Source organism: Daphnia pulicaria, chromosome 3, assembly GCF_021234035.1.
Source record: "Daphnia pulicaria isolate SC F1-1A chromosome 3, SC_F0-13Bv2, whole genome shotgun sequence".
Lineage (NCBI taxonomy): Eukaryota > Metazoa > Arthropoda > Branchiopoda > Diplostraca > Daphniidae > Daphnia > Daphnia pulicaria.
The window spans coordinates 6,950,697-7,022,785 of record NC_060915.1 but is presented as its reverse complement, the minus strand read 5'-3'; the positions used below and the strand labels follow the sequence as shown (position 1 = coordinate 7,022,785).

At 43.0% G+C, this 72,089-nt stretch overlaps 2 protein-coding genes across 4 annotated transcripts; one reads left to right on the top strand and one right to left on the bottom strand.

The window, feature by feature from the left end:
* Nucleotides 1–15,591: 15,591 nt before the first annotated feature.
* On the bottom strand, nucleotides 15,592–44,277 carry LOC124328882. 3 transcript variants are annotated; one of them, XM_046787717.1, is made up of 8 exons: nucleotides 43,760–44,277; nucleotides 24,641–24,777; nucleotides 22,290–22,600; nucleotides 21,508–21,724; nucleotides 17,780–17,957; nucleotides 17,283–17,419; nucleotides 15,797–16,352; nucleotides 15,592–15,726 (listed from the first exon to the last, which is right to left on the bottom strand). In XM_046787717.1, exons 1-7 carry the CDS (start codon nucleotides 43,909–43,911, stop codon nucleotides 16,225–16,227), a joined length of 1,260 nt encoding a protein of 419 aa, XP_046643673.1. In that variant the 5' UTR covers nucleotides 43,912–44,277; the 3' UTR covers nucleotides 15,592–15,726; nucleotides 15,797–16,224. The 3 variants fall into 3 exon arrangements, with proteins under 3 accessions (XP_046643673.1, XP_046643674.1, XP_046643675.1); XM_046787718.1 differs by having other exon boundaries at nucleotides 21,508–21,721; XM_046787719.1 differs by lacking the exon at nucleotides 43,760–44,277 and adding an exon at nucleotides 25,404–25,509.
* Nucleotides 44,278–64,237: 19,960 nt separating this feature from the next.
* Nucleotides 64,238–66,313, top strand: LOC124328886 (protein PRRC1-like). Its single transcript, XM_046787726.1, has 8 exons — nucleotides 64,238–64,340; nucleotides 64,417–64,730; nucleotides 64,806–65,103; nucleotides 65,167–65,269; nucleotides 65,357–65,441; nucleotides 65,506–65,588; nucleotides 65,658–65,847; nucleotides 65,911–66,313. Exons 2-8 carry the CDS (start codon nucleotides 64,470–64,472, stop codon nucleotides 66,010–66,012), a joined length of 1,122 nt encoding a protein of 373 aa, XP_046643682.1. The 5' UTR covers nucleotides 64,238–64,340; nucleotides 64,417–64,469; the 3' UTR covers nucleotides 66,013–66,313.
* The last annotated feature ends 5,776 nt before the right edge of the window (nucleotides 66,314–72,089 follow it).

The window sequence follows — 72,089 nt, the reverse complement described above, 5'->3', positions numbered from 1 at the left end:
TGGAAAGACGAATTTCAGCTTGGAATGCTATTCTTGGGCAGTATTTAAATAGATACTATATGGTGTTCAATGTGTTTGTTCCGACCATTTCCATTCAGGTATTTTTTTTATTTAAAATAAATATTACTATTGCAATAGTTAGGTAATTAAGGTAATATTTGGTAGGTAAACCATCATATCTGAACAATGAACATGATGTTGATTGGGTTCCGTCCAAAAATTTATCTAACCTTCAACTACATGAAGAATCTGGTATTGAGAATGTGGCTGATTGCAGCTTACAAAGTGACATGTCAATGAATGACTGAGTGATGAATTCCACCTCCATTACTAATGAAAACACAGCACCATATAATCCTTTGAATTGCAACTTATCAATTAATGGTAACAGCATGAGTGAAAATTTGTTTTCAGAAGAAGAAAACAGTACATTTTGTTATTTACAATTTCAAGTTTTAGGTAATTACCCTACTAGCACCCGTACGTTCATAGGACGTTTCAAAGCCGTCCGCTCCGTTTGGGCTGGATATCCGAGACGGACGTTATTTTTATGGACATCCAATAAACAAATGTACCCGCTCATTGTTGTTAATCTCTTCAAAAAAAAGCACAGCTTCTTCGTGTAGCTCCTGGGAAAACACAAAAGATTAACAAATATTTATAAAATATTTTAACCCAAATTATTTTAATACTTGTACAATGTTTTTTCCGGTATGAATTGCTGCCCATCTAATTCAAATAGGATAGGATAACTGAGTATGTGTAAAAAGTATTATATGGCTATTAAAAAGTTTTTGTAAGGTATAACATTGCAAAATGATTTACACCAACACGATAATGCTAGGGAGATCATTTTAAAACCTAAAATTGAATGCAAGTGTATCTTGATCCAACTCATTAATGATATTTGTTAAAATAAGCGGGTGACCCAAATAAGCGTATTTGAATTATCTCTTTCGATGACAAAATCAGCAAGACGAAGGGTTGATTGCAAATGGATACAAGCATGCATTTCAAAATTACAAATATGGTACCTTTGTTCATGATTTCTTGCTGGATTGATGCAGTTTTCCACAGAATCAGACACTTCTAGCTTCTAGATCAAGACAATAACGTTTGTTGATGTATGAGACTGTTCTTGTCTGGACAAGAAGTAATAAATTTAAAAAACCGAATAATTGAGATGAAGCCTTTCGTTTAACCCGACAAAATCATCAGTTAATTACCCTTCAACATTATGGACATCCAAAACTGGCCTCCGATAGTCATCCAAAAACGGATATCCATTGCAAATTTTCCCTTGGTCCATTTACGCATCCAAATTTGTTCCTTAAAGGTACATATTTTAGAAATTGATACCAACCAATAAATTTGAATATCAATAGAGCAAAGAAATGTTTTAAATGATTCTTTATTGAATGAGAACTTGACAAAGTACATGATTGAAAACAAAACAACATCTAAATGTCTAGGCTGCAGTCGGATCCTTAGTTGATGGACGAAACGCGAATCTCGTTGTTTAAATCGGCACTCGTCTCTTCAAAATTATTCCATCCAGGTTGAGCTTGATTGCAAAGCGTCTGTGATGGAAAGAAAACAGAGATCTCAATACAGAAAATTATATTTGTTTAGAATGTAACACATACCTTGATTGAGACTGAAAATGTCCCTCAGTTACATCTTGTAACATCATTTTTTTCTTGATCAACACTTTAAAATTGGAGGGTTTCTCCGAGTACTCAGCTTAAATTCTTGAATTATACGATAATTCTCAATTTTTGCTGACCAATGATAGCTGATTCTCTCTCACTGTCGTTCAAGAGCTCTAAAACAAAATAAAAACAGATAAAAATTGTTGGTAACTGATGGGAAGTTTGAGACATTTACCTTCACATACTCTACTCACTACCCTCGGAATTGCCAGGACGGTTTAAGGTACTGTCAGTTTCACATTAATTCAAAATCAACTTTTCAGCCGCACATCGTTTTCGATAATTCTCGGGCATTGCTTTCATAATCTTCTTCGTTTCGGTTTTCAATTCAAAGTTATTTGATTTTCGGGATGTCGTTCGCACACCATCTAACAAGAAATAATCCTTATTTTAGAAGTATTGAAGGGAATATTGTAAAAAATAAACACAAAACTTACCAAACACTGCTTTGGTAACGATGGACTGCTTCAGACCCTGCTTTTGCAGTAATCCCTTCTTTATCTTAACCTCCTAATTAACGGAAGCCATCACCTTTATGGAGCAAACTCTATATCACGCGCGCTTCAAGGCATCTCTAATCGATGCTCCTCCCAAAGAACGAATCATTCCAACCTAATTAGACAAAACTTGTTAACCAAGGAAACAATGAAAAATATTGGCTATAACTTACCATCTGAAATTAAAGATCCGGGACACGTAAAGATTCCTCCAAAACTTGTAATTCTTCCATTTCTTGCAGAGGTTCTAGAAGGAACTCTGGATTAGCGAGTGTTTCGGCTACGGGCTGTCTTTGACTTTCCATCTTGGATTCCATAACGACGAGTTTCGTCATCATGTTTGACATAAATTCCTGTAGTTTAAGGACCTCTTTTACCAACTTCCCAATCAATGCTACAGAACCTTAAAGTTTAAATAATTGAAAGAATATATTTTAGAAAGTAGACATTAACGACTAAAGCTTGAAATGAAGTCAACAAATTACCGTCAGTCACAGTGTTTGATTGATTCCTCTGATTTCCAAACCAAACATTACGCGTTCCACCGTTGGGCATTTCTACTAGAAAAAGGATTTAAACATTTAGTTTCAAAAACATACTGCAAATTAAACATTCTACCTTCACTCTCGATGTTTGATTGATTCGGTACCGCAAGACTCAACCGCTGATTGCCAATCGTGCCGGAATCGGGCATTCCTAAAATACAAATTATAGTATCTACAAATTATCATTGTGAAAAACAAAAATTTGTAAATACTGACATCGTGAATACAAGTTGTTATAGGAAACTGGTGGATTTTCATCCGTAGAATTCACAATAATTTCCTCTCTCACATGCTGCGAGACTTCCTCAAAAGAGTTACTGCAACTTTGCTGAACTTGAATTGGTGACATTTTCAGTACAGCAGGAACACCACCAACAGAATTCTCTAATAGGCTTACTGGAACCGTTGGCCCTAGTCTGTCTGAGTGGGCCCAGATACACCAATGTCAGCAACAGAATTATTGCATCTCCGCTGAACTGCAAGTGGTGCTGTTGGCAGCACAGCAGGAACACCTCCATCAACAGAATTCTTTAATAAACTAACTGGAATTGTAGGAATGACAATTGTTTCTGGCTGGGTTGGCCCATATACACCAACGCTTTCATCATCACTTGAAGGCAAGAATCTTTTAGTCGGTCTCTTGTGTCTCTTTCCTCTTCCCAATGACGTATTAGGTTGACTGGCATCATCTTCACCCTCAGAATTAATTTCTGATTTAATTGAAGCAATGTGCTCCTGTGAACGAGCAGCTTCATATGAATCTGATGAAATGTAAATGAAATTTGAAATAGCAAACAATATGAAACTGTAAATTGTCTTCCATATTCCTTGCTGGCGATACAAACATAAACATACAATATGGTTGTGGTACTTCACGTTTCTTTGATGAAATGTGACCAGCAATTTTATGATATCAATAACATTTGGAAGAATTGTCATCAGCCTGGAAGATTCAATTGTCTGGCACAACAGTAACATGGCGATAATTGTTTCCATCAATTAAATCGACAAAAAGAAATTGCCGGTTAAGCCCTGCAAACATAAATTCTCGTTACTTTGTATAATTGATTATTTAATGCTTTATTCACTGGAATACATGACGCTAAATTTACTTACAATTGATGACGCCATGATGATGAAGATTTATGGAGATTAAAATTCTGGACCACACGAGATTCTTCTTCATAAAATTGTCAAGCTACGGTAAAAGGAAGTACTCTAGACCGTTGCCTGTATGGAGCAATTTTTCTACTTTACATGTTGACGTTTTAACAAAACACTTCTTACAAAAAGTAATCAGAATTAAATTTCCGATTTTTTGTGTAATTTTTTTTTTTACATAAAAAATTGTCAGAGAATAACCGAGATGAATATTTTGGAAACTTGGCTTGATGAAATTGAATACGAAATTGTTGAAACCATCGACTTGGAAGATAAGCAAATTCGCAAATTGGCCGAAAACAGCACCAGTGGAGTAGGAACAGGAACATGTAGCAACGTTGATGTGGTTGAATCTCCTGAAAAAACTTCAAATTTAGGAAAACCGACTAATGATGTCCAAAATTTGGTGCGAAAGAAGAAGAGTCTGGACGTTAATGCCGTACCATTAAGCACCGCTGATGCAGCCAATGCTGATGCGGCCAACGCTGATGCGGGCAACGCTGATGTAACCCTGCCTTATGAGGAATCTTCCAATCCAGGAAAATCGGCCGTGAATATCCAGCACTTGGTGCGAAAGAAGAAGCTGAATGATGATGATGCCGGAACTGAGGCGTCAGCAGCCAAAAAGTTCTTACTTGATGATGGATCAAAATGGTTAATTTATGCGTAATTTTGTGCTAGTAACTTAACTCGGTTTTTTAAAACATTTATCGCACAGAATTTTGCAAACTGTAACCATCGTTCTAAAAATAAATGCATCCGGTTAATGGAGAGATATCTCTCCATACCCATGATTTGGTATGAGTTTATGAATTATATTTATGACTCAGTTTGATTAAATTCATCCAACCTTGCCCACTGTGGGAAGATACTAAGTAGTAAGAACAATAAATAAAAGTAGAAGGTGGAGGAGAACAATCAGGTCCTCTCTGTCCTAATGCGGCAGTGAAATGACAGCGACTCAACAGTAATTGTCGTCTGCTACAAAATCGGACACAACGATGCCATATAATTATAGTTACGCTGTTGGCCCTGTCTGTGCTAAAACCCCCATCTAGCGACGGCTTGGCATTTGGTATAACAAAACTGCCATCACTAACTGACAGTGCCGATGCAAGCGGCTAAAGAGCGGAGCCCGCGCTGCATAGGCATTGTTACCTAGCGAGATTGTATAATAATTTAGATTAAATTCTGGTATGACATTTGTAATGCTTGATTTCAGACACCTATAGCATCCTGGGAAAAAATACATTATCGCTAGGCAACGTTACCTATACAGCGCGGGCTCCGCTCTTTAGTCGCGAGGATCTCCAGAACTCCTCTCGCGGCCGCGGAGTGCCCCTCCGGGGCCCCCACTCCCGCGGGCTCGAGTTGTGCTGGAGGTATCCTCGCTGCATTCGCTCCGCGGCCATCGGAAAAGTTAGTGGCAACATGGGTATGGAGAGGTGGTTCCCAATGACAGTGTTAAATTTCCCGTAAGGTGGGACTCCGGCCATTTTACTAAACGGCCCCTTTGAATGTCCATATGCCGCAACAGACTAGATGGCGTTGATTCAAACCACCGTATCACGTCCATACAAATGTCGCTAGCAAAAAAGTAGCGTCCCGTCGAATCCCCTTACAGAGGAGAAATCAGTTTGCTATCCCTCTAAGGGTGAAGTCGAAGGGATAGTGGTCTGGGGAGTGGAAGCCGCCCGCCAGTTAGCAGCACAATGAGGTGGAGGGGAAGTTTTAGCCGTTTCCCCATAAGCTTGTGTGGAACAGTTTGTCACCTACCCGCAGATGATTTTGCGGGCTTCCACTCCCCGGACCTTACATGCCTTACAGTGCGGAATAGGACTGCTTTCTCTTCTAAATCCCCTTATAGATGTTATTCCAATGAAAAAGTAGTAGTCGAGCAAAAAGTCGTGCGCAGTTTACGCCGATGCGCACCACAGCGGCCGATAGCAGAACTAAGATTGTTATTACGCTTGACACCCAATGTAGGCCCAATCCTTTGTTCGACAAGCAGACGGTTCTCGAACAAAGGATTGGGCCTACATCACTTAAGTGACTTCACTTTAGAAATTTTCCAAAAACAGTTTTGTTCTGTTTTCATTTAAGTTAGAATAGGTAATCAACCAAAAAGTTTTTTGTGTTAATCTGTTTTTTGAACAGTTCTATTCTATTCAGATTCTCTGACTTCTGAAGTTGCAGACGGTGAGGCGTTGAGAGATCTCAGATCTGCCAGATTGACCAGGATTTGTGCTCATCACCAAATTTTTCATGTTGTAAGTTTCATGTTTATTGTACACTAAGATTGTATTGTATTTGGGAGGTGTACTTCGGATTCTTTAATTTTATTTCTGAGGGTGGGCAAGGTGGCAAGATTCAAAGCCAACTGTAAATTCCTTGACCCTTGTTCCGTGGTGTTGGAGGACAGTGTGAGTTTTGAGGTGTGACAGAATTTTCAAGTATTGTACACATTATGTTTGTTCATGTTCCCAGAATATTTATCCTTGAAGTTTCACCCATTTCAAGCAATTTCGTAATGAGTAGTCTGAATATTATTTGTCTTTTTTTTTTACGAGAATATTTCTTTCAGTGGAGAGTACAAAGTTCCAATAAATTTGTATTTAATCTAAGATCAGTCATCTAGTTTCATATAAATTTTGTTTGAGCAATAGCTATCAGTTATCAGTTAATGTTTTCAGAATATTTGATTAAATCTTGAAAACAACATGAAGTGACATTAATTAATCTCTTCAGGCTGCATTTCCATTGATGCTGAAAAATGAATTCCTTTCTTTTTGGTTATAAGTTTATCGTTTAGGTTCCCGTAATTGCTGTCCGATGTGGCAGGTTGTTGCAGTCTATGCTCGTGAAAGCTCTAATTGTATGAAGTTAAACTGGCTGTTCCTTGGTCCTGCTGTCGTGTTACGGAAGTTGCATCATTCTTTTGTTATATTGTCCTTGTGTCTTAGTGTACCGTCTATGTCTTAAGAAGGAACAAAAGCAGAAATATGGGGATGTTTTATGTCAAACAAATAATAAACATGTTTTCGGGATTGGGAAAGGAAAGTGGAGGATGTTGGAGAGGGGGGATATTTCAAGTTTGGATCCAAATCATTTAATATATAACCCTACAAACATCCCTACCAATTAATCTCCAAACCCCACACACAAACATACGCCTACCAAACCTCAAATTTGTACTCTGAACCACAAAAACCAATGTTAAACCCTAACAATTTGATATCTGTAAAAATAAAAAATTTAATACGGTAAACTAGTATTTATTATTTTTTGAAATGTGCAAAAAATTCAATAGACAGAGCGTCCGAAACAAGACGTTTTTTTTTCTGTACGAGTTTAAACGCAACTCTTATACCACCGCTGCGGCAATGAGACAAAAGGCGTTGGTTTAGTTTAGCGGAAATCTGCGTCAGTCTTTGTAACTTGACTGACGGAAATTTCCGCAAAAAATAAACCATAGCTCTTTGTTTCATTAGGTAGTGGGTTGCTTTGTTTAACTCGCACATGCAGTTATAGGATTTGTCTACGGCCCCCAGAGATAGTATCTGGACCGAGAAGAAGAGAGAAGTACGAGGCAAGTTTTTCCGGGGAGATGTAGTCATACTAGGCTTCCGGATTAGACTCATGACCCTCCAAAAGTTTTCATCAGACCATGCGCCTTCCAAGTCCCCGTTCAACCAGAGCCCTCCCCTCCTCCTGGTTATCACAGCTATTGAGTGACCACCGGCGGGCGTTGGTTAGTGGTTAGTTAGGGAAACGGGGCCACAGGAAAGAAGGGAGCCCAGATATGCACTTGTAATTATTAAATGATGTACCTTATGCTAACTGGCTGTAGCAAATCCCAATCCCAATTCTCGTTTCAAAGAATTTCGGTCCCAAGACAGAATGGATTCGATAAAGCCCATCATGACCTACAAGAATAATTTAAAAAAGTAGGTGCGTATACCACTACATCATCCAAATATACTAAACATGAAGACCATTGAAGACCGCCCAATATGATATCCATAGATCGCTGGAAGGAACAAGGACCACCTTGAAGTGATATAGTCCGTACGCTGTAATGAAGGCTGTTTTTCTCGATCCTCTTTACGCAACGGTAGCTGGGGGTAAACTAACTGGAGATCCATAATTGAAAAATATTCGGCACCTTCTAGCTTGCTTAAAATATCCAAAACGTAACGGGTAAACATCCCTAATTGTGACCTCGTTCAAGCCACGATAATCCACACAAAATCGCCACGACCCATCTTTTTTTTAATGAGCACCACCGGAGCACCCCATGGGCTATCGGAGCATTCAATAATACCGGCTTGCAACATGTCTTCGGATAAAATTTGAAATATTTTTCGAGCTTTCCAAGTACTAGGATATGGGCGTCCATAAAGCGGTTTTTTACACTGGTAAACCTTCGCTTGAGGAGCCAGGGTTTGTTCCGTTGACAGAGTCAGGAAAATCACAAGCTACCACGTCGTTCGTATTAGGTTAGAGAGTGCCAAAAGTGGAGTGTTTGTCTAACCAGACAGGAACGGCAGAAAGGTTGGCCACTGGGAGGGATCGCGTCGAGCTGGAAAACACGACATGGCCTACCGACAGCGATTTAGTGGATAGCAATTTTTTCGACGGGGTAAACAGCGAAACAGTAGGAAAGTGAATGTCCGAAGACGTAAGAACCGGTACGACAGAAAATGCCGGAATCATATAATCTTCCATCGCAAAAAGTTTAGTGTGACGTACGGGAGGTTCAGGGAAACTTAACGCATAGGATGGCAGATCTCCCAATATAACGTGTGTGCGTTCGCCAGTATAATCCACATGAAGGTGCCTAAACTGTCGTAAAAAGTCATTCCCCATTAAAAATTCCATTCCATCCATGGGTAGAACTACTGCTGTTCCCGAAACTACTTTATTGCGATAGCTGATGGAAATCTGTTTTCCACCTAACGGTACAGCACGAGTTCCATTCGCTAGAACAATGACCGGTCCGTGCCAATCATGCAGAAGGTAGCCAGTACGATGTCAAGTGCTGGAGACAAAACAATAATCGCCGCTTTAATTGAATAAAATTAATTTTTTAATTAATTAAATCAAATTAAGTGAGACGTATCAGACAGTAACGCTCTGGAATCCTCGGTGGTGATGACAGGCTCTTGGTGAAGTAACTGTTGGTGGGATGAGGGCACAATCAGACTGTTACTAAAGGCACTGGTCTGGGAAAGGCAAATGGATATGATGAACTGGATACACAAAAGAATCTTGTGGATCCTCAGATGGCATTGTTTGAACGTTATTAACTGGCCACTGTTGTGCATTCCTTCGTGGACCAGAAAATCACTGTTGGTTATTGATGATTGGTTGATCACGTTTGTTCCGTTGTTGAGATTGAAAATCTTGCCCTCAATAATATTGGGATGATGGGTTTTGTCCCGTCTTTGAACAAAAACCACAAATAAAACGTCCTTCCATGGTTCTCCTATTGCGACCCGACTGATTACAAATAGGAGCACCAGAAGAGTTGTGCCCTTGTGACGAAACGGCTGTCGGAGGGCGATGGAGTTGTTGAATAGTTTGTTGGAGACCGGTTATTAATCCAGCTAATTAACTGACCAGATTCGTCGAAGACACTGTCGACAGATGAGACACGTCCAAAGCTACGGCCAATAGCGATTGATAAAACTTTCCGATTAACCAAACTACTAGCCTCAGCGTGTAATTTGGCTAAATCCAGAAAACCCGTCGTCGATGCTGGCTGAAAGGGATAGATTTTCTGTAACAAAGTTGGTTACAAACCCCAGTACAAGTATTGGAGCTGTTGCTCCTGCGACATGGTTGGATTGACAATGCGACACAAGTTTATTATGTCATAAAAGTGCGCAACCACATCCTACTCGTTTCACTGTTCCCTCTGCCTGAGCTTGCTCTCCTGTACTAATGAAAAATTTGTTTGTCGAAAAGCTGCCGAAAATTGGGATTTAAACCGAAGGCCGCCGGCAACTGGGGTAAGGGGGGATCAGCTGGTTTTGTCGTACTGGTAAATCCTCCCAATGATTTAGATGAGTATGCACAAGAAACCATTTACGGGCTGCTCTTTCCAGATATACATCACGAAATTTCGTGCGTGATCAGAATCTGACCAACGATTGTTTGTTGCCGCTAATTCAAACCACTCTAGCAAATCAACCGCGTCTTCTTCAGGCGATGCTGAAAAAAACGGGTGGCGCAATGAATTTTTACACACTTACTGCCATGGGTGCTAATGGAAGTATACGTAGAGGAACCAGTACTGGATCTCTAATAATAGATGAATCGTTTTCGGAGCCGGCCGATGAAGTAACTGAAGACTCCTCGTCGCTCTCCTGTTGTATCGATGGTGAAACTTCGTTGTTGAAAGCAGCACCCAGAGGAGACGACGGTCGAGGTGTAGTGCGACGTTGTGCTCAGTCACTAGTTCCTCGTCTTGAATTGGTGGAGGCTGGGACGAGAGAAAAAGTACCGGATGAAGTGGTCTACTGGGAGTGTTTCCACACTAGGATATCGTGATGAGCGTTTTCGTTGATCATTCATGTATAACACACCTCATAAAATAATAAATGTCGGAGACACTACTTCACCAAGTTCACGGAACGTTTGCACGAGAGAACTACGCAGTCTTCACTGATGGGGAAACAATGTAACACCAAGGAAAGGTAGAAGGAGGAAGAAAAGAACAAATAAGAATACGTTAAAGAGCGGCTTAGACTAATCGGAAAAATAAAGAAGAGAAGTGGGACCAAATGGAAGACGAAGGACAATATAGGCGGGGAAAAACGGAATACGGGTTTTGTAAAAAATAAGAGCGGGGTACTACAAAAGATGAAATTGACGGGGTAAAAAGAAATACCGGTTGAATGAACAAAGATATAAAAAAAATTACGAATGGAACCCAACGAAAAACTATTTAAACGGTGTAGACTGGGATACGGGGTGAGAGAAAAGAAGACCGAGGCTCAACAAAAGACAAGAAAAACGGGCCAAAACTGAAGACGGTTAGAGTAAAAAGAAAGAACGGGGTTCAACGAAAAAACGGGTCAAAAGAATACGGATTGAGTAAAAATACATACGGGGCTCAACGAAAATCGGGGGAAAACGGAATACGGGTTGAGTAAAAATATGAATTGGGCTCAACGAAAATCAGGGTAAAACGGAATACGGGGCGAGTAAAAATATGAGCGGGCTGTTCCTCTGTTCATTCTTCTGCAGAAATGCATTTGTCGGCATTGGAACACTACCTTCCAGACATCCCAAAGTATTCGCTTTAATTGATTTGCATTGCGACAACGAGTCGTTTAATACGCCCTATAGAAGTGGAAGTTTAGGTCTCGCAGCGTCCCTGTGCTCGTCTGTCATTAAAGTCCAGATTGTAACGCAAGAAGGATTGAGTGACATTGATCTTCTGGATTTACTGTCTCTGGAAAATTTGCGCGAACTAAGCATAGAAGGGGGCGAAGAATGTAAGATTACGTTTTATGGTGGTGTAGCTCCTATTCTGGAAGGGTTGGGGATTTCATTAACTTCTCAGACACTAGCTGAACTCCCTTGCGTCAATATTCGAGCTATCACCGAGTATTGTCCTAATTTGCGCTTTCTCTTCCTTGTAATGAATCATTCTTATTCTTTGATTTGGCCAGAAGAAGAGAGGAAGCCGTTCACTTCTAAACCGATTAAAGAAGATCCTGTATTGAAGAAACTCGAATCATTGCATCTAGTCTTCTAGTCCATGAAGAATTGTCGAAATGCGTCGATGAGGCGGCGGGCAGAGGTGTTCTTGTCTGGAAAAACGACGACATGGGACCAGCTGCTGAATTGGTCGACGATTACGAGAAAATATCGGCCGTCGTCCCTACCTAAATCTGCGTGAAGAAAATCGAATGGGCGTGTGGTTGGCTCGTTTGATATGAGAGGCTCGGCAGGTAGAAATGGGAGTAGACTGATGCAGTCCTCACAAGTAGCGGCGGCATTGGCGATGTCCACGTTCATGTGAGGCCAATACACAGAAAGTCGGGCACGTTGACGCATCTTCGACGCTCCTTGATACATCGTGCACAGGGTTTGGATGGTCTCACGAACTAGCGCCTGGCTTCGCCTCGCTTTCACATACGGCTGCGAAATGGTTTTCTTTTCCGCAATAATGATCGCAGGTATTTCCAAACGCTGGTCATTGTGATGAGTGATGACGCCGTGGGCCGCCACAGTATCGGCAAGTAGCCGGTGTGTTACCATTTTGCCCCTTAGTGCTTGATGTGAAGCAAATTTTTTTGCTCGGTGATGCATCCGATTTGCAGGCCTTGTATGCTGCTTTCCTGATGGCGTTGATAAATTGATCGCCTTGCTGGAGGCTCGCTGCTTGTAGTTGGATTGTTTCTATCGTGCGTTGGATGGTAAGAGCTTGGTCCAGAGTGAGTGCATCTCCTTGCTCAAGGAGTGTGATGCGGACAGCGTTGTCGACGACTCCAGCAATGAGTTGACCAAGGATGCGAGTGGGTTCGCAGTTGGCGCAACAATCCTGGCCAAAATCACACTTACGACTGACGTCGCGTAGGCTGCATAGCCAATTATCAGCTGATTGATTCGGCAACTGCCCGAGAAGAGTGAACTGGTATCACAACACATGGCGGTTTCGTCCGGCGATGCATCGCGAACGAAGTAAGTTTATGATAGCTGTGTGATCGGCTAGCTGAGCTGCAGTGAGACCGGCCGATAGTACAGCCTGAAGAGTGGGGGTCGACAAGCAAGACTTTAGTTGGTTGGTCTTGTATGCCAGGCGTTAGGCGATGTCCAAGGCCTCGTTGATGGTCAACAACGCCAAAAATATGTTCCAGCGTTCCTCCCATATGGGGAAAGATTCCCGCTCGGCTTCGAGATCAAATGGCGATTGTGAAACCCATAAGGCTGGGTTTACTGCCGTCTTGAAGAAACTCGAATCAATTGCATCTAGTCTGTGTTTCTCATCTTTGGTCAACTTCTGTTATTCCGTCCGAAAGTTTTCCTTCCCTCTTGTCGTCGCCGGAACTCGTGCACCTCTATGTTGAAGATTGCGTTACGCTCACCGACGAAATTCTCCAGAAAGCAGCTCTTCTACATCAGTTTAGAAATCTGGAGCATTTGGAACTATAGCAATGCAACTCTTTTACCAAACAAGGGATTGATTCGTTGATGAACAAAAATAATCCTCTGAAAGTGATTAAATTGTGGAAGTGTCGATGTTAAGACTTGATCACTTGGTGGAAAGTCTATATTGAGATAAGATAGAGACGATTACACGAGCGTAGATTGGGCACCTCACACACACTTAGGTCTGGTTCACTCTGCCTAGTGGAGTAAAGTTATGCCAAAAGGCTATGTCAACCTAGAACAAACTGCAAGAATTGATTTTTTTAATGAACTTTATTATTATCAAGGTAATAAATACTTGTTCAAAACCCTCCGAAGAAATAATTATATTAACTATTAAAAATATTGAATTTAAATACAAAATTTCATTTAACTATTAATTAAATACCGAATTTAAAATATTAAAAATAAAAGAAAGTCATGAAATGATACCTTGTGATAGGCTACATCATATCACCAAATATGAATGTTTTCTGTTGAACGGTATTCTAGTTGTATAATTTAGAAGTTGTTACATTTTTAAAAATTTTACAGTGCCGCCAAAAAGGTTTAACACGGGCTTATATGCCCGATAGTCCCTGAGTAAAGTGACGATAACTTATTGCGAGCCCGAAGGGAGAAGCTAATAATCGCATACGCAGAAAAATAAAAACCCATGTCACTTTGTCTGTCTGTCTGTATGTCCCGCTCCATAGCTCGGGCGTTTTACAACAGATTTCGGACTTTTTGGTCTTAACAATTACACAAAAAATATGCGGTGCGACCAGAACAAAAATAATTTCATTTACTTAATTAGATCTCCCGTAAATAATGAAAAACTGTTATAATTGCTTGACGACTAGTGACATCTGGCGGTCGCGACTACAACTTTTTCGCCTTAGGCTCAATTTTGACCATACTATTACCCTTTATATTTCAGGTTTTCCTTTGTTTGTAATGTTTCCATTTACCTCTAAAACTGGTCTAAAATTTTTGTTTTTGAGTTGACAACCATTGCATTTTGTCTTATGTCTTATTTTAATTCAGTTTTTAACGTTTTATTTCTTAGATTGCAGAAATCGGAAGATGATATTTGCTTGTGATGTCATATGTTAACTAATTTTATACGCCAGATTTCTGATTTCAATTTAATAAATTGACGAGAGGAAACCGAGAAAGGTGAGACCACTGGGACACTTGACTATTTATTTTGGTCTCTTAAATTTTTAGAATTACAGGCAAACCACCAGCAGCAGCACGGACGCAGTGAACGATGAGAATGAGATGAAAGCGCCGAGCACAATAGTGCACATAATAATAGTTGCAGTATTATTAGTAATTATTACAGGAGTTTAGTAGATCCTATATCCGAGGGAGGTGGACAACATAAACAAAGCAAAAAAAAACTGAAGACAGCTGTGGAGACATTGATTTAAAATCGGTGGAAAAATTGACAAGGAAAGCTGCTTGCTGGTTGCTGTTGTAGCTGTACATAATAGTAATAATAAGTTAATAACGAGGAAGTGAAGGAGAAGGGCTGGATTTTAATCAAGCAATTTTAGAACTTATTTTAAGACGACCACAAGGCGAACGCCAGCGAGATCATTGATGGGAATAAACATTGATCGACATCCAATCACACACACATACACACGATAGTAGCAAAATCCCGTTATTTTCTATGCCTTGGTGAAGCTAACAATGTCTGGTAAAATTCTTATTATTTTCTCGTCCCATCCAGAACTTACGAGGCCATTCTGTGACTGGTAAAGCAGACTATCAGCGTGGATCGATCTATTAATTAGCCGTTAATGGCAAACTAGGCGCTACTAGTTTACTCGATGGTGCTGCACCAGGTTGGTAGCGTGCCAGTCGAGACCTAAACAAACCCAAAGAAAATATCGTTGGTAATTGGACACACTAATTAATACTGTGCGTAGACGAGAACTGACCTAATTTGCCCTGCCAACAAAGGGTTCATGGCGTACAACCAATCATATAGTTCCTTATCCGATGGCGTTTGCATTAAATATTGGCGGTGCTTGGTAATGACGCTGTGAAAAATAATATTCTAGCAATTAGTTCTTATTCCATTTTTATTCAATAAATGTATACCTGAAAACGTTGATCGATCCGACATCTTCTTGATCCTCGGAATATTCCACGATAGCAGTGCTCAGATTAATGAAACCGCGTTCAATGCAATCCTTTTCGTCTTTGTACAAAAGAATGTAGGGACGACGGACAACCACCCATCGACGAACCCAGCCCAATGCTCCTTTCTCCAACACGCTGAGTAGTCCTCGACGGGACACGACTGGACTGACGCGATCCTCTTCAATGTCGGCCACAAAGCAACTGTTGGTAGTGGTAGACGATGCTTGCGGATCCACCGTGTAAGAAGCGTTGGGAATAAAAGCTCGACTCTCCTGGCCAGCAAGTGACGGCATGTACAGTGATGGACCATTGCCGGATGGCGTCTCAGGTGAAAGTGGATTGCTATTATTGGCCATCGTGTTATTTCCATCGAGCGGAGTCAGCGAGAGCAAGGATGGATCCTTTCGAATCCGTTTCCCCTGGATCAAATGGACATATTTGGTGCAAATCTCCCGCTCACGTTCCGTCATCTGCCACGGCTGATAAGGGTCAACACCATCCGCTCTGCTCCTGATCAGGTTCAATTAAAAAGTTGATTACATCGGAAAAATTTACATCGTTTCAAGTTGATCCAACTCACTCAACGAGTGGAGCAGGAGGAGGTGATGGAGGAGATGTTGGCGATTTGATGACTTCAGTCGTGTGAGCTTTAGCCATCATATTGCACATTTCCTTCTCAGACTTGGTAAATGGTAATATCTTGTCCGATAGAACGTAACAACTTGCCGGAACCTGCCACATTTGTTTTTCCATCCAGACCCAATCGCTCGCGAAGAAGCAGCCAATAACGAGTCCGGCCGACTCGCCGACTGCCTCCAAGCGTGAATAAATTATCTAAGCCATTTTGCTGTTTTGAGCGCTCGAATGCCTTTCTCTTGGCACTGGGCGTGTGCGGTCGTCTCTCGGTCGTTTTTAGTTTTGTTTGTTGTTTGTTGTTTTCTTCTCCGTTTCATTTTCGTCTGTTGTTTCGTGCCGGGATGGACATTCTGTCGGACGCTCTTCGGTCGGTTACCGACTGAACGAACATTTCCACATGAAGAACCAGGAGGCCATGACGACGACGAGCATCGATATGACCAAGGGTCTCCTCTCCGACGACGACGACTGGCCGTGCTGCATCGCTGCTGGATGTTCGCCTGATGAACAAGAAAACAACAAAGGAAACATTTTGATTTATGACTGCAGTCTCAGTGTATATAACAACGGCCGCCGACAGAAAGATAACGACGACGTCGCTGCATATTGTCTTAATGATTTCAAGATTTGACGGCGGGTTCTCTTAGATTCTTCTTTTTGTGATTTATAACGCGCACAATTCTGTGCATGCGCTGGCTAGAAGTATTCGTGTTGTCAATGACATGAATTGCGCTCGAAAAGTTGAGTCGACACTGCTGGCAACTGAAGGTGAAACGTGCGTGCACAGCAACAACCGGCTCATTATTATTGGTCCTCAAACTCTCTACCGTACTTCTTCTTCTTCTTCTTCTTCTGGTAAAAGTCAATATTTTTGGCCCCAAAAATCAAAGTTGCCAATAGGAGGAGGTTGTCTTTTCTATCTGTGCGCTGTTTAATATCGACATTATCTGGCGTGTCTATAAGAGCCGTAAAGCGGAAAATGAAAGTTTCGGCCGGAGATGACAGTGTCAGTAATGAGTCGGATTCCTTGTAATTCGTTGCGCATTTCCCTGCCTACCGAATGTCGTACACTCACAATAACAAGGGCGATGCCGTAATAGCAAGAACCTTTAAACACGCAGTTTACATAAATAGGAATATGAACAACTCCAAAAGGGCAGATGTCTACAACTATTTTGTACATCGTCACATCAAGTCGGTGTGTAGGTAGAAATACAAGTAGAAATAGAAACAGACAGATAGCTGGCGAGAAAAGAAAAAGTTTCGATCAATTCCGCAGTAGTTGTCAAGAAAGTTGCGTCTATTTTTGCAAGCCCCCGAGCTCAACTGTCCAATACCCAACACTCGAGCCAGCAGCAGTAAATGGGATACATCTTGTAGGCTATAAAATTGCTGAGGAATATATAGTGAGAGGACAAATAATACTCTACCATTCAGGATGTGGACAACAACAGTCGTCCACGACGATTCAGAGATGTTGCAAGTGTAATTGCCGGCGTCCCGTTGACTGGCGTTGGCGATGTACAAACGGCTGACGGCCCCGTACGGCAACAGGTCCGTTTTCACGCTGTTGTTTCGTCGCAATCAAAAATTTACAAAACGTTATTATAGCAAAAGAATAAATCTAATAATTGAATGTGACATAAAAGACGACAACAACAACACGGTATGACAACACGGGCTTTCTTTTGATTTCCGTTGCCAACCGCCAGTAAATGATTTCTGTATAGTTGATACAATAAAGAGCACCTGCGCAACTTGATATACACACACGGACAAAGGCCACTTTGATTGGATCTCTTATATTATACATACGGTAAAACTATAGTTCACTGCTATATACTAATTGAAATACCAAGAACAACACCCCATCTCTTTGGCATTGTCTAAGACATTGGAAACGATAGGAGGAAAACGACCCGGTCACCTGATGCCGCCGCGCGAAGTGTCGTAGTTGAGTATTCTGAGACCGTGACGCCACATAATGTTGGCAGTGGGACCGGGAACTTTACTGACGACGCACTTGAGCTCAATCGTGCTGCCAGTCTTGTAGATCTTCTCCTCGATCACCCGCCCGTGGTCGTCCACCATCTCCACGCTCGGCACTAGACATTTCCGGCAAAATAACCAAATACAAAATACAAAAAGAGAAAAAGAAATCACATTTTGAGATTCACATCGTATCAAATCTGGATGAGACTGGGGATCCGATCGATATACACACAACAACCAGCCCACATCAATTCAGCAATTGGATTTGAAAAAGATTTTGGAATATATACACTATATCGCTTTCCGTATCTACTCGACGAAACAACTGATCAATTCCGCATGTCTATATACATTCGACTCTTTCTGATTCGATCCCTCGGCGTTTTATACACAAGGAGTGAATGCGTTTTGACAAACGGCCTTGATATTAAAACGATCGGGGCGAGCGGGGCTTAGACGACGGCGGCGATGGGGCCGGGATCTATGCAGGCAGTTTACGGGAGACCGAAAAAGGAAATTGAATAACACCAGATGTTCGTGTCAGGAGTGGTGTGCCAAAACTCGTCGTCCTCGTCGTCGTCCCATCTGGAATATACTCGGCTCTTGGTTTTTATGCATGGCCGCATAATAATGAGCGACGAAAGATATTTAGACGAAAACAAACGAGTGAGAGAGAGAGAGATAGATAGGCGAATATTTCAGAGATAAATGAAGGTCAGGTGAAGACGAACCCTGAGAGTGTTGATGAGAGATTGAATCACTTAGAGAGAGAGAGAGATCTACAGCTGCTGATGGCGTGCTACAGAAATTGGAGAGCAACTGTCGAATTTCTCAGGATTCAGGGAGGATGTTTAGAAAAGGATAATTCGATCCTTATTACTAAAGGTCCTTTGATACGTCTACCACATAGGTTATGCAAGACGTCGTTATCCAGCGGAGCAGTTGCTACGCTGACGAGTGGGAGGCAAGAAGAAGATATCAACATTAAGTCCCAGATAACTTGTCCCGTCACGCAAGACCCGACAGAGTCTATAGCTGTTGCTCGGAAATGTTTGGTCACGAATCGCCGATCCAGAGAATCGAAACGACGAAGCCCATTCTTTACGGACCCCAAAAAACTTTCGCAAATCTGGTGGAAATCTCCCACACGAACAGCAGCAACCCGCCCGAAAAGAAAAGAGAAGAATGAAAAATAATGATTCGGAATCAACGAGCTTTTCGGAGAAAATCACGATCGTTATCCAATAATAGCGCGCCAAATCTAAACAAAATAGCCTCAAAAGATATAGAGCTGAGCGGCGTCAAAAGTGGGCAACGCGTGTCCTTGATTGTCGCTATCAATCCAATCAATCGGCGGCTCACAACGTGATACACCCAAGTGGCTGCTGCTGCTGCTGCTGAGACTGTCGACACCTCGGCATCGCGGCGGATGACGTTCAAAGCGAAAAAAGGCGACGGGACGCGCGTCAGGGAAATTGAATCTCCGCAACGTCGACGTCCAAAGTACACGACGAAAAAAGGAGGGAAAAAAAGGAGGAAGAAAGAGTGAGAGAGATGTACTAGTAGACTGTATTAGGAAGAAGAAACGAGAGACATTAGAGAGAGAAAGAGAGGAATATATGTTTCCAAGGCTCTGGCAGAAAAGAAAAATCTCTCTGACGCAAAATGGAGGCGAGAGGTTGAAAGCTTATTGGTTGAAAACTTGAAAGGCAGGGCGCATGCAAGCGCCCGACGTGAAGAACTGAACGAAGAAGAATAAACTTTCGAATACACTCGGGTGGTAGGTACTCTGCTCCCCCCAAAAAGTTTGACATCTTTGATCCCGCTTCTTCTCTTGTTGCCTATTTATTTATAGCGGCAGCAGCAGCGCCGGGCCGGGCTCCATCGAAAATGCCCTGATATTTTTTACTTTCTTCTTTTTCCTTTTTTCTTTTGGCTATCCCATTTCGGAAATCGCATCATCGCCGTTTGTTATTGTGAATCTCGCCGCCCAGTTATTTGGTGTTGTCGAAGGGAGAGACGAGACGGAGGACGCGAGTCCAATCACATTTTCACTTTTTCACAGACCTATTACGTATTCACCTTTCATGGCTTTGTAGTCAAATACTTGGTCCTAATGCAATGAGCAAAGGTGTTGAATAACTTAAGAGCGGCGCCGACTTCTTTTTTATTTTCAAAAGATTTCCAGACGCCATCAGCTCCTCGCCTTTTTCATTTCATTCGTTACAAATGATGGCGGAGTAATGCGATTGTCATTCGATTATTAGCGCTGCTCACATCATTTGCTGTTGAAGGGGATAAATCACATTCCGTTGGATGTATTTTGGGCCTCAGCTGCAGGGCGGGCGGCCCAGCAGCAAGAGAGAGAGAGCGAGAGAGTCTTTATTAAACTGACGGCGGCAGCATCTACAAATCTACGCCAAAAGTCAAAGAAGGAAGCAAAAGCCTGGCCAAGTAGCTAACGAGCCGTTTCTCTTATTATTTCTCGCAGACGCGCTCTTTGCGACTACATAATATATGAAAAGCGCCGCCTACTGTTTCCCTAACTTTCTCTCTCTACCCAACAGCCAAGAATTATATCAAGGAGCGAGGAATGATTGTGCTGCTGCTCCCCCCCCCCTCCCAACCCCACCGTTCAATTGAAAAAGAAGAATCAAGAGCGGCTCCTTCCCTTTTCCTGTATGTGCAGCTCTGCAGGAGCAGCCCGATGCAAACGGTTACCAAGAATTTTCAATCAGGCACATACCTACTGCTACTCCTCTATACCTCCGACCTCGTCCCCTGACTGGATGGGCTGGCCGACTATACAGTGGCACGTATAATGAAATTGTGAGGGAAATGGAAAACAAATAAAACAACAAGGTTCCCCCCGTCCACATAATGAACGGCATATGTGCGCAACAACATTTTCTAATATCAAACAAAGAAAATCGAGCGATGCTACTGGAGCTCATCAATTTCCCTGCTATTCTTTGTCGACGATCTATTTGCTTGGTGGGTATTATTTTTTTTTTCGCTTATTTCTTTTTAGGCTGTGGGGCGGCCAGTTTTCCTTTTATATCGTCCATCAATCCGCATGGAAACCTATTTATATGAAGTTTCTCGGCAGCCCACTGTGAATTTATCGATCGGCTGCCGCAGTATATGTGAGAGAGAAGAATAAAAAACCAAAACCAAAAAAGTCTTAGCCATCATCGCCCGCCTAACACGCGCAGTGTACGTATATAGCTTTTCTTCTTCTTCTTGTTTTCTTTTTGAGTCGGTTCATCATTGTGATGGACCACTCCGGGTGCTGCAGACCATCAAAGTCGTCGCTCATTATTATTGAATGCGCGGGTACATTTCCAGCGGGTGTAGATTAAGAAGACGATAGAGGAGAAGGTGATTAAGGCGCAATCAGGACAAGCGCCCTGTCATCTCCCTCGTTACTGACAACACGTAGCAATCACGATCATAGTTAATTGGCAACCCAGGTCCATTCCATCTCTTCTTTTTTTCTTTCTCCTCCGCAAATCCGATGGATGGGAGAAAATGCCCATCACTATCAAACTAAAATACTTATTTCTATCTCTTTCTCGACAAAATGGTTTTAGATTAAGGTTGTTTCTATCAATTGATGGGTGAGCAAAAATAAAAGAAAAAGAAAAGAATAGAAAGAAATACCTGCGACGATGAGCCGGACGGTGTAGATGCGGGGCGGATGGATAGAGACTTGGCACTCGTAAATGCCTTCGTCGCGTGGCCGGGCGAATTTGATTTGCAGCCGCCAATCGTTGGGATGTTGGAAATGGAGCGAAAATCGCGAGTCGGTGCTGTACGTCTGCATGCCGACGGTGAGCAGGTGGAGCTCCTGCTCGTGACGGCGCACCCACGACACCTGCTGTTGTAAGGCGTTTCAATCAGAATCACAAGGGTGTCAGCATCATCAGTGTGTGTGTGTAATCGAGTTATTCCATCAAATAATAATCAGGTCCTATTATATACAGTAGCCACAGTAGCCTCCCGGGTGGGTGGGAAAGACAGACGTGAATTGAGTGACAGCATCTTATTCTGAGAAGGGACTCGAGAAACCGTGGGCAGCAACTCTTGAGCGGAAAAGGTGACAGAGTTACCGGCGGCGCTCTTCTCTATACACATAAGGGGGCGACGTCATTTTTAATGGAACAGCCGCTGCGGCGTCGGCGATGGCGGCCTTTCGCCTTTTCCTCCTGGCCTGTCGCGTCAAGGCGTCCGTCCCACAATCAAATCTCGGAACGGAGGAGGAAACGCTGTCTGCTGCTTGGCATAGACTCATATGACTCATAGACTCAGTGCCACCGGCCGCCGAGTATATATAACACAACATCCCGAGTCTATTGCTGCGCTCAATAGCGTCGCACGTTAGGTTATTATTTAGAAACTGGCGCAGCAGTATAAATAATAGGGCAGCGGGGATATAGCCTTACCGTCTTATCCTGGAGATCCAAGACTCTGCAGTTGAGGAAGGCCGTGTCACCCAGCTGGACAGTGACGTTGGCGTGACCGGATGGATCTTCGAAGCGAGGCGACCGTTCTGCTAAATTAAGGGCCGCTGCGTCGCTGAAACTGCTCTGACTTGCTTCATCGACGTGCTGTTGTTGTTGTTGTTGTTGTTGTTGCTGTTGTTGTGGCGATGAATAATCCTCGCCCGTCAATCGCAGCGCACTGGGCGGCGCCGCCACGTTGAACTGCTCGCTGGACGCTCCGGCTGTGAGTTTGTCTCCTTTGTCGCTTTCATCTGGAAACAAAGTGGCGGGCAGGTATTAATACTGGGCAAACATGTGACAAGCAGCGACTCGAGTGGAACGGACAACATCACGCAAAGTCCCGAAAGAAGAAATAAAATGAAATGAAAACTTCGGCCCATTTCCAGCTTCCTGCCCGCCCATTTCTCCTAATCCTTTTTTGTGTGCACGCTGCACTATATGTGGTCCAGTTTGGAGACTATTGTCATAGAGGGAAAAATCGGGATCAAATTGCAGATTCTCTTGGCTCGCAAATATCGACCACCACCACCTCCCCCCCCCCCTCCCCCCTTCCTGTGTGCTCTTTCTCGTTCCTCGCCGTCGTAGTGTTTTTTTTTCTCGCTTATATATAGCTGAGGTCACTCCTATACACTTAAAGGAAACATCTATAATTCAGGCAGGAGAGACGGGCCGGGTCCTCTATACACTGTTAGATAACTCGCTACTCATCTGCTGCTGTGCGGTTATTCACGGGGAGAAAATACAATCGCAGCAGCGGCACTGCGACAGCGGCGGCTAGTATTGTAGCCTCGATATACACGTCCAATTATTAATGCATCCACCGGGTGGCATTCGTTTCTTAATGTGTCTACCGATCGCGCGCGCGTCGCATATAAACGTCGTGATTTTATCCGCCATTAAACGACGACTGCCGGGAGAATACCTCGCTTTCCCATATATTCCCATATACATTTCCGAAAAGGGCAATAATACATACATCAAGCCGCAAATTGATTTATTCAAATTTCTGCTGGCACTATACTGTCGCGCCCGTGTTTTTTCAGAGCCAAACTAAATTCAAGTCAATGATGTTGTTGTTATGCACACAGAGAGAAAGGGGGCGGGACTAGCCCGGCCGCCACAGAGAGAGTCGAAGTGAGGCAAACGGAGCGAATTGCACAAAAACTCGCCTAATTCACTGTGAAACCGACCGGAAAGGATACGGGCCATATAACCCCATTTTTGGTCGTCTCTCTTTCGTTGACGATCTTCCCCCTCCCAGTTTGCTCGATTGGCGCGGCGGCCACCGCAAAAAGCAGCAGGGCTCGTTAACCTTGTCATCTCTTTACACGGCCATCAGCAGTAGTGATGCGCAGTCCATCTTGAGTTCTATATACATATCTCCAGGGTGGAATGAAAACTTATCGTGCTGAACTCTTGATGCTGCCGGGGTTATACACACATTGGTCCAACCCGCAGCCGTTAGGATTGTGGCCGCCTGCGTGGGCCAAAAACAGGGAAAACCCGAAAAAGATAAAAAAATATTTTACTCTTGAAACCCTGCCAGCCAGCCAGCCATCCAGCCAGCAGCAGCTAGCGGATATTATACACTGGCTGACTCTCTGCTGGGAGAGAGCTCAAGTTCTATTGTCTGTGCATGGAAGATTGTTTGCTCGACTGTTATTTTCTGTGTTTGGCTATAGAGAAACACGTCTATAATTCTCCCTGTTTTTATTTGTTGCTCTTTATCTGTCTCTTCTTACAAGACCTCCCTCTCTCCCATTGTCTTTTCTTGAGGGGGGAAAACGAGTCCGCATTTCATCCAGGCCCCCACACAGTTGACGACGCGTTTTCTCTATTTAGGAGCAGAGATTTTCTTCTTCTTCTTTTTTCCGGAACATTACGCCCGCGTTATTCCACGTCACCCCATTGCGCCACAGCACACACAGAGAGAGAGACCCGGCAACGAGACACAAGCATCCATCATCTTCGAGTGAGAGAGAGAGAGAGAAAGAGCCCATGTTCCTCGCCATTTATTTTAAACACATCCGAAGAAAAGGGGAAAAAAATTTGCTTTTGTGTTATTTAATGCGACTCGTACAGTTTTGCCGCCATCAATTGAAGGGAAACTCTCCAGAGACCAAAAAATAATAATAATATAAAGGGAGAAAATGGGCCCATCATTAAAGCGCGAACGTCTCAATAATATCTAGAAATGATTGTGATGCGTGAGCAATAAACGCTCTAGCTGAAATATTTTTTTTTTTTAGGTTTTCTCTTGTATTATTATTTTTATTTGAGTCGAAACTTACGACTGGATGCGGCGGATGACACGATCCAGCAGACGATGACGAATAAGACGGTGGTAAACGGCTGTAGGGATTTCATGGCTGACGGTTGGTGGCGGTGCTCTATGTGATGGCAGCGACGACGACAGTGCGCATTATTCCTGGCAAATGGACAAGTTGGAAAAGATAAGATCATAGCTCGTCGACGGCCGGACGACCAGCAAAACAACCAAATAAAAAGACATGAAGAGGAGAATTTTGATGATTATTGTCCGCTGTTAAATCGACTGCGGTCAAGAAATGAACGATGAGTGAGACAATATCCCCCATGCACAATTAATGAGGATAAAGGGCGGCCGTCTGCTTCGCTTAGACATTTGGATTCGTGCTGGCCTATTTCGTTGCTCCATATATTAGTCGAGTCACTTGGCATTTCATATCTATGCCGTAGCTTTTATGTACTATGTATTCCGGCTGATGCGGCAGTTGATGCGGATCGCTGTGCAGCGCACACTAACTGGTCTGAACAAATATCCAAGTCCAACAGGACACGGAATGGAATCCAATGACGACGACGAAACGGGCATGTGGGGAATAGAAATATAAGACGAATGATGGGCGTGTTGCATATATCAAAGGTAGTCGCAGTACAGTACAGTATACGTCGTCTAGTGTAAACAACTTTTCTGTCTTGTTCTCGAATTCATCTAAGCTGGCCATATGCAGGCCGAGGAAATGTGCAACGAGGAAAACAAAGCGAATCCAACACACACACACACACACTCACGCAGAATATATCTAGGAGCAGACAAATCGATCGTTTCCTGGAAATTGGGACACTTTATTGATTTTGTGTCAGGGCCTCGGCTACACTCTCCACGCGTCTTTCCTTTTTCTTCTGCGTCTTCTTCAAATAACAACAAAAAAAAGCAGAGGAGGATATTTCACTTGGTTTCTTTTTAGACGTGAAAAACGCTTGCCACGGCACGCCCCTTTTTCCTATGAAAAGGAGGAGGGGGGAAAAACTGGCATCACAACATGGATCAATCATTCCGATCCATGAATCCTGCTGCTGGCGCGCGCTGGATACGAAAAAAAAAAAGAAAAACTCGACTGCTTCCAACTGTTCAGGCAGCGCCTTGACGTAGTTATGCTGTGCACCTTATTGAAAGAACAGCAGCAGCCGTCGCTGTTTGGCGAGCGAGGCAGAAAAGATTTTAAAAAAAAAATAAAAATCCATTCATTTCCGTCTCAATTGCCCGGAAGGGAAAAGAACAAAGCGGAAGGACGGAATTCTTAAATCTTCGAGTTTTTTTGTTTTTTGTTTTTTGTTTTGTTCTTCTGTTTTCTTCCCTCGACCAACACGATTATCGATGTGTTACGATAGGCGTCCAGGTTGTAGGGAACGTGAAATCCATTTACCTTTCACTTGACGGCGGCCAAGAAGAAGAGGAAAAAGTCAATAGAATATCCCCCTCATTTGAATACGTCTCTCACTTGTCTAATCACCGGCTCAGCCGATCAAAGTGGAACAAGAGCAGAGGCAGAGAAAAGAGCCAAATAATAGAAAAAGAAAATGGGCCAACACCATCAAAAAAGAGTTTCCCAAGTCCAAAACGCTGCGAGTGAATGGAGTTTTGTTTTAACACCTCCAACCGTACACGTTCTATTGACGATTGACTGTCTCAATTCAGCCAACAGCACTCGACCTCTAATTGAACAAATCTCGTACGAACTTGCGCTTAACCGAGTTATTTTTAGAGCGTCACTTTGTATTCGTCCCGCGTGCTTTGCTGGCGGCCTGGATAGTAAATTCCATCAATGGGCGTGTACGTCGAAATCAAAATCGGAGAGCGACGCCCTGGGGGACGACCGGCGGGCCGCCCATCAGCCCAAATAATGAATCGAACCGCGTCTTATGTGTACACAGCAGCAGCAGCTAAACGATCCGTCTACTTGCATATTGAGAGACATCTCTCTCTCTTTTCCCGTTGTATATATAGATGTGGTGCTGTAACGGCTGCTGTAGGGTCTTACACAGTCTCCGACGTTTGCGTGACTTGGGGCTAGTAGGGTCTTTAGTTATGGCCGTCTTACATAATACATGGCGAATGTCATTGTACCAATTATTATGACATGGTCGAGTTCATCAGAAGGACAATTTCGGTGTACCGCGTTTGCCTCTGCGAGTATACAAGCAGATCGCTGTCTTCCACCACAGCAACCATGTTTCGTAGAACAACTGCGTCACTGCCTATCCATCCGGTCGGCTCATTTTTTTAATAGCGGCCTCTTGTATTTATAAGAACTGGCCCTCGGGGACTGGCAACTTTTCTTTTCCTTCTTATTTAAAACACGGGCCCAAGAATTCAAGAAATCCAATAATAATTTAAAAAAAACACCAAAAATAACAGTTGCCCGGAATGAAGATGAGAACTTTTGTTCTCGGAAATTTCTTTTTTCTTCTTTTCTTTTCAGGCTGTGTTTTGGCTCCTACGCTCCTCCGTCCAGCAGGACTGGCTGTTTGATATGGGCCAACGTTGTGCGAGCGGGAATAAAGTCATGGCTGCGACGCGATTGGAAAGTCTGAAACGAGCTGCCAACATGTTTCATGTTGGAGTGGCAAGTATAGTTTCTTATTTTATTCCGCATAGATCTGGGCGACAGAAAATTCTCCCTCGCCTGCCATGTCGTCGTTTGGGCCTCGGCCAATCGCACTGGCTTTTATGTACATATACATCTCTTTCGAATGGAGTGAGCCCTTAAAAGTGTCCAATTCCGGGGCGCTGACAGCAGCGCAGCCCCGTATTATACCGGAGCGACTTTTACACACACAACAGGCATACAGTAGGCGATTTCCTTTTTTTCTTTCAAATCTGGGCGTCGGTGTGGCCAACCCCCAGAATCTTTTATTTGTGCGGCCGCCGCCGTTGCCGCGAGTGAGAAATGCAGTTGACAAATGTTGACAGTTGCCTTTTCTTTTTGGCCGCGGGAGAAGAAACACAAACATCGGCAGTGTCGTCGGACACACATCAGGGACATCCAGCAACTCCTCTCGCCCCGGCCGGCTCTTATGTGTGACATCTTATTCAAAAAGAAGAAGAAAAAACAGGACCAATGTGACGCACACGGCGCTATACAATCTCAGATTCTGACGCAAACTGGACATTTAAAAAGGCATCCTCTTTTTTCTTTTTTTATTTTTCCTTATGGAGAGATGAGGAAAGGAATTTCTGTCGATTTCCGGCTGATGTGATGTTGTATCCAAATCAAGATCGATTCCTCCACCGCCGCTTTTTTGTCACATTTCGTGACGATGCATCATGGGCGGCTTGATCCGTGAGCTTTACATGTCCATAATGCACGACGTATTACAGCCATCCAGCCGTAGTGTTTACAGCCTAGCTGCATGCTCCATGTAATGTGGAAATAGATATAAAAAGGTATAAATACAGCACCACCGCCGCCACCCCCATAGCTGTGTATAAACACTGGCGAGAGCAAACAGAGTCGATCGCAGAAAGACGCTGATGTTGTATTCCCTCACAAACATGGAGGGGGGGGGGAGGAGGGGAGGTAGAGGGAAACTTTGTTTACCCAAGACGACATATCCTTCCGGTTTCCTTCCACTTCCCTTATCCCCCCCCCCCCCCCTCTGCGTATGAATATATCATGTATAGGCCGTTGGTATTAGCAGAAAAGAAAAAAGTAACCGCGCCATCCATCCATCCATCGCTCCTCTTTTTTTTTAACAACCATCCGCCGAGGAAGAAGAAAAATGAAAGAAAATAAAAAGTCATCAAAAAGCGGAAGAAACACGAACGTAACACATCAACCGGGATTAAAGATCTGTTTCACGTCCTACTTTGACTTTTGTTGCAATGCAAGAAAGAAGAAGAAGAAATGTAGAAAAATGTGTCGAAATGAAAGAGAGAGAGAAGAGACGACGACGGCCGATACGCCAGGGAAATGTTATTATGGCCCAGCGCCTTTATGGATTTCGCCTTCATCGAGATGATGATGAGCCGCGACGTGTAATTCTGCACGTGCAACGTCTCGCTTCCGCAGGGTGCACTGGGAACTCGAATGGGGAACCCAGCAAAAATCTCGGCAAAAATCGAGGAATTACATTACAGAGAGAGAGACTACGTAATCGATAGACGTCAGTTAATACCACAGTAGTATAGTACCACAAGCAAAAAAAAAAGTGGATTTTCATGTTTGCATTGTTTGCCGAATCACAGAAAAAGTTATAGCCGGAAGCGGAAAATCTCGGTGGCGATCGATATCATTTATTCGCATCATTCGATAAGTTTTCGGAAGGCCGGCCATATACATATCGATCTCTTTCCACGGATATATGATGAAGTGTGTGTATTATTATTATTATTATTATGATGCGCAAGTGTAAACACACAGACAGCAGAGCGGATGTGCAAAAAGAAGATTTTATTTTTCTTTCTTTTTTCTTATTTGGATCCAGGAAGAGAGGGGCTAACCCCCCCGCTGGTGGCCGGGGAATAATAGGGCAAAGTGAGGCCAAGGATATTCTTCACTGTCAGCAGTCACTTAAGTCTGAAAGCAGCAACCAATCCATGCAACTGCTGCAGCAGGAAGAAGAAGAAGAAGAAGAAGAAGAAGAAAAAGAAAAAGCCTGATGGATTGTGAAAGGTTTTTCGCCCGGCATTTTCTTTCCATATCCTTACATAATAGACCGCAGCAGCAGTGTGTGCTGCAGACCCACCCACAGTGGTAGTCGGGCAACACAACACAGCCTAGTTGATACACTACTAGCTACTAGCTAGTCTCCCCATATTTATATTTAACACTCTTATGCGATGGCAAATCTATGTGTATGCATTTACGTCACGGGTCACTATATATGTGCTCGACGACGATAATACATTTCTCTTGTCTGTCCCGGTCTCCTAGGAGGATCCTCTGGATATCCCAAGTACTCTGGATGATTTCCATCAGTTGAAATTGATTACGGGCCTGTCCTTTCTTCCTCTTCCGGGATAACAGGAAGAACAAACAAAACGCCTAGATGATGTCCAACAACCATATACAACAGTTGTTGTTGGATGCGACTCGCCGAGACAGTGCAGCTACTTATTCTGATTGGAACTACTACATAGCCGGTCGGTAAAAACAAAAGGAGAAAAAACCAAACAAAAAAAACAAAAAAACTAGCACAACATTTACGCAGTTGAACTCCGGTTCATGGCGATGACCGGCACGGAAATTAAAAAAAAAAATAAATAAAATAAAGCGAATAATAAAAAGAGATGCAATTCGCTGGAAAGCGAATCCGAAAAACAGAATAATAATAAGAAGAAGATTTGACGTTGTCTAGTCGTTTATTTTCACCCGTTGTCTCTCCCCATGTAGATTTTACAAGAGGGAGGAGAAAACGCCCTTGTCCGCTGTTGTTGTAGTAGTGTATGAATATTTAATGCAGAATGTAGGCTGAGAGAGACTGTTGCTATGCAAACGCATCTGAAATGGCGTGTGTTTGTTTCTCTTCTTCTTGTTTTTTCTTCTTTCCTCTGTCGCTCGCACTCCTCTTGTTTGATATGGAATTAGGAATCATTTAAGGGCAGATATTATATATAGCGCATATAACACTTTGTGTTTCCGAGTAAATCTCGGCTTTTTTTTTTACTGCCGGCACTCTCGGCTTCAATGGAGACATGTAACAACGCAATCCAGAGCTGGGAAAATAATCAGGACAGTCAGGCTGTATAAAGTTTGACGAGTAAATCAAAGCGCTTTTTATACGTTGTATGTGACCCACATTTGCGAGGATTCCCATCCGCGATTGAATCCCGCGGTCGACCGTTTACAAAATGCCACGGCACTCGAGCGATTGGGATTCCGACCCATACGCCACCCAGTTTTCCCAGCGATCATAACAATGACCTACATTTTTGGGTGGAGGGGGCCAAGTCGTTGATGTGAATCGAGTGTTGATTGGATGTGGCGAGGGCGTTGCTGCACCCCCACCGGCGGCGCCAAATCAAAATATCTGGGGCGCGGTCATTTCTTTCCCTTTTTAAAAAAGGGCCCATCATCAAGGCGATGAACGAAAATAGCGAAGGGGGAAGAGGATGGTGAGACAATCGCTCGAGAGACCCAAAGTGGAGGGTGTCAATCCTTATCTGATTTTCGCATCCGGTCGTGTGCCACAAAGACTTGCGGACAAAAGTTCTTCGTTAAAGTTTTCTCCGACATTCAAGTGCTGGGCCCTTCTCGTGCTGGGTCTTTTGTCTTTCATCGCGTCAACAGTTGGACACTTGGGCGATGCTGGGGGATGCTGGCGAGAGCAGCACGCGGGGGGTGGCGCAAGAGATCGAAACTCTCTGTCGACACACAATACAACGTCTCATTGAGATGAGTACGTATATATATCCACCACGACCACCAAACGCCAAAAGGCCCTGCGTATCGCATCCAACCACTCCAGCTCCCTTCCCCTACGTACATATACGTAGCATTGCTATTGTTTACAAAATAATGACAAGACGGCCATTGATGATGGGATGTCGCAGTGGAAATAACCGCGCACGGATCATCTGGTACGGGCCAGTTGCTGAAGGATATCTCCAATAAGAGCCGAGTAGATAATATAAGACGCCGTCAGTGTTGGAGACGACGTGCTTGGCTTGGCCGCCACAGCATCTCCCTCATGTGTGTTGTGCTGCTGTGCCGTGCGTAATGGAATAAGGAAGGAGAGTTGTGTGTCAAAAGCCATTGGGCAGAAAACGGCAGATTGGCACGGAAGTTCCGCCATCATAAAGTACGGGCTATATATAATATAGTATACAGTCGTCTCCGGCCGTATATCTGTCTTTTATCGGCGTCCATACTCCTATAGAGAGAGAAATCCATGCAACGCCCGGCATTATTATATTACATTTCCCGGCGGCAGCAGCAGCAGCAGCAGATGACTGGCCTCAGCCGGAAGGAGAGAAAAAGAAGAAGAAGAAACGATTTTTTTGTTTTTTTGTTTCTGCCAGAGAGAAAATATAACAGGGACCGCTGGCTGACTGCTGGCCATGTAATAAGAACGAGAGAAAGAGAAAAAGGCCGATGAAATTCGATCTCCTCATCATTCAGCCGAGAGTGCATCGTCGACACATATTACACGTCAGCACATCTACAGTGTCTAGTCTCGAGTAAATGCCGTTGGAAGAGAAGGAGAGATGGAAGAAAAAGGCAATCATTTGTTAGCATTGGGAATTGATGGAGCACCTGACGAGTCCGGCCAAAACTCTGAAAGGTTTTCGTCCGTTTTCGTGTAGACGCAAGCAAGGTCCAAGGTGTCGTCATCGCATCTTGCGCAATTCATGTCGGATGCAGCAATCTTTTTCTTTTCTAATATAGTAATAAGAGGGACGGCATAGTGTATAATTCCTTTCGGTATAGTAGTCGGCGCAATAGAGTCGAACTTTGTCATTTCGGTGAGCGACGTGCGCTCATCCCTCTCTATAGAAATAGCACATATGCCGCCGCCCTTATATCCTATATAATTCGGGTAGTGTGGCCCGGCCTTGTTTGCCACTTGAAAAGAAGGGCTTATGGACACGTAAGATAGAGACAAGAAAAGAGTATACACAGTATAAGGGATATTATATAAACTGATACGAGAGGGACGAGTGCCACGCAGATATATATACGTATATGTATAGAAAACCAGAATAGAGTTTGAATTTGAATAGGCCGAGTAAAGAGATAGAGAATATGTGTAGACTATATATAACATAGAGAGTAGAGTTTTTTTTCGGGGGGACGGGGAGTGGGAATAAAGTAGCTTATATCATGTTGTCTCTTCTACTTCGTCACCGTGTTTTCACTTTTAGGTTTCCGCAGCCGACCGAAAAAAAAACCCAGAGTTTTTCCAAGTAAAATCTATAGACAGAGCAACCAAGATATTGTAGCAAGACTAGAAGTATAACACATACACCTATAAATACGCTATGTCTAGGCCTATAACGCTACATACATGGACACTTTTGATAAAGGTTAGGACAACTTTGCCTTGATCCAACAGCCCGAGGAATCCGTAAACGCAAATGACGATGATGACGAACATCTAAGAAGAAGAAGCGAAAACTTTGTTCTACTTCTTTTTTGTTTGTTTTTACTTTTAGCCCTACGCGTCTAAATAAGTGAATAGGAGCTAAAAGGACAGTATAGAGTCTGTTGGAGAGCTTGGCAATTGGGCGCCCGGGTGATGACGTTCACTCGGCTGTAAACTCGACGACCCGTCCATCAAAGAGTTTTCGCAAAGATTCCAGCCAGAAACAAAAGAGAGACCGAACTGGCGAGCTTGAATTTTGAAATATTCAAACTTTGTGTAATCCGCCGAGTGTATAAAGAGCAAAACGCGTCCAAACTTGGATGGATAATGACGGCCATCCCTTTTCACTTGTATCTAAAAGAGTCTCCCATGCATTTGCATAGCCGATGGGCCAGCAGCTCTGTCGAACTTCCTCCTCTTTTATATCATCGTAGGTGAAATGTGCCCAACATCACGCAATGTAATATCATTTCTCTCTACTTGATGCCAGTATAGTGTGTGTCGTCCTTTTAAATGGCAACGCGTGTCCGGGTAGTGATGGCGGGGACAGCGACAGTTGACAAATCAGTTGGTTATCCATCACGGTCTTATAACTTAGCTATAGTTGCAATCGGCTCTCCGACCTTTTGCCTTCACATGGTAGAAAGATATCTTACGAGTCTGGCTTTTCACTTTCCTTTTTTGGCGTCCATAAATCAATAAAACGTCACCGCCGCCCGCCGCGCCATTTCCTCCGTCACTGCGCGACATGTTTTTCAGCTGTGCAGCTTTTCCCCATTTTAAATTTATTATTATTGCATCGCAATTTTTTAGAGAAACATTGGTCCGAATTTAAAAGAAAGAAACGAGAAAAATTACACAAGGGGGTTAAGTGGGCAAAGAGAGGTGCAATATAATAGCCGGGGCTGGGCGCGGAAGTGTGCGAGCAGCAAAGCAAATAATGATATGAATATAACGGACGGATATCATTTATTTCGGGGGCTGACAAGAGTGAAGACAAGAGCCGGGACGAGAGTTTCTCTCCTCTGTTATATATTGCCATGAACATGACACACGAAAGGGAAAGCACAGCAGAGGAGACTGATGCCTTTTTCTATTAGAATACGACAGACGATGGTCAGTTCGTCTTTTCTTTTCTTTGAGATATTCCATCGAGTGGAGCAGCGCAGACTGTCTGATGGTGAGACTTGTAGAGAGCAGCTCCATCATTCTTCCTCAAGGGGCGTCTGTCAATTCACGTGTCACAACTGCTGAACGGCAGTCTGCAGTTGTACATACACTGGATATAAGACGGCCTCTCTAGGCGTGTAGAAAAGACATGTGCGATAGTCGAATATACGGAGAGGATCAACTGAATCAAGGTTCATTGACATTCCCCCCTCTTATACCATCTACGGCTGCAACTGCGCAATTCCATTATACAATCAGGCGACTAGAAAGAGAGATGTCTACATTTAGCCGTCCCGACATTTACATTGCAGCCGACAAACAAGGTCGGCCCATATCCCTATATGCACGGCTCCTTTTTTCACGAGTTATAATGTCATTACGCATTTCATTGCTCATTTTTGTTCCTCAATTCCCAACTGCTCGCGCTTATTCTTCCGTAGTATTTGATATCCGCAGATTGAATCCATTCACCATCTTGCAGCAGCATATGTGCTGGGAGCAAGCTGGGAGGGCATTAGTGATGGCAACATAATCAGTGTTTGCCCGGATGGAGACGACGACACTTGGATAGATATACTACAAGAGCTGCTTTTTTATATTGGCTATATGATGGGGGGAAGCCCACGTAGTATATCTATGTATTGTGTTTCCTTCTATATTATTCCCTGGCCGTGTAAGTCTGCGATGTTATATATACACTTTTTTTCCCCGCTATACACTGTTGGCCTGATATAGTGGCCTAACTGGTTGTCCTTATGCAGTAGTGGTGGTAGTTGCTATAGTATCTTGCCGCACACATCCAGCAAAGCAAAGGCGAAGTGCTGCATTTGCCGAGGGACTCTTGTTACCAACCGAAGACGGGGCCCGTCTCATCTTGGCCGAGTGCCTGATGAATCTTCCTTTTCCCTGTTTCTATATTAAATAGATATTGTCAGCCTTTTTCCCTCTTTTTTCTTTTATCTTTTATCTTTTTCTTTCCTTTTTGCCCTCGTCATCCGTTTAGTTCCTTACTTCTCTTGTGTACGGCATTGCACATGAGACACCCGGGCCAACGGATACGGCGACGTAATTGAATCTACACGGCAGTTGACTATACATCCACTGCCGCTGCAACTATACATACTAGCCTACATGTACAGCCCAAGGTATATAGTGTGTGTACTGCGTCTAGCGCCAAAAGTCTTCTTATTACATAATAATATATAGAGCCGCCTTAGTAGATGATGGGCGACGCGTTTTGCTGAGCTATATACGCATCACCCGGTATTAGATGGGCCTGTGTGTGTAGCGCAGAATAATATATGGCATAGCCAACATCGGGTCGGGTTTCTGCCCGGGTTGTTTTTCCGAATCAACGGGTCTCAAGGAATATAACCTCATTCAAATTTTAGGAACTTTATTTTCTAGATAATATTTATAACACGAACATTATTTGCATCTATAGAGCTGTGTCTGTGTGGGTGTGGCTTGTCACTCTGAATCTGATTTATACAGTGGGCGATGTGATACTTGGATTTACGTATTTTTCTTTGATAAGAAACTGTGCTGTGAATGATTTCGAGTGTTGAATTGAAAAGTTGCCACTCGGGGTTGAGCGACGTGGCCCATCCATCATGAGAAACCGCGCAGGCCGTCACCACGACGCCAGTTTTCATTTCAGCGATTCATCATCGCTCGGTTTCGCAATGTCCGCCTCCCCACCGCCAGACCATCAGTCGATCGTCCCTATAATACTGGATGGTAGTTCAGTTGGACAGCAGACGGGCAGTTGCTGGCCCTATATAAATGCGTTAGTAGCAGCCCGTCTCTCTCTCTCTCGTCTATGTATATAGTACCTGCACTGGCTTATTGTGCTGCGGCGTCTACAACTTTTCTTTTCATCATCAAGTTGTCGTTTCCTTTTTGCTCCGGCAACTTTTTCCGTCGCCCACACTTCGCCCACCGCCTCCCGCATCAAATGATCGTCGTGAATAAATGCAGACGCACGTCCGCCGCCCGTCATCAACTAATTGATTATTCATTAGCCTCAAACTCTCGATAATTGGCCATTTGTGGAGCTGACGTACGACGTCAATTTGACTACATATAGACGCGCAACGCGAAAGACGAGTCGCCCTACAACCTCGGCAGCTTCTTCTTTCGTGCCGTGGATAAATAATAACCCAGCGCTCCCGTTTATTGTACGCAACGACCGCGCCTAATGATAATAAGTCAAGAAAAAAGTGTCGTCCATCATATCGGATGATAGACTCTGCCAGAGTGTGTATTTATACACAAGAGCCGAAATGGACGGAGAATATATTTTATAGATGTAAGGATCCAATGTCTTAATGTACATCATGCACTCAGCTGTCTAACAGATTGAGACCCTACTGCTGCGTAATATAATTAAAGGAGGACCGGTCAGCAGTCTGCTGTCCTACACTGCTGTCGGGCCATATACGCACGACCAAAGGGAAATGAATCACTTCTTCTTTTATATCTATTTTTTTTTTTTCCTTCTTCTTTTTCTTCTTCTTCTTCTCTCCTCTGCATTTCCCCTCGTTGTTTCAATCCATGTACTGTGTGTAGAAAGGGGTTTGGGGAGGATGAAATAAAAAGAGAAACGGCCCCAGCAGTAGCTCTTTTCCCTTGATATATTTAGACGTCGCATATACTCTCTTTGACTATAAAAGAACTCGAACAAGAAAGGAGTTCGTTGGCTTTCTCTCCTATGCAGTTGAGTCGATTCTAATATGTCCCCAGCATCAACTATACGGCACACGATGAAATGCAATTGTAGACTTTTCCCCTTTAGATATATATTTGTTGCGCGCTATTGTTTCCCTGTATAGTTTCATTCGTCCCCCCCCCCCAAGGAAATGTTACAACTGCTATATCCAATACACGGCAACGTGCACTTCTTGTCAAATTTTATGCCAAAAAAATTGGAGAAGAAAAAGAAAGGAAGGAAAAGAGGAAAAAAAGGATTTTCTTTCTTCTCTGCTGTAGCGCGTGGCGGCATTCAATACTACTCTCGTCAATCGCTTATTCCAGTAGACACGTGTGTATATACATGTACCCGGATGAATACAGAATTAATATGACCTATATAGAGAGAGAGAGGCGAAATAGATACATGTATATGTACCCCCGTCTTATGTTATGATGTGTATAATAAGTTGGCCATCGCCAAATAGCCCGCAGACTAAACATGATTCACTCAATAGTCCTATAGCTGCATCCGTCTTATTTCTTGATGTTTGTTGAAGTGCACAGAGGGGATGTTTCTTCTTTTCCTATTGAAAGATTCCCCCATGATGAAGTATACAGTACATACATCTACGTACGTGAATTGCCCACCCCCTATTACGATAGTAGCCGAGAGTTGCCGAATCCTACGGATGCGGCGAAAAGGATCTCCCCTCTCTCTATTGAATAGACGGGACACACAATATCTATAACGTGCGCTCAATTACTGGCGCATCCTTTTGCTTCGTCTACTCCGCGCTGACAGTCTGTGTGCACAACAACAACAACAACAGCCAACTCTCGACTATCTCATACGGAGCACAACAAACATCAAAAGCGAATACAATCCTCCAACGTGAGTACATAATACCCCCCCCCCCCACCCCCCTGCTGCAAATACAAGGAGGGCAGAGGACCCTTCAATCCACTTCACTCCATGTTGATTCGGTCATAATAATTAAATAAACAAACAAATCAGAATAACAAATCTGGATGTGAGTTCGCCCGCTACCGCCGAGTCGGGTTTACGTATACCGGGTTACGTACGTATACGTATACGGGTTACGTACACCGTCGCATACCGTCAAAAAGGATTCGATAACAAGTTAAGATATAAGATATTTGAAGGTACCGGTAGAAGAAAATTTTGGAGGCGCATCGATCGCATGTATGGGACAAATAATTACATTTGCCCTAGCGTAAAAGGCTCATTATCGACTTTTGACGTCGATTTTCTTAGAATTTGTCTTCATTCAGAGGAAACTGACGGGATAGGTATGGGACCGCGGTATACGTGGAACACATTGGGGCGCGCCCCAATGTGTAAAACTATGCCTTTCATTTTTCGAGAGAGAGAGCGAACAAAAGAAAAATATTTTCTCCTTTTTTTCTGATTTGATTTGATTCGACACAGCCGTGTGACACGTCAGCATACACGTCTCGCAATGTCCCTTTCGAAGACTCTGAATTCGTTATAATCTGATGACAAATGAGCCGTGACATTTGGCCACCTTTCCGTCCCCTGACGTCGTCGAAAAGGGAAAAAATGAAGATGAGCGTGAAACGTCCCTTCAATCGCGACGCGAATTTATAATCCAGTTGCTGCAGCTCCAGCACTTGTTGATGTAATAATTCGCCATGAGTAAAAGCTTCCTTCATGAATTGATCAGCTAGTACTAACGGATTTGTGTTTATTTTATTTTTGGAAGATATCCACCAAGACATTATGAACGATTCCAAATGGTGCGTCTATCCAGAGAAAGAAATTAATCTTCGAAAAAGTCTGAGAGAAAAAAAGGGAAAAAGAAATAAAGTCCCGGGGAAAAAGAGATCGGCCGCCCACACCTTTGCTCCGCTATACTCCCGCTGTGCTCCTTTCAACCCGTCGTCTCGGATCCCCTAAAAGCCGCTGGAACATTTAGAAGCATATTTGTGTTGCCCTAGGATATCTTCTATACTTATGTCGGATTTGGACTCCCACACGGCGCGCCAGACACCGCGTGACACGGCAACGTTTAGAGACGCACTCCGTTCCCTTCACCGACTCGCAGCTATACACAAACTCTAATTAATTTCATTAAAAATGGATCGCTTAGGAAAGAAAAAAAAAATAAAAGCTCTGCAGCTCCTGGGCCCTTAATTGGGTCTGAAAGCTAAAGTGTGTCAATCTGCCGATTGCCCAATAATACAAATCAAAGTTGCCCCCCTCCCTAGAAAATGTACTGATTTACCCCTAATTTAAAACTTTACTTTTATCTCGGGTTGTACAATAATAAGACCAATGACCTCCAAGATGCCCGGCTGCAACACAACTTTGCAGATGCTCCTTCAGCAGTGAGGATATACATACATACATACAATAGGATTTCTAAGCCAAAGTGTTGACACACCTTAGTGTTGACTTGCAGTGCAATTGAATATGATTCGTGAATGCGCTGATTTCCCCGTTAGAGCTCCTAACGATAGTTTCAAAATAGCCGTTATACATAAGCTCTCTCCTTCTCTCTGTCTCTACAGATCTCCCGCGAGATGTGACGTAACTTATTGGGCTCAAATCAGGAGCACTTGGCACTTATTTTAAGCGCCAGCAACTTGCATTTAGAGTGCGCCCCGCACTGTGTCTCCCCCGCAGACACGCATCAGCTGCACTGCACAGCAGCAACCTCGTGTGATCAATAGACGGACAGAGTGACAGCAGAGTTTGCCAGTCCAACTGCTTCCTCCTCTTACGATATACAATCCCAAGAGTTCCAACGCTGTCCAGACGTGTTTGATGCGTCTGGAGGGCAAAGGATCGAAAGGACGGCCCAAAGTCCCGCATTCCAACTTGGTAATAATCAAAGTTTCGAGTAACACCAAAGTACAAAATGATTCAATTGTTTCAATGATCGAACTGGATGGAGGCTTCCTGGCATTGTTGGCCTTGGCCATCTATTCCAACAGTGAGAGTGGCCATTCATTTGGCTATAGCCTAGGCGCACGTCTGTCGGCGTACCGAGGAGCTAATAATACACAGAGAGAAGATGTGATGGACTTTCTCGCTCTCGTCGTATAATGGCAATGTCGGGATAATTATAGAAACTTGCGATGCGTTTGTTCCTTTGTGTATCTAAATAAGAATGACGTCCATCATCCCCTGTCGTGTGTGTAGCGGCGACGAAAATTCGGGTTTGCCACCGGCGGGTTTCCATCTTGCGTTCATTTTGGCTCAAACCCAAATGGACGACGCTTCCTTCTGCCCCATCAGTCCGTCATTTTTCTGTAAATTCTCCCCTCCTCCTCCATTTTTTTTTATTTGCGGGACTCTGTTTTTTTTTGGACGCAGCCGTTGACCCTCGACGTCGAGATGACATGTCAGATTGAATGCTGCCTTGTGTGCGGGCAAAATAAAATAAATATGCTGAATAAAAAGCCATTAAACGAGAGAAACATATTCTTATTGCTCGCCCTGGACATGTAAACCCCCCCGCAACAGCAGAACTGCTGCTGCTGTTGCTGTATGTCAAGAGAATTATTAGGGACAACTATGGATGGACTTTGTCATTTTATTGCAGCTCATATTCTTCGCAACTGGACGCTGCTGGACGGGTCGCGTCGTCCTGGTCCGTCCTCGTCAATTTGGACGTTTCCCCTCTTATCTGATGGGAATACAATAAATATTCGGGACGCGGCGGACTCTGACGAGGTCAACAAACTTTGTCGTCTCCTTCCATTTATTCAACGGGGCTGTGCCTTTCGTTTAAGTCGAGCCGAGTGCGTGAAGTGCCTTTTTTTTCTATTGGTGCGTGCGGCTACGTCAAGTTGCGTCTTTGACGGACTTTGTCACTTTTTCTCTGTTGACTTGGACGGGCGGCAGAGTAGGACGTCATTCGTCTCAAAGTTGTTGGACGACGCCATCATTTATTGAGCAAGTCTGGCAGAATATTGTGCAGGATCATTATGTACGGTATTCTGACGCCAGCTGTCAATATACAATTTATACATACACTGGAAAGACTTTTTCCAGGAAGACATTTCTTCCAAGGGCGTCTTATTGGCGTCGTTGATATTGCAACTGCATGCCAGGTATAGTGCAGGATAGAGCCGTTCTTACGTATGAAATGGACCATTAGGTTAATTAGCTTGTTCATTTGTCCGAAATGTTGAATTGCAATTTCCCTTAAGATTGCGTCAAGCGCGCTAGTCTCCAAATGTGCTCCCAGATGGATCTCCTTGCTGCATTGGACATCCACTAAAAGGCTCTATGTATATATACGCAATAGGTAATTGCCAAGATAAAACGCAGTGTCTATAGCGAAATAGACGAGGAAATTTAATCAAACGATCATTTTACATCCACTCAGTTGATCTCCCTTTCTATCTTATTTGAAAATGAGCACAGGGTCTATAAAGTGGTAGATGACATGTCTATAGTGACCTACATATCGTTTTGAAATCAAGAGATTCAAATGAGATCGACCCCAATAAAGACATCACAGTGCCGATGCAAGGTCTTGGGAATTCTACGCTTGCATTACAGGATCAAATATCCGCCCACCCGTCCGTCCGGGGTGAGAACAAGACGACGGAAATTTCGCTTGCAGATCATCATCATCCGGAGAGATTAATTTGCAATGCTTATTCGAGTGCTGTGCTATAAAGAAAATGTAGGCCAGTCGGCCTCAATCTGTGAAAGATTTTTCTTTCTCTTTTATTCTCTGGCAACATGAAAATATCGGCGGAAGAACGTGGAACGAGCCAAGAATCGGAGACCATTTCGCCGTTGACATTTCGAATGCAAACGAAGGGACTCGGTGCAAAGTCTGGAGGGAGAGTCGATTAGGTGGGAATCGGAGGCGAATAGTCAAGTAGTAGGAGACGTGACACACACATACCTGTAAAGAAACATCCAACGGAGCCCGGCTGGCCCTCCCTCCACCCAAAAAAGAGAAAGTAAAAGGAGGAAAAAAGGAGGAGCAAGTGCTGGCGTCAACGGAATCCCCTGGAGGTTGGCACCAGCCGCATCGAAGCGACGACGACGAACCGGTCGGGAATCTTTGATGACGACGGCGACGCTTTCCGATGGTGTGAATGCAGATGGAGCGATATACAGTAGAAGAGCGTCGTATTTCGTACAGAGATGAAATCCCCCAATTCCCAATAATAAAAAAAAGGGGGGAAGCGCCGGAATCAAAATGCGCCGGGTTGAAATGAAAGTTGCGCTGATGGCGTCTAAAAATATTTAAAAAAAGAAAATAGAACATCAGCGGGGCCCATATACATTATTAGTAAATGTCATCAAATCAAATCGACAGTCGACACTCTAAAATACATTATGCGAATAAATAATCGATACACTGGTCACGTTCTACCCGAAAATGCCAACGATGCAAAAGTTGCGAAAAGTGGGGGAAATATCGCAGGGCGTCGGTTAATATTTGATGGCTTCCCTCCAGTGATTTATTCCCTTCGTACATTTTTCTACATGTCCCCATTATATTGGGAAGAAGAAGAGAAAAGGAAATAGAAAAACGTGGGTGTCTGGCTCGGCTGTCGATTGTTTTCACAGAGACTTGTTTGTTATCTATCAGCGTCCCTTTTTCCTCCATTTTTTCCCTTTTACTTTTTTTGGCTCTCCAGTGATTGGCCGAACGTTGGCCAACTGAATATACGCCGAGTCGGCCCGATTTTCTCCACTTGATTTGCCCGTTTGTGTCCACGCGCGTTCCTTCCCCCTTGCTGCCGTTGTTGCTGTTCTCTGTGTCCACATTTCCTTGGCCTGCAGATCAAATAGTGACGGAGACGGAGGAGGATCGGTCGCCCGATAGACAACGTTGCTCCTGGCTCCGCCGTCGATGGATGATTAGCGTCAGTCACTGGGCCTTCTCTCTCTTTCTCTCTCTCTCTATCAATGTATAGGATATATCTGTGCAGCTCTGGCTGGACTATCGATTGGCAAGGCGGCGAGTGCAGTTTGGCAATGGGCTCCAGCAGCGACAAATCACAACAACAACCCAGAAACAAACAACAGCACAAAAAAAAAATAATAAATCCGCCGTGCAAAGAGAATGGCGCAGACCAGACAGAGAGAGAGAGAGATATCCAGAAATGACGCATCTATTCCTGCCCAGTCTCGAATACATATCGTCATATATCTATCTCCTTTACGCGCCAAGGGCACCTCTCCTTGTAATACCGACCCTGGTACAAATAATGTTACGGCCATCTATGGGAGGCTGCCGTTGTTGTTGTCGGTTGAATAAGAATCATCGAAATAGAGAAAAATATAAGGCAGCGACAACACAGAGACGTGCATTTACTTTTGGCTGGATCCACTCAGGGCAAAAAAAGGAGGGAACAAGAAATCCCTTTTGTGCCGCTGCTGGACAACGACGACGACGACGACATACGTAAAAAGGGGCTCCGACCAAGAAGACAGAAGGAGCCGGCGAGCGACTCTGCTCCTCCTGCTCCTGCTCCTGCTATTGTGCCTCATGATATTGAACGAAAACCTGGCAGCTGAAACCTCAGCAGCAGCAAAACATCATTTTTCTATCTAGCTGCAGGTTCTGTTTTTTTTTTCTTTTTTTCTTTACTCTTTGGACCTTGTGGGCTCCTATTGCTCCTGCTGCTGGTTGCCGGGCTCTTTTGATGCCCCTCAATGGATGGATGGATGGATGGATGTTGTGTTCTTTCACTGCTCTCAACGACATGTACACGGCCGACCGCATTTCTACATCACGCGGCCTCACGTGTCGGAAACATTTCACGTCTCATCCAGTTGTGTGGGTTGGGTCTCGTGAATTGCTGGGCGGTTTTTTTCCGAAAAACAACGACGCGCTTTTTCCGACTGTCGATGTGCCATTTTCTTGCACTCGGCCTATTTGCAGCTTTGGATTGCCGACTTTACGTTTTCACGTTCTTTCGGCTGTTGTGTTTGAGGAGCGGCGGCGGCGGAGGTGGTGAGGGAGGGAGGGAGGCCAATTGCCAAGGTCGAAACCGAAGGGCGTTACCGCCAAACGTAATCACATATCCGACATCCATCGATTTCGCCGTCTTATTGATTCAAGCCAATCAAAGAATTCTATCAGAACTACTCCAAGTGCGCCTATAATAATATCACGGGCGGGAATCAAATAATAATAATAATTAAAAAAAAAAAACCCAACGAACGAACCTACCGTCCGGATTGATGGGCAAGTGGCGCGGCCGAATTATGTACACCCGGGAGCGGATGATGATCCTTAGCGAGCGAAGCAAGGTAGGTGAACTGCCGCCGTGAGGAGCCGTCTAATAGACGAGTGTAGTAAACCACAAAGCAGCACTTGACCATTCACGCAAGGCGGCGCGATAAAATAACGAGCCGGCCAACAACCCGACGACGGCACAAGATAATAGAGAGAGAACGACGCCTCGAGTGTTTGAGAGAGACGAATGGAAGGGAAGGCCGGCAGTCCTGCGAACCGCCGCACGGCCAAATGAAAATAAAAAAACTGTTAATCCTTGCCACTGACGAGCCGCGATTGAAATACAACAACACGGGCGACGGGCGACGGGCAAAACGAAGACAACAAGGTCGAACGACGAGAGAGTGAACGAAGCGAGAGACGGGCGAGAGAGACGATTCAGCGACGACTAGTCGGCGCAGCGCATTCGAACTGGCTCCTTATGAAAATCCTGGGCAGCACTACCACGCCGATGTTATAGACGTGAGAAGGGGAGAAGAGACTCAAGCCGGGCAGACGCACAAGAGGACGAGCGCAAGCTGCGTCGGTCATGCGCACAGGCGGACCGCCCGGCCGGGTGGTGGTGGTGGCGGCGGCGGCGGCCCGATGAGGTACGGGCGGGAGCAGCCCAACAACATCATCACGAGGATTGTATAGACCTGTCCGTTTGGCCGTTTCTCTATTCACGTGAAAGACTGCCGCAAAATGTAGTAGATGTAGAAAGAGACGGGCGGCGGTGGTGATATAATATTCCGTTGCCACCAACACATACCCGTCACCCGCGTCTGGAACAACAACAAAAAGTCAAAATGTGAACGACCGCGGCTGTGTGTTATCAACTTTATTCGGCACGTGCCCGCAGTCGGAATAGAAGACGTCATCGAGCGGCCGTCGATTCTTCTACCTTGATTCACCACGGGACGGGATATCACAGTGCAAGGGCAAGGGGTCACACAGCAAATGCCAAAGGGAAAATGAAAGTGAAGCGGACTATTGGACGAGCTGGTTCATTACAACAACATCCAGATGCGTCATTTTCATTTAAGCAAAAGGCGATAAATGTTGGGTGGGTGGGGGCTGGACACATTTCAGTTTGCGCATCAAGGAACAAGGATATAGAAGGACGTGCTCTATATCTACATATATATTAACCATATATCGATTCGGAGTCTGAGTGGACGCCATGAACAATGATGAGAGCGTCGTCATGGTGCCGCTATTTTCTACGGTGCTCGCTATTCTGTGCAACAGCCGAAGCCGATCTGATGAGCGAGGCCCTGCTAAAACAGAACAGGACAGGAAAAAAAACTAATTAAAATAATAGTAGATTAAAAAAAAAAAAAAAAAAACTCTAGTAGCGTGGAGGACGACGTATTCTTCTGATGATATCATCCATTCCTTGAAAAGAGAGTGTAGAGCAAGGCCTGGAGCCGTGTGTATACACAATCTGCTACATCGTTACAATCTAAATTTAATGAAGAAAAAGAAAACTCTACTGATGGGTACACAATGGCCCAGCCCAGCCAGTGAATGGTGGATGGAAGGAATAAAAGAAGATGATTTAGTTTGGCCTGCTGAGCTGGTACACAGTCAACATCTTTTGTGTGCTGCTGCTCCTGCAGTTACGTATACAGTACCTCTTCTCTCTCTCTCTCGATGAAGCGAGCGGATGGTTGTAAGTAAAAAGCGGCCAGATGCAATCAACTTGTTTGCTGTTTGCATCTTTCATCGCGTCATAGTGGATCCCTCATATCCTCCATTATAATACGCAATAGATGTGCATATCCGAAACTGATGGATCCAATCAGATTTGCAACTTTCTCTTTTTTCCCCCTTGTTCCTCTTGATAATATCCGCAATTCGACAGCCATCACAATCAACTCTTTTTTTTTGTTCCTCCTGTTGTTTGTCATGTCAATCCCGGCGCATGAATGATGCAGCGCCATGAAAATGGACCAAAAGAAAAGTTACTCAGTTGATACGTTTTACAGAGAGTGTGTGAGAGACAGGCGGCGACCGGACAAACGGATTTTGCGATTTGGTGGACCCTCGTCTAGCAACAGCCAACCGGATTTGATCCAAATCAAAAGGAATCGGCCAAAGTAGACCTAGAAATGGATCTAGCTATTATTTAATGGCATAACGGTCATGCAAGGACGTGTGTATTGGCAAGTTACGATATGGGCCGCGAGAGCAACGATGGCCATCATCGGTAGAGAGACGAAGGGGGACGTTATTTACTGTTCGACTGTCGTTGCCGTGGCAGGACGGGCGGAAGGGGAGACGGGGAGTCGCGTCTTTATAGGCGGAGATGGAGCCCCAGCGCTGCGCTCTGCTATATAAATAAACGGGCCACGGGACGGCTGATAATCGAAGCGTATTATTATTATTATTAATCCTGCGCTCCATTCTATGTCTCTCTCCCTCTCTCTCTCTCTCTCTGTGGTGGATGATGACGACAACGACCCAGCAGCAGGATCGACCGTGTAGTTTCATTCATTTGATTGTATATACACGGACAGGACGTTGTAAATTGAGAACCGACGATCCTCATACTCTTTTGATGACAATCTCTGACGTCATAATATAAAGTCTTTATTTGCTACTTTTCTTTTGATTCGCGTTTGATGTGTCGAGAGAATCAACGGGCCAGCAAATAAATACATAAAGTCGCGATGCTGGTGAACTGTGGTCTGAATCAGCCCACATTCACACACACGGTGGCTTATATTATTATTCCCTACCGCAAATACATGGCGTCGGATGATGTAAACATTTATTACAGTGGCAATATTTGCTGTGTTGTCGGTTGTAATCGATTTGACGCTCGGCAGGCGAGGAGCTGAACGGAGGCCGCGTCGCCTGGACCCGGCCAGATTAGAGATTGAATGCTGCTGCTCATCCTGGCCGATGTGGATATAGCCCGCGTGTTTGGTCTTATCTATTTCTTTAATAAAATCCAGACACACATAATACGCCGAGACAATAGAGTCAAGTTTGGCCGCTGCTGCTGTGTATATTAGGCGGGATAGCTGTTGCTCCGCCCTTGTTGTTGTTGTTCCACGTCTACATAAAAAAAGGCATCAATATTTCGTGATTTTTTTTACGAGCGGCCACCCGCCGTCGTGCTCACGCCGTGTCGTCGCCTGTGCGGCTCATCAATGTGGCAAGCCATCGCCAGCAGCTTTATTGATGCTCTCTGCCTTGTCCTCAGACTGTCGTGCGATGCCGCGTTGGCTCCTTGATTTATTATTACGGCAGCTCCTCACCACACACAGCAGCTCACTGCATTGCCGGCCGGCCGGCTCCCATCCGGCGGCGAACCCAACGCCCTTTTCATGTCTCCACACTTTCATCATCCATAAGGAAGTCGATTTCCCCGCACAATAAGTCCTTTCAACATTTCAGATAATATGGCCGATGCATTAAAAATAGATTGACGTTTTCAACAAGAGTTTTGAACTTTGCGATTATTTTCATGATGATGTTAGAGGACAATGTTGTCTGCGCTGGCCGCTGCTGCTGGACACGACGGCCACTAATGTCCGTCGTCGGCCGTCGTCCAATAAAAACAACCCAAAAGTCTGTACGGACTATATACTTACATTTTGATGCGCAACGAGAGTCGATCTAGAGAACTTTGCACTTGCAAGTGACAACGGCCCCCGGCCAATATAAGATCCGCCAAACCAGACACTGGTACTGCAACAGTCGTGGGTAGGCGGGCTGGACCGTGTACTACAGCCCTGCCGGCCGAGTATCTAACTTGCATCACGTCTAAAACTAATAAAATCACAGCCCATAGGTCTAACGTAGGCTACATACAACGCACAATCAGAACAATTTGCCGTTGCTGGGCCGAGCTCTCAAATGCACTCGGCGGCCGAATCTGTGTCCTCCGTCTACTTTGGACGAATAACCCACAATAGAGTCAGACCAAGTTGGCATCGTTGTTTTATTTCAACGTAGCCCAAAACCAAATAAAGTCAGACCAGTACATGTCCGTCTCTTTTTAGCTACTATGTGTTGGCTATCCCAGCAAAGTAAAAAAGCCTCACTCCGCAACTAACAACTCATCAAAGACGGGCACAACCAAACTGTTTGAGGCTGGAAAGTCCCACAAAACAGACAAAGAAATCAAATATTTCATGTTGATGTGGCCAACAGAGAGACGAGGTTTGATTTCGCCATGTGATTCGCCTCTTCACATTTTGGCGGGGAATTTGAAAAGGCTAATAACGCCTTTCCATTGCGGAAGTCGTACAAGTGAATTCAATAGCCTTTCTGGTGTCGTAAGGGACGTTATATGAATCTGATTGAGCTGCAGCTGCCTGCTGGGAGGCAGCTCGTCATCTTGGCCGCTCAGACTTATCGATTTTTCAACGTTTATGTCGCTGCACCTGTACGAAATGTTGACAAGACTCGGTCACGTGTGTCTGACGAGGATTGGCGAGAATCGACAGTCCTTTGTTGTTGTTGTTGTTGTTGTTGTTGTTGTTGTCACAGGTGTGTTTGTGTTGATGAACCTCGACATAGAGGACATGCGTCGTGTCACTGCAACATTTGACGCCCGTCGCGTACAAAAGGAATGAGGAAATGGAAAAGTTTCCCGTTGGGCTGATATTCTTTTCACTTTGATCTTTGTGTATTTGCGCAATATTAGTTGCCCGGAAGTATTTCAACAATGGTAAAAATAAGCGTAGCCTATGTATACGTTGCCTGCTGCTCCCAAGAGATTTCAAACCGAAAATATCTGCATCAGCAAAGGCATGTTTGTTAAGGCTATAAACGGAATCAATTAAGGCGCTTCTGATCTGGGACTCACACTGGGAGACAATCCATTGACTGGAAACGAAATTGCGCTTCGCTGACGAGCGGGCGATCAAACGAGATGAATGTTTGTGTCACTTGTCACGGGGTTCTCATTGTTAGAAGAGAACCGAATTTGCGGGCTCCTCAGATATTGTCGGGACAAAAAATGACAAAATCAAAATTGGATTCGATTTTCATTGAACGTCTTAATTGTTCAAATGAAAAAAAAACCTATCATCTAAACGATATTGGCTGTATAGTTGTACGCGACGTATTTTTCAAAATTAAATTGCTCCATGATTTACCATAAGAGAGACGGTAGTCGGAATAATAGACGAGTTCCACCTGGGTAACGCTCGGCGGTATACCTCATTGCGCCGCATACTGGGCCTATTTGCCCTATTATAATTGAATTGCCTAGCAACACCGAGTGAACCGTAACAGTAAACGATCCTCAGGAACCATAATCGTAGTAGGACTGACACAACTTTGGAGCGTGCTGAGACCGGGGTTTCATAGGATACGATCTGAATAATATAAACAGTAATCCTGACGACCTAATAGAGGTGAGTTTACAACTGATGAGGTGTAGGCCTAAATTGGTATATGTACTAGTATTGAACCGCATATTACATTTTACATGCACGTTATTTAGACACAACACTTGAAATATGGCCAAGGCAATCAACAAGAGTATTTTTAGTGCGATGCCAAGGTGATGATGTACGGTGTGAGTAATCTCGATGTGAGTTTAATCGAATGACAACAGACGACGTTTATATTCGATCTCAAATATTATTATTACTTTTAAAAAAATTAAATTACGAAACTATTTAGAAAATTCAACCATTCAAATCAAACTGTGAAAATCTTTTGCCGCTGATTTTTCCCAATTTCGGGGGGTGTTTCCAAAAATACAAGCCCAAAAACTGTGATGGAAATAAATATTGAGCGAATCGTTTGGTCTAGTTCAGGAATAGCGACTGGCTTATCTCCTTTTTGTCTATATAGTTTTCTTCTTTTTTTTCCCGGTGCTATCCATTATCCGGCGTGATGCTCTGGTGAATATTAATAAGTCAGCAGCTTACACTTAAAGACAAGAGAGGAGGAGAGGTGGATGAATATTCATCGGGGCGGACTGATGGTGTTTGATGCCGAACTGCTCAAGTGGCAGGACCCCCACGCCTTTTATTATGTATAGAGAGTGTTTGACTTGGGGTCTTATCTCCCCCCCCACCCTCTGGCCTCCGTGTAGGAGCTGACGACGATCGAGAAGCTCCAAAGTGATTTTTGGACGTCCCCTCACGTAAATAATAATAAAAAAAGGAAAAAAAAAGGATGAGACGATCGAGGGAAAAGCTGTTGGTGCTCGGGCGACTAATCATCAGATGACAAACAGACGCAGAAGAAGAACGCGCCAGCAGAAGCAAACAATAATAGCTATATATAGGCGTCTGTCGTCTGCCTATCGTGTGTAACTCTTATAATAGCCAATACAATAACAGCAGCCATGGCAGGAGACAAGGAGCAGCAGCAGCAGCTCCAGTGTTATTTCATAGCAATAAAGGTGCTGATGGCTGTTTTTTCCTTTTTCCTCCTACCGGTATTGTACTTTTGAAGCAGCACCTCCTCGACAACAGAAGAAGAATCGAAAGAAGAAGGAAATCGATAGCATCGGGAGAATGAGAAGACAAAAAAATAAAGGAAAAAAAAAAGAAAAGAAATCGGCAGCGAGTGGAGGGTATCAGATTTGATTTCTTTTTTTTTTCCTCTCTCGGCTATATCAAAGCAGAGCCTATTACAATCGTTGCCGCTGCCGTAATATGGAGAGGGAATAAAAGAATAAGAATGCCATAGGTCAGAGACTGGCTGGCTGGCTGATGCCGCCGGGCACATATTGGAAGCAGCGATAATTTATGGCAAGAGCATCAGCAAGGAAGTCAATGAAATATATATCCGAGATCGACAAAAGCAAAAGCTATTAGACCCACCCCGTCTGCTGCTGCTGCTACTGGGCTAGCTCTCCCACCCTGGCCCTATCTATTAAAACGATACATGTGTATACACACACACAGAGCGATGCCGAGAGCTATTACTATATAGGGCGCAGCAATAGGGTAGTACATCTGAACAAAGTCGACGGTGGACATAAAATCACAATTACATTTTCAGACTATATATGGGAATTTGATATCACCTATATTGCCCGCTCGACTATATACACACACAAGATGATGCTGTATATATGTGGCGCTATACTGTAGAGCAAAATGGACTCATATTTTCGAGGGGGCGGAAACTCAAAAAAGTTTAAAAAAATTACCCAAAAAGTAAAAGGTAAAGCGCCAAAAGAAATTTGTTGGCGCGAAATGACAAAACATAAGATAGGGAAGAAAAATCGGAAAAAAAGAAAAAAAACAAGGAAAAAAGCAAATTTTTCTCTATTTGCTGACGAAAAGAAAAAACCCCAAACATTTCGGTTAAAAACCAGGGGGAAAACTAAAAACTTATCAATGCTTAAGGGTATTTCGATTAACGCGACACCTAGAACAATTCGTCACAGTCCATTAAGTCACATCGCTACTTGTGTGTACCGATGATGGCCGACAGCAGATGGAGTGAAGGATGTCCTGTCCTATCCTCGTTTCGAGTGCCCTTTCATGGCCCTTTTAACCAGCCAAAACCAACACGTGTGGGAAATGCCGTCGATGGCGCTATCGACGATGCCGAAAAAGATTTGAAAAAACTAGGTTGATAACTATTATTTGATCTAAACCAACCATCCATTCCTTTTTAAATGGTTTTCCTGTAATTATTAGATTTGCGAGTGTCCGGCAAGTACAAGAATTGCTTTAATAAGCAGCTAGCTAAGAAATTCTTTAGAATAAAAAAAAAAAAAAAAAGAAAAAAAATTAAAATTCGACCTCGTCGGCCGATTATGAACCTCTTGACGAGAGCGATGAATCGCATTATGACCAAGGAGAAGATGTTTTCAGCCGAGAGTCTCATGAAAATAACTTGGAAGAAGGAGAGTGGATGAGTTCGACACACTTGGGGCCGTCATGGATGGCACATTCCGGGATCTTTCCAAGACTCATCCCGTACATGATAACATTAAAAACACAGCCTTTGCTACTCTTGTCCGACCTGATGTACACACCCAAGTTGTTTCCAAACAGACAATTTGTTGGTTTCTAGAGGAAATGGTGTGGGAAAACAGCAGCGACCGTTAGTGGAGATTTGCAGGTTGCCCCCCTGTTTTTTTTTTAAAGAAGGAGAATAATCAAAAAAGGTTGAAAAAACTACCCTCACAAACGGCCTTTGGGCAGTTTTTATTACAGCAGATGGACGAGATTATCTCCTCGGAAAAGTTCTTGCCTTAGTTGCAATGGATGGGAAAAGTATTCGTTGTGTGAATGAGTGGAATGTGGATGAAAAAACAGAAACCCGTGTTCTGTGTCAATGGTACAATATGGTAAGGGAAAACGGGAACCAGAAGTTGTCAATCAATTGTCCCGCTTCTATAAATTTAAAGAATAAATATCTGACAACTCCGCTGTATAACCGCCTCCGGTAAAACAAAAGTCCCAAAAAACCATTTATTTCGCTAGAAAAGTTAAAAAACACAAGAAAACCGGGAAAAGAAAATAACCTACGCATAAGCAAAAACCCTATGTCTTGTTCAGTCTTGTTGTGCTATTTGTCTAAAGGCGCGGAAAACTTTCCAAAAACAACAAAAAACTCTCACCTACAAAAAACTTTTTTTGAGTTTCCGCCCCCTCGCATATTTTATCTGTCACAAACCACGGCCATCATTCAGAAATGTACTCGGCGACGTCGGACATAAAAATGTTGCCAATCGACCGCTGCGCTGCGCAAATCGTTTCGGAAAGCCCGTCCATCCATCCGTCCACTGATGGCGCATTCGATGCTCCTTCAACTGGATCTCCTTGACTATAGTCAAGAAGCGCATTCTCATTAGACAGTCGAGATCCGATTTCGGCGTCCGTTTTCAAATCAAACGGCAAAGCGACGAGTCTCTTCCAGATTTTTATTCGCCATTGCAAACAGGGAAACAGAAACTAGAACTCGTAGTCAAATGAAAGTAAAAGCTATAGTCAGACGAAATATATAAGGAATGAAGCAGCTGCTGCATTACAATGACGCCCTTCTATACACGTGCAAGGGGTCTGTGGTGGGGGGGGGGGGGGGTGCTGCTGGATGGTTCGTGGGAGAAGAAGAGGATCAAATGTCGAACGGCAATTGATTGCTGTGCACAAGGGAGATCGAGAGAGAGAGAGTCTGCTGTCTGCTGACTGGCGCAGCAGCAGCTACTCTGATGACACTTTACTCTCGATGCTTGACATTGACACGGCGCAACTTCATCCAGCACTTGACCGTGTGAAAAAAAGCAAATAGAAAATGGATCGTGCCGCTGCTTTGATATATTTATACTATCGATGCATTCATGTCCGCTGTCCATTGTCATAGGGTCAAACAGGGTAGGGACTCCTTTCCATCCTGCTGGTTATTATACGCGTCAATAATGGGAATTGCATAAAGCTGTGCTGCAGGTCATGTTACTTTTTACAACGAATTGTGACGGAACCAACAAATAAATGGAGAGAAATGGGGAGTGATGCAATGGTGTATAATGATAAGTCACTCATTTATGGATAGAGTCGGACACGCCCTTTTTTACAAATAGGACAATTTATTATTTTTTTTCCTTTGTAGGGGATGCGAAATCGATACGTGACTTTGGGAATAATCACATATGATGAAATTGGCCGAGATTTTATACATTCAAATTGATTAGCTAATAAAAAGTATTAGCTGCTGATTTTATAATAGAACCACATTTTTCATTTGGCTCGCAGCCCAAACTAATTAATATTCTTCCCCCTGTGAGCTAAATTTTTGTTTTGTTTGCTTCCGCTCCCACCACTGTTGCACGGCTGAACGTACACGTAATCCCCACCTCTTTTTATCATTTTATTAACATTCTCTTCCGACAGGGAAATATTGGGAAAAAAATAGAACATTTTTAGGCCTATATAATTGGCTATATTGTGAAAGGGGCGGCCTCCTAGAAATAAATCAGCAATCAAAATCGGATTAAAATTGACTTTAAGAAAGCCAGTTGATGATGTTCAACGAAATTATTCCATCACTGCATTCGCCAAATAATTCTACGCGGGAAATACAATATTACAAAAGAAAAGAAATAAAATTGACGCCATTCAGTTGGCTTCGATGCATCACCAGCGTTCTTCTATTTTTCTTTCCTATACAAATTGCAGCAGTTGACTCCTATGTATTTCGTGATTCAACTATATTTGGGTGGACGCGATGATCTCAGCTCTGCTACCAGGTGATAGTTCAATCCCCTATCCGTCCCAGATTCAATCTCAGACCGCGATACTAAGATGACAGCACCCATTACTACATAATTCGTGAGCGTGTTCTGAGTTTGGCCGGGGTCAGTCAATGATCAGCAGCAAATCCAAAAAGGAGAGAAGAATTGATCCCGTTCTTTACGCCGTTTCATTTCCTCTGCGATACACAACGACGACGAGGTCTATGTAGTCGGAGATATTTGTGGGTGTTGTCCCATCCACGATCCACGTATAGATGTTAGAAGGAGGGAATGCGGCGGCCGGGGCAAGAGCACGAAGCTTAAACGCAGCGTAATAAACCTTGTTTAATTGTTGGTCCCGGACCTATATATTTATCTCGATCCGGCCATGCCGTACAACTCACAGAGGAGGAAGACCAGCAATCCTATTATTGGTGTATTAATACCCCCCACTACCCTCCTCCACTCCTTCTCCCGTATATATAAGCCACACTGATCTATCGGGACTAGTATACAGGATCTTTTTTTTAATACCCGTCGATCCTAAATAAACAGAGTGAGAACAAACCAAAAAAATAAGACAATCTACTCAAGAAAAAGTTATTTTAACCGCAACCAGTAAACAGCTACAATAACATTCGACGCTGCGATGCCGTATAACGTGGGCTATTCTAATTTTAAATACAAGCGATTTTATTAGTAGTCATTGGCTGCTCTTATCTCTTTTTGGAAATTTTAAACAACTTTTTGGTTTACTCGGAATTAATCGCCCCGCGGCCCTCTCTCCCTTCTTTGTTATTCCAAAGATAAACCGCTCAGTTGAAACTCTTATTTTTCAAAAAACTTATACATAAGGAAAATAATAGCGTTTTCAAAGCATTTATTCTTTACTCCGCTGTGCAATATTATAGTATAGATATAGAGAGATCTGTTATTGCCTTTTCATCTTTTACTTCCGCGTTTTTATTTGATGTTAGCCATATCATAATCTCTGCCCCATATTGACTATAAAGAGATGAAAGATGCCTTTTATACATACATTGATTCGATGCTGGTCAGCAGATCAGTTTGGTTATATAAGCAAGGGAAATATTTATTTGTCAAAAGAAGCTGCTGCTGTGCTGAGGGACCGTCGGCTGGACCAGACATAAAATGTTTTATTATATTTAAAATAAAAAAAATTCTACATTTTTTTTCTCCGTATATCCTATTATATGATTTAGACCTGCTGCTATATAACTTCTATCTGCCCATACATAAAAACAAGATGGCAAATCGGCAGATCCTTTTTTTTTTGGCGGAAAATTGCTTTTCTTCTGTGGCTCAATTCTTATTATTATGGCCCGCTTTTCGTTCTATAAATGGCCGGGTATATATACTTCAGATGTTAGGTCTAGTAAGAGGAGGATGGGACAGGATAAATAAATAATCAAATCGGTTGACGAGTGGCTCCTATAAAAATATAGGGAGTAATAATCGTCCCCGTTGGTAATATATGGAAAAGTCATCTTTGGGTCTTTATGGATTTCCATTTTTTTTTTTATTGGACTACGAGAAACGCACATACGTAACAGAACCAAGCAATTGTGCAACAGAAAATGTAATAACATCGATGATTCTCGTCACTTGTCCCATTCGACTATAGCCTCAATTGGGAAAGGAGGAAACTTTGATATACGCCCGGCGCTCGCCCATATATAGTACACAGAGTATACACAGAGACGGACAGGCCAGTACGTTGGAGAATAGATATTAACCAATAACATTTATAGATAGCTCCCTTTTTTGTGCTGCGTTCGCTCCTACACGCTGTCGATCAAACTGATGGCCGGTTTGTGTTATCTGGCCAAATCGTCGTTTCTCCCTTATTCTTGCCCGTCTCTCCATTTTTATTAAAAGGCTCTGCCTGTCCAAACTGTACTGTCTAAGGAGTGCAGCAGTGGATATAGGAGAGCAGCTTTTAACTGTGTAAAAAGAAAAAGAAAAGCGATGTATTGATTCCCGCTGGGCATCGGCGATCCTTATTGCAGCGCAATAACTCGGATAGAATTTGCTTTTTCCGTTTTTGTTGGACATAGGAAAACCGAGTGTGGGGTGGTGGTGGGGAATAACGGACGTCGCTATCTAATGCAATATAGCATTGCACTTTGTTATTTGCCATTCATAAAGATTTCACATGGCAGAGTAAAACTACAGCCGGGCGGAATGATGTCACCAGCAGCGGCAACAAGGCAAACGCGTAATTTATATTTGCCATATGTATTGGAATTTCTTTTGGCGATATTGCCAATATTATTTGTTGTTATTTTACCCGGCGACGCTGCTGTCAGCTGGATATATATATCTCACGGTGACACATCAAGCTATATAGGCTATATATAAATACATATTTCTCCTGCCGGCAGACAATATCACGTGCGTTGATGCTTATTTAACAGCGTGCAGCTTCAAAAGAAATTGGTATAGCAGCAAACTTGAATAAAGATATGATTATTATTGGTTTGCTGGTGTATGCAGAAGATCTGCCTGTCGCGTTAATTATATGTCGATGAGATTTCGATGCGCCAATTTGTCGAAAATTCTCCGCTCCCTTTTGATAAATCAACTTGACGGGAAAACGCACGTTATTTCCTCACAAATCTCTCGAGTGCTCTTCCTCTTGATGACGGACGAAGGCGAGATTATCAAAGAGTTGATGATGAACTGGAAGCTATGCGCTCCGCCCGCCCGTCATCACGGCGTTCACCTTTCACCTTCTTCTTCTCATGCGACTGGAAATATAAGACTCGCCTCTCGAGCGAATCATTTCCTCCTTCGCACTGAGTGGGTGCCCTCTATAATTCTTTGATGCGTTTACATTTGTCAAATGAATTTCTTCTTCCCTTCGGCGCTGTGGCGCCATGTCTCAAGTATTTGGCGTCTTTCCTGTTGGCTGGTCACAACGGCTCGCTACTCGACATCACAGGCAACAAATCAAAGACCATCATCATCAATAAATCGCATAAATGAAGAAGCAATAAGCGAATCCCATCCTTGGTGGCTGTCTGATATTATACCGATGCAGCTGCTGGTGATGAGGTTGTCCTGCTGGTCGTCGGGAGACACGAGCACGTCGTCGGTATAGCAAGAAAAGTGAATGACAAAATGTGTGTGCGGGACGACCAGTATTTCAATATCCTTCGAGCAGATTTGAATCGGTTCAACCTTTTAATGCATCATCGGCGAATAAAAGGAATATGAAGCACAGTGGAAGGATAATACTGGCAGCTTCAAACGTAAAAGAGTTTTATTAGCTACACAAACAACTCTTCAACATTTAATGTCGGCATGTTGTTTCCTCACTCAATGCCAAAGATATTGTTCCATTTGAAATAGACAAACACACTCATAGTTTTATGGCTGTCGCTCATCGTTTGCATGAGCCAATATAATCTGTTGCTCAACCTTTTTATCTGACATCGGAATGCTCTCTCATCTCCTCTGTTATTCTTGCTGGTGCATCCGTCGACGTGCTGTTTACGGTAACAGGTAAACAAAACACTTTCGCGCAGCGTGGCATTTACCCACGATTTAGTATTCAATGAGCTAAATCAAATCCACGATAACACCTCTCTGCTATACTCTACCTGCAAGTCTGATACAACTTTTCGGAAAGAGTGAAATAGAAAAGCGCTTCAATTGTTTACTGGAGACAATCTGTTCGAGTGCTTTTTTTTTTTCTTTTATTTATATATTCCGCTGTAGTGGTGGACGAGGATTGGCCGTGCAACCAATAAAAGGTCGCCATTGAAGACGAGACGACGCCCCCCAATGCGAATGGCGTCAATCAATTGATACATCTACTCCCGCGTCTTACATTCTTAAAATCATGTATAATTTATTGATTCCGATGATCGATTATCGGGCGTATTTATATTGCGCGGCGGCCATCGAGCCGTTCACCTCCGCCATCTCAATATATGTTGCAACCCTCCTAGTGTCTTTGGTGGAGCATGTTATATGGGAAGGAGGAGTTGGTTCACTCTCATTAACAAGCCCCAGATGATAATACATCCGCCGGCAGCAGCAGCAGCTATATAGCTAGGCTTGTTAATGAAGCACTTTATTAAGGGCTTGTTATTACGATAGATTCTGTTGATGAAGACATTTTCTCCAGGTTGAAGACGCCTGGCTATACGTATATCTCTGTGCTGTTGGATGCATGGTGGGGTATTTCAATCAGGAAAGAATTCGCCTCTTAATCGCAGCAGTGCGCAGAACGGCGCAGAAATGTGATATGCCACTCAATCGGCTGCGTATAGTGGAAGGCAGAGATAACAGAGACAAAAGGTGGAACTGCTGACCGCACCCAATAAACTGCTGCTGCAAACGGCAGCGTAGATGCTATTCATCAAGTGTCCAGTCCACTAAAATCTATAGCCTAGACGGAGAAGTTGTCAAATATCAAGTGCTGCTGCTTATTCCATGTCGAATAGAACGACAAGCTGCCCTCAAGGCAATACACACGACAGCATAATAATAATATACCTATACTTAAATCCGACTTGTGGCTGAAGAAATCTAGCCCCTTTTCCCCGTGAATCAAAGAAACTAGTGCTCGGAACACATCAGAAGGATCACACATGAGCGCAAAGAGGCGGGAGAGGTAGAAAGCGATTGATCGGACGTATCCCCGCCAATAACGGCGGTTTGGTGGGCGTTGGATTATCTTTCAACGGCAACGTCCGTTGGCTGTTGCTCCGCTCACGGTAGCCGGGCACGAATCACACGAGCAATAAATCGGCCGCTATAATACCAGTAATGCAGAAAATAAATGTATACATAGAGAGACGAGTTCAGGTTTATATAGTAGCTACATCCAGTCAGCATCCATTGTGTACCGATTTATTTTGATTTCGCCTTTATTTATTGCGTTGGAAAATCATTTGGACACAAAACCCCGATTCCAAGTACGTCAACATTGTTAGTCGTCGACGCTTGACGGAACAACAATCCACCAGCAACCGAAAAAAAAACGTGTCCCCATCAGCTGCCAATCAAGTTTATGATGATAATAATATAAATAACGGTTCGTCATCAATTTAGAGAGACGTGAAGGTACACTATTTATACAGTGGCCACCGGCTTCATCATCGTCATGCTTTCACAATTGCATATAATGAAACCTATACACAGCTTCTTCCGCGGCAGCTAATTGTCAATTGAACGTCAAATTCTTTTTTGAGATGCAACAGAGTTTAAAGACCGCCGATCGGCTCTGAAATGTGCATTGCAAACCCTTTTGATCTTTTCCCCTTTGTTGTGCGCGTATATTTATTGTTATTGTATTGGCTGCTGCATCAGCATCTCGACAAAATTATGGAGAAAGAAAAAGCGGATATGTCTGTCCAGCAGCAGCATCGCCATTCCTGCCTCTGCAATATGTGGGCGCGTCTATATAATATAACTTGTGTTTTTCCTTTTTTTCATTTCATTGGAAAAACTGGAACGCCCCCGCCTGCCGTTTTGATCAGATTTTTGTATTATTGGAATTCCTGGCCGCTGAGCATTTCGGCATTTGCCCATATTTTATTGACGCGAAAATTCAATTGACCTCCGCGGCTGTTCCGCTCGCCATAAAACCTTGCGTTGACTTCCGCACAGCTATACAAATATATAAAACCCGATGTGTAAATACCAATACGTCGTCGTTGGCCCGTGTATATACTACCGCGTGGGCAACAGCACGACCCATCAGTAGTCGACCCACACAGCGAGCAAGCGAAATGGCGGCGTGAGTCCCAGCAGATCAGTATATATTTATATAGACGCGGGGACATAATAATAAATGGAGAATCGATTGACTTGATGTATGACAAGTTGGCTTGGCTGGTGTTGTTATCCACGCGGGTATAGTAGAACGACGGTGCTGGCTACATAGAGAGATGTAAATTGAAATGGAAACGTCCATATAGACCCTTGTCGTCGGTGAATGGCCACTCACGGCACAACTGCATGGGCGCTGTTATGATATCGCCAAGAGCATATACACTATATATTGATCCTCATTCAGCGACTCCTTCTTTCACTTCCGGATTTTTAACTCCATCAGTATGTGAGAAGGCGGTTGGCATTGACTGTGGGTGTCGTACTACATCGTCCCCAAATAATATTACCTAAAAGGGTATGGCGCGAATTTTGGAAATTTAAAAGTCATAACAAAAGGTCGCACACGACGAGGCAATTGGCCAATTGCACACCACAAGGCATGTTGTACGATTGACAAGAGAGAATAGATATTGAATTCCGGCTGGCGGCTTTTTGCTTATTATTGGAGAAATTCCTGCACTCGCGTGCTGCTGGCTGGACGGCGGATGACGTCACTGTCCACGGCCGTGCACAAGGTCCCATATAAAGCCTGATCAAAAGGAACTGTCGAGACCCTCAAACCGAAATTCCATTTTTTCTCACTTTGATTCTCTTTGCGGAGAAAACCTTGAAAGTATTAGAAGAGAACCAACAACCTTCATCTCGATTTCAGCTTTTCTTTTATCCGACGACGCCCAAGAAGCCTAGTCAGTCGGGCACGTTCTTGCCTCTATCCTTCTTCTCGAACGACACATCCCAAAACAAAACAAAACAAAACAAAAAATTGAAATATGCAAAGTACGAGGCGAAAATTCCGGTGATGTTGCCTCCACGCGCGACAATTGTGGACGACATCATTCGCCTTTTTTCGCGGAAATGCCACGCGCAAGTAAAAAGCTCCACCATCCATGTACACCTAATGTAGGAAATGTAAGCAGCAAATGGGAGAGATGGGCTGCGAATGATGGGTGCTGGATATATTGTCGCGCCTCCTGAATCCTGATGGATTTTTCCTGGTAATCCATCAGCCCGAAATAAATTTTATCGCAAAAAGGTCGTCACTGTCGTTTTATTTCAACTGAGCATCAAGCGCGAGCAGAAAAGTGTCGTCGTCGTCGTCTTATTAATAGCGCACCGTGCACATCTCCAACGTCGTCGTAGGCATTGCCGGGTTGTGGTTGTCAGCCAATAGCGACTCAGAGTGGCGATGGCATACGCTCGGGTGGTGGTGTGCTGTTGTTATGTGCGACGAGCCGGGAACCTCCCGATACATTGTTATTCCCGTGCCGCCACATTACGCCAAAATGCTACAAGAAAATTCTCCTTTCAACTTCAGACGTGACCTGGAATTTTCACTTAGTCAAATATTTGTTGCGCGCATTCACTCGATATTTATTTTCGCATTATTTCATACTTCACCCCATAACCTTGAAAGTATAGATCTAATCATCTATTACAATCTGGATTAAGATAATCAAAGTCGACTAGAAACGACGAGTTGCTGGGCCCTCGAAAAACGTCGGATGCGATATTCATCAGCAGTGGGTGGGCGACGTCGTCGGTACGAGTTGATGCGATTGCTCCGATGATTCATCGGGAGCGATCATTAGTCATCGACATTCTGTGTCAAAGCAGAACCATTCTTTGTTGTAGATGCCTGATGGATGTACAGTTTATGACGGACGAAACTGCTGGTGACATTTCGTCGAGTGACGGAATAGAATCATTCAATTTGAATGATAAGAATAACACAAATTGCGATTGGGAATAAGTCTCCCCCCCTCTAGCAGCTTAACCAATAATACGCACGGTCCATTTTATATAGATTTTATATTATTGCCTCGTCTAGTCTGTTGTGTCCCCCCCCCCTTTAAACGTGTGAATTTTATTGGATCGACTGTAATTCTTTTTCGTCCCCGGCTTAGATGCAGAGCCCAGTCAAATTAGATTTTCTGGCCCCTCCAAAACGACTTTGACTTATATGGACTCGCTTTTTATTTGATGTGTATACGTACATATAAAAGTAATGCCCTAGAAATGTTTATTAGAGTGGCCTCAGAATGATCCAATTCTTCTGTTCCATGCTGCCCGGCGTGAAAGCCAACGCCAAAATAAGGAGAGATAATAGATTTAATGGGCCGGCGTATATACATCACATACTACCCTGGCATCACCTATATAATATTTTACGCTGATATGATTATACGGCGGATGTAATATGACGTGTTGACGTCGTTTCATCCATCAATCTGCTGTGCGAAGAGAAAATTTACTTTGACAGCCCGTCATCATATCTGGCGCTGCTGCCAAATGCTGATGGGAAATCTATTCAAGACCCTGTCATTTCTTTCTCCATACAATCAACATTCTCATCCGCATATCTAATGATTGCCATGAAATATATATGGATCAACATTGGTGGGCTAGGTAATCTATGTAGTAATATAGGGGCCGAATAACCAGAGATTGCCATAAGAGTCCGGCAGCAAAGACGGCCATTAAGGAGCGGACAGATAATAACACGCGCCAAAGGGTTGTCCGAAGTGGCGCCCAAGAGCACTTTTTCGAAATCCTATACATTTTGCAGCAGAGCAGTGGAGTATAGTCGGACTAGTAAGTAATGGGCATAAATCTACAGACGAGGATGGCCGTATAACTTTTATTTATCTTGCTCGTAATAAAATAATATCGTCCTGTTCAATTCTGCATTTCGATCGATCGCCCATAACATGTGTCGCATTATAACTCACCGTGCACTTAAAAAAGTGGGACTAACAAATAAAAGACCTGATGATCTAATTCCGAGTTAGATCTTGAATTATTCCCTCTCCCGTTTTTATCTACCCCAAAAATGTCGTTGAATAGCTAAAGACTCGGTGGATCAGGGGCCAGGAGCAGTACATCTTTGAACAAGGCCGACTTTCTGTGTATTGTGCATTATTTCCATTATTGATAAAGTTGCTGGTCTGCCCAATCCTCTGATTCTCCTTCCAACTATGGTGATGCAGCCGGATGCAGCAGCAGAAGCAGTTTTGATTTTCTCCCCTCCCCCTTTGGTTCTCTCGGTTTTTTCTTTTAATACCTTTGGCTCTCGGGTGCCAGGCCGGGTTATTTATATTTTGCAATATTCATTCATTCGGCAGAGAGCAACACTTTCCAAATCTCTCCCAGGATTATAAATACAGATGGATATCATACTCAAGGCAAACAGCATACGCATCTAACTAGAATTCAATTTCTTCGTTTATTCATCTTCTTTTGTTGTAGTAGCTGCATTCATTTGATTGTATTATTAAACTTGTGATGTACATTCACGAGTCGGCATACTCTCCCCCCCCCCCCACCCCCTACAGAAAGAAACGTGTCCTATTGAAAAGCGAGGGGAACGGGCGACGTTGTGGAGGAAACCGGAGGAAACGGATATTGTATAGTCGGGCGGGATTTTCTTAGAAATATTAAAAAAGTTCAACGGACTCACAGTTTCCCCCTTTTGTTCCTATAGACCTTCGCTTTACATAATATATCGGACGAGATGTGAAACTAACTTCCGCGATTCATGTTCAAGATGTAATTATGAGATTTCATTGTTAGCTCAAAGCAATGCCACGCGACTCCTTTGCTGCTGTTGGCGTTCTCTAATTATCTTTAAGTCTCTTCCACCATAAATAGATTTGACGATCAAGAATAGGAGTGCCTTGTGATCAAGAAACCCAAATAAAATCTTATTCCGTGCGATATTTACTGCTGGTGCCGACGGGCGTGTTATTAGTGGTTTCTTCTATTTAATCAACCCCGTCCGAAGCAATTAACATCGTAGCACACCAATCCCAATCATTTTTCGTTTTTTTTTTCGTTTTTTTATCTTGGAAACGGACCAAGGGAAAGTGATTTACGCATTCAATAGTCGCAACGTCAGAGACTTTATATTATATGATTTCTAAATCTTATACATGCAGGATATTCCATAAATCTCCTGCCGCCCGTCACAGCCGAATTTATCCGAACGAATGTTGCCAATAATAAAAATGCACCCGAGATGTTTATGCCATTTTTCCCATCTCCCTTACTCTGATTGAACGATATTCCCAGGTGACAGTTTATTTATGGTGACTCGACTCACAATAGTCGATAGATTACGATAATATTACTTCCTCGTTGTTGTTATTTAGTACTGCAAGAATTGCTCAATACTAATATGCATAATACGGTAAACTGCAAGGCTTTCCAAAGTAAGGAATGATGTATTTTTTTCCCAGACCAAAACGTTTTATTTTTAAAATTTAACTTAGCTTCGACGTCACCGAACCACTTCTAGCTCGCATAAATACTAGATACTAATCGGATATGGCGCTGATTGCGTTATTTAGACCAGATTCAAATGTCACGCGCAGTAACATAGAAGTATCGTCAATCGATGTGATTTCAGGTATCGCGATACTTTAACCTTGATAAATTCATGACGTTGACTCGTTGAGCTTTTTGTACTCGTGTTTTATTTGTTTATCTGTCACTGAAAAGGTATTTCGTTTGTCGTTTGAGCAAATAAGTTCACTTAAGTCATATATTTTTACTTTTGCTTTTCATTGTACTTCAGGTTTTGTTGACAAATAGCCCATGAAAAGCGTCGAATCAACGCGTTGTTGAAACATGTTGAACCCAACAGCACAAGAGGATGGAGAAAACGGATTCGAATTAGTTGACAAACCAAAAGACGCAGTCAATGAAGGTCCCACTCCTTTACCCGCCTGGATAAATCCTCCCACAAGTCTTCCATTGAACTTGATGGCTGGACCTCCTACTTTAGCCTTGCCTGTCGGGCAACTGTTTCCCACAACAAGCACCCCAACTGTCGCCAATTCACAATTTTTTACGCCTACAGGCTCATCTGGACTTCATCAACCACAAACTGTGAGTCTGTAATTTGATAATTATTGCAAATGTGCACATTAGTGTGAATGTCTATCTGCTTAACACTTTATTCAGGGTTTGAATCTTCCCATTTTGCTTCCAATTTCACCAATCACAGAGAATGAAACACAACAAAATATGGCAGCTAGTACATCTGCTTTAGAAATCTGTGTTCTGGAAAGCCCCACAGCTGCAAATGTGAGGGATATCCTCGATCCTCTCAATGACCTTCCCAACAAAGGTTCTGGACTCTTTGGATGGATGAAAGAAGCTATGCCAGGGAAATCCATTTTAGCCAAAGTGGCTGAAAAGGCTAGAAGTTCAGTAGATACAATGATTACAACTTTAGATCCCCAAATGAAGGAATTCATATGTGAGTGCTTCAAATCTATACTATTATTCTTGGAACACATTGTATTTGAATTTTCATTGAAAGATTCCGGTGGTGATATCGATATTGCCGTCGCCTCTTCAAAAGAGCTAAAAGTTAGTTCAGTCCGAGAAGCTTTTCAAACAGTTTTTGGAAAGGCAACTGTCAAGTAAGAATCATTTTAACAAAAATTTAATCCTGCCGTTTCAATTCTTTCTTTTTTTTTCTGTATTATATCTATTTCTTTAACTTGCAGAGGTTATGAATCTCAAAGTGCTAGTGTGGCAGCACAACCAGTGGGATTTGCCAGTGCGTTACAAGCTGCAAGAGAAAGGATAACGGTATTTCATTCAATAAAAATAATCAATCATATCCGAAATTTTAGAATTTAAAAAATCTATTTAGAATTTACGAACTGGTGGATCAATTCTTCCTCAGCAGCCCGTAGTAGCCGTTGAGGGATTCGTTGTTGAACTCTTTACCGACAAGTATAATAATACAAATAGAAAAGTCGGCGAACTTTTTTTATTGCTAATAATCTATTTTGTTTTCTAAAGTTGGTTCGAAATGAATTGTCTACTGTTAGAAGATCCTGTACGTAACGTCTGCGTACAAGTGTTTTCACAGCCATTAATGGTCCCTGCAAACGCTATTGCACGTATGCGTAGTTGTACAACCGACTCATACCCTTTACGTCAATCTGGTTTCGCCGTTACTGTAGGACAAGCGGTTGCTGAAGAATTTAATGTAACAGTTCAATTTGATTTAATTGCGTTCCTCACTATGTATTGATAATTTTTAAAAATACAGGTATCGGCCACAGAATGGCAAGTGGCGTTAACCGGAATCTCCCGTCGCGACATTCTTCTATTGGCGGCAAAGACTTTAGCCAGTAGTTACAAGTCTTACTAATGAAATTCCCTTAAAATGTAGCGTTTTCATTTTGGGGCATCGGTGGTTTTCTGCGAAATTGGTATCCATTTAAATACTGTGTTATCATTCGTCACGCTTCTTTATTGACCATATTATAATATGGTCATTTTTGTGGTGGGATACTGTAACGTTTTTCGTAATAGTTGTTGAAGAAAGGAAAGTTGCATTTTATCACAACTCTTCGATCCTATCGGCTATCGTATTCGGTCCTCACATTTGAGACCCAATCAAATAAAGAAAATAAGTATTTGTACGATTAAATAAAAGAGATTTATACGAATGTTCATAATGTTTTCTTTCGTTTTTTGAAAATTTTAAAAATCTTTTGAAAACTCACTACTTAAAAATTAAAGTAAACATTTCAAATTCAAGTAGAAATTCCTACTTAAAAATTCTCTTTCATTGCTTTAAAAAAATATAACCTGATGTGGAGGAGCCAAATACTATTCTGTACTACGCTCTGGCCTAGCTCTTTCTTGTTGGGACAACACCTGATCTTAGTAAACCTGAGGTTCAACTATATTCAGTTACATTGTTCAATCAAGCGGCTTGACTTAATGTCCTGACGATACAAACGTCGTCCGAAGACGAGTCGTCAATTCAACCTATGCCTGACTTCTCTGGCGGTACGCTTCGAATTCGGGAACGAACGCAGATTGAACATTCACGACATCAGAATCACAACGAAGTCGTAACACATTGGATTCGAAGTCGCGAGTTATCAGACTTCAACCACTTAGGCCATTTCCCGTAGGGATTCTGTACAGGTTTTTTGGTATACGGGAGGACACACACGGAGGGTTAGTTCGATATTTCACCAATAGATGGCGTTCTGAGCGCGTAAGAAATGTAAAACGGTTTGAACTGCGCGCGTTACTGTTATCTAAGCTCTAGCGACCAAAAGTTAAAGTAAACTGCCATCATCTAGGCTCTAGCGGCCTAGCGGCTTGTTCTAACTGGTTTATAGATTTATCTGTAACTATAACTAATTATTTCTTATTTCACATTGCTAATGACAATAATAAATTTTTCTGTAACTTAAGCTAAAAAGAGAGTGCGACTTAGGTGTGGCGGAGGCGACAGATATTTTTGTGATGTTCCGATACGCCTATGTTTGATTGATACTATTTAATGTAAAAGTATAACGGTAATTTAAGCGATTAACTAAGCGCGAAGGGGGGGGGGGAGGGTGGGGGTTGGCGGGCGAAGCCCGCCACCCCCGCCCTCCTGATTCACCATACCGAATCAGATTCATGTAATTTATTTTGAATTTTATGTTTACTATACTTTTGCTTTTTTAAAGTTTTAATCGATATTTCCTACGGGAACCTCGCAAACCGGAACGGGATGCCAGCATCCACATCAACTTACTTCGATTTGCCATCTGGCGGATTTCAGGAATAATTGCGAGCCCGAAGGGCGAAGCTAATAATCGTTGCGAGCCCGAAGGGCGAAGCTAATAATCGCATACGCAGAAAAAAAAACCATGTCACTTTGTCTGTAACGCTCCATAGCTCGGACCACGATGTATCAGGAGAGGTGGGCGAACGCGAGAGGAAAAAACTGGGCCAACTTTCGGTAATCATTCTCACTTCTGCCGCTAGGTTCTCTAGTGTTAGTGGCCCTGAAATCTGGCGCGAAGTTTAACCATTGTGGATAAAGCATCGCTGTTTAAGGGTGTTTTAGTTCAGTAAAAATAAAATTAACACCATGCTAGTTTGTAATAACGTAAAATCAATTACAATTTATTGATTTCAATCAAAGAAATTTAAAAAAAATAAGTAGTGTTGTCGTTATTATTGGTCATTGGTAGAAAAATAGTTAAAATTTTGGAATCTAACAAACGTACTCGTCATAGAGGGGAATAGTAATTGGGAGCATGATATACCTGGTCGTTAAGCCCAAGAAACTGATTACTTATTGCCTTTTCGCAAGCAGCAGTGACATTTTTCCTGACATTTTTAATTGCTAGTCGAAGATTCTATGACATAATTGGATGTTAGTTAAATGAAGAAGAACGAAATTTGTAAATAATTACAAATTTTAATAGTGTACCTTGACAACAAGTTCTTTCCGTTGAATTTTTTGTTTCAGCACTTTTGATTTCATTTAAGTTTTCTTCTTTCTTGCGGACATTCTTTCAATTACTGTTTGCCTTGACATATACTCCAATGTCCAAGTGAATCTTTTCGAGATGTTCACACAAGTAACACATATTACCTTTACCAGATAACAGTCTTAGGCAGAAACGGGATCTGAAATTAGCATTTTCCTTGATACAGGTTTAGCTTTAGTTTTTTTAAATTTTCACCTCTTGTTCCTTGGGTTGTGTGTTCCAGACCATTCTCTCCAGCAAGAGTGATCAATCGCATACGCAGAAAAAAAAAGCCATGTCACTTTGTATGTCTGTCTGTATGTAACGCTCCATAGCTCGTGCGTTTTACGACAGATTTTAGACTTTTTGGTCTTAAAAATTACACAAAAAATATGCGGTGCGACAAGAACAAAAATAATTTCATTTGCTTAATTGCGAGCCCGAAGGGCGAAGCTAATAATCGCATACGCAGAAAAAAAAAGCCATGTCACTTTGTATGTCTGTCTGTATGTAACGCTCCATAGCTCGTGCGTTTTACGACAGATTTTAGACTTTTTGGTCTTAAAAATTACACAAAAAAGCAAGCTTATGAGCTCGCCGCGAAGGGATAGTCGTAAGCCAGTTGAAAACTGTCTTAAATGAAAAATTCAGGGCCTATTGTTAAGTCGGACTTATTCACAATTCACACTTTCCTTCACAGACTTTCTGGTCTTAAAACGGGATTTTTCCGTCACAGTTCAATAACCTTGCAAGTTATTTACGTTTAGTTTGGTTAACTCATATTTTCCTATTTTTACACATAAAGTTCAATGATTAAATTTTAAACTTCATTTAGTTTAATTACTGCAAAACTTAAATACATATCTGGTTATTGCGTCATGGTTGGGTCATCAAAGATTGCGTCATCACGGCGATGCTATGGACATCTGTTGGTGATTTATTTGGGCGGCATATATTCGTACTATTATTTTACTCATGTTTAACGATACACAACGAATATATTTCAATAAAAAATATTCGACGAAAAGGCTAAATTTTAAACTTAACACGTTTAGTAAATGACAAGCTAACACATGTAGTCGAAACTGGAATTTAAACCTAAGGTGAAAAAGTTGTAGTCGCCACCACCAGATGTCACTAGTCGTTAAAAAATTATTTTAGCAGTTTTTCATTAATTACAGGAGAACTAATTAAGTAAATGAAATAATTTTTGTTCTGGTCGCACCGCATATTTTTTTTCTAATTTTTAAGACCAAAAAGTCCGAAATCTGTCGTGAAACACCCGAGTTATGGAGCGTTACATACAGACAGACAGACAGACAGACAAAGTGACATGGCTTTTTTTTTTCTGCGTATGCGATTATTAGCTTCGCCCTTCGGGCTCGCAAAAAAGAGAGTGCGACTTAGGTGTGGCGGAGGCGACAGATATTTTTGTGATGTTCCGATACGCCTATGTTTGATTGATACTATTTAATGTAAAAGTATAACGGTAATTTAAGCGATTAACTAAGCGCGAAGGGGGGGGGGGAGGGTGGGGGTTGGCGGGCGAAGCCCGCCACCCCCGCCCTCCTGATTCACCATACCGAATCAGATTCATGTAATTTATTTTGAATTTTATGTTTACTATACTTTTGCTTTTTTAAAGTTTTAATCGATATTTCCTACGGGAACCTCGCAAACCGGAACGGGATGCCAGCATCCACATCAACTTACTTCGATTTGCCATCTGGCGGATTTCAGGAATAATTGCGAGCCCGAAGGGCGAAGCTAATAATCGTTGCGAGCCCGAAGGGCGAAGCTAATAATCGCATACGCAGAAAAAAAAACCATGTCACTTTGTCTGTAACGCTCCATAGCTCGGACCACGATGTATCAGGAGAGGTGGGCGAACGCGAGAGGAAAAAACTGGGCCAACTTTCGGTAATCATTCTCACTTCTGCCGCTAGGTTCTCTAGTGTTAGTGGCCCTGAAATCTGGCGCGAAGTTTAACCATTGTGGATAAAGCATCGCTGTTTAAGGGTGTTTTAGTTCAGTAAAAATAAAATTAACACCATGCTAGTTTGTAATAACGTAAAATCAATTACAATTTATTGATTTCAATCAAAGAAATTTAAAAAAAAATAAGTAGTGTTGTCGTTATTATTGGTCATTGGTAGAAAAATAGTTAAAATTTTGGAATCTAACAAACGTACTCGTCATAGAGGGGAATAGTAATTGGGAGCATGATATACCTGGTCGTTAAGCCCAAGAAACTGATTACTTATTGCCTTTTCGCAAGCAGCAGTGACATTTTTCCTGACATTTTTAATTGCTAGTCGAAGATTCTATGACATAATTGGATGTTAGTTAAATGAAGAAGAACGAAATTTGTAAATAATTACAAATTTTAATAGTGTACCTTGACAACAAGTTCTTTCCGTTGAATTTTTTGTTTCAGCACTTTTGATTTCATTTAAGTTTTCTTCTTTCTTGCGGACATTCTTTCAATTACTGTTTGCCTTGACATATACTCCAATGTCCAAGTGAATCTTTTCGAGATGTTCACACAAGTAACACATATTACCTTTACCAGATAACAGTCTTAGGCAGAAACGGGTTCTGAAATTAGCATTTTCCTTGATACAGGTTTAGCTTTAGTTTTTTTAAATTTTCACCTCTTGTTCCTTGGGTGTGTGTTCCAGACCATTCTCTCCAGCAAGAGTGACTTCAGCACTGTTCACATCAGATGTTGTTCGACCATCAAGTTTCTCTTCTGGTTGTTTATGGCATCCATTGTTTGATAATGGAGAGGTGGTTTTTTTTCCGATACTTTTTGTTTGGGGTTACCCCATCTTTGTAACCTGCATAATTTAAAATCAGTTCATGAATCATACAGGAATTATTTATAAAGCAAAACTTACCAAGAACAAGAGTTGGTATGGCTGGCATCATCTCTCAATTTCCAACGACTCAATGGGGCACCACCATTTACAGAGTTCTTGATGATGAATTCTTCTTTAAAATGTGTAGAACACACATGATCTTTTCTTGAAAATTTTCTGTCACTTCTTTCAAGATTCTTTCCCCATAAAATGAATTGCCTTTCTTCTTTGGGTGGTTTAAATACCTTAGCATCATTTTCTTTTGCTGATTTGTATCCCGTAGAAAATCCAACCACGTGTTGAAGATCTGGCCGCCAGAGTGGCTGGCCTATAAAGAGAGATGCAGCAGACAATACAAATCAGTTACACAGACACTCTTGTCTTCATAACATGGTGTCAGAAGTGGGTCGTCTGCAAAGTGTGAACCGAGAGTAGCGTGGTTGCTCCATTATGTCAGGACAGTAACTCTTGTTTATCTGCCTTTATCTTTTGCATCCTGTGGTGTGTGAGAGTGAAGTTACTTTATTTGTGCTTAGACTGACAATGGCGTCGTCATTAAAAGCACCGGAGCCTTTTTCGTTTAGTGCCACTGACTTGGCTGCTCAGTGGAGCGTGTGGGTACGGCAATTTAAGTGGTATGTTGTAGCAACGAACTCGCCTGCTAATCCACCTGATGAAGAAACGTTGGTGGGTGTCCTAATTACTTTACTTGGCAGCGAGGGTCTGAAGATTTACGACACCTTTGCCTTCACACCAGAAACTGATGCTAGAAAAATCGCTCCTGTGCTGGCCAAATTCACAGATCATTTTGAACCGTGTCGCAGTGAGGTGTTTGAGAGGTTTAAATTTTTGAGACGCCATCAACTTGCTAGTGAAACGTTTGACACGTGGCTAACTGAATTACGAGGACTGGTTAGGACGTGTGGGTACGGCGATGGTACTGATTCAGTATTACGTGACCAGATTGTGTTGGGGATTGCTGATCCGTTGATTCGTGAAAAATTGCTTTTTGAAAAAGACTTGCTGATCGTCAAAGCGTGTGAAATCGTTCGAGCGTGTGAGTCAGCAAAGTTGCAACAAACACAGATCAACACTCCGGC

Coding starts and splice junctions, on each gene's coding strand:
- LOC124328882 (XM_046787717.1), bottom strand. CDS start 43,911: ATGGTCAAGTGCTGCTTTGTGGTTTACTACACTCGTCTATTAGACGGC. Junction 17,958..21,507: donor CGTCCGGCTCATCGTCGCAG/GTATTTCTTTCT, acceptor GGAAATGTCTAG/TGCCGAGCGTGGAGATGGTG. Junction 17,420..17,779: donor ACTTCGCGCGGCGGCATCAG/GTGACCGGGTCG, acceptor ACGAAACAACAG/CGTGAAAACGGACCTGTTGC.
- LOC124328886 (XM_046787726.1), top strand. CDS start 64,470: ATGTTGAACCCAACAGCACAAGAGGATGGAGAAAACGGATTCGAATTA. Junction 65,442..65,505: donor CTGCAAGAGAAAGGATAACG/GTATTTCATTCA, acceptor AAATCTATTTAG/AATTTACGAACTGGTGGATC. Junction 65,848..65,910: donor CGGTTGCTGAAGAATTTAAT/GTAACAGTTCAA, acceptor TTAAAAATACAG/GTATCGGCCACAGAATGGCA.